This window comes from Diorhabda carinulata, unplaced genomic scaffold, assembly GCF_026250575.1.
Source record: "Diorhabda carinulata isolate Delta unplaced genomic scaffold, icDioCari1.1 Dcau_22, whole genome shotgun sequence".
Lineage (NCBI taxonomy): Eukaryota > Metazoa > Arthropoda > Insecta > Coleoptera > Chrysomelidae > Diorhabda > Diorhabda carinulata.
Window position 1 is genome coordinate 56 of NW_026613967.1, and position 70,726 is coordinate 70,781.

At 36.6% G+C, this 70,726-nt stretch overlaps 8 protein-coding genes across 9 annotated transcripts; all 8 read left to right on the forward strand.

The window, feature by feature from the left end:
* Positions 1-1,362: 1,362 nt before the first annotated feature.
* On the forward strand, positions 1,363-2,231 carry LOC130903297 (histone H1-like). The gene is made up of 2 exons (XM_057815405.1): positions 1,363-1,725; positions 1,822-2,231. The coding sequence occupies exons 1-2, from the start codon at positions 1,365-1,367 to the stop codon at positions 2,226-2,228; spliced, it is 768 nt and encodes a 255-aa protein (XP_057671388.1). The 5' UTR covers positions 1,363-1,364; the 3' UTR covers positions 2,229-2,231.
* Positions 2,232-7,151: 4,920 nt separating this feature from the next.
* Positions 7,152-8,017, forward strand: LOC130903305 (histone H1-like). Its single transcript, XM_057815413.1, has 2 exons — positions 7,152-7,514; positions 7,611-8,017. The coding sequence occupies exons 1-2, from the start codon at positions 7,154-7,156 to the stop codon at positions 8,015-8,017; spliced, it is 768 nt and encodes a 255-aa protein (XP_057671396.1). The 5' UTR covers positions 7,152-7,153.
* Positions 8,018-18,224: 10,207 nt separating this feature from the next.
* On the forward strand, positions 18,225-19,093 carry LOC130903303 (histone H1-like). The gene is made up of 2 exons (XM_057815410.1): positions 18,225-18,587; positions 18,684-19,093. Exons 1-2 carry the CDS (start codon positions 18,227-18,229, stop codon positions 19,088-19,090), a joined length of 768 nt encoding a protein of 255 aa, XP_057671393.1. The 5' UTR covers positions 18,225-18,226; the 3' UTR covers positions 19,091-19,093.
* A 10,219-nt stretch (positions 19,094-29,312) lies between these two features.
* On the forward strand, positions 29,313-30,181 carry LOC130903299 (histone H1-like). The gene is made up of 2 exons (XM_057815407.1): positions 29,313-29,675; positions 29,772-30,181. The coding sequence occupies exons 1-2, from the start codon at positions 29,315-29,317 to the stop codon at positions 30,176-30,178; spliced, it is 768 nt and encodes a 255-aa protein (XP_057671390.1). The 5' UTR covers positions 29,313-29,314; the 3' UTR covers positions 30,179-30,181.
* A 9,821-nt stretch (positions 30,182-40,002) lies between these two features.
* LOC130903294 (histone H1-like) lies at positions 40,003-48,298 on the forward strand. 2 transcript variants are annotated; one of them, XM_057815401.1, is made up of 2 exons: positions 40,003-40,899; positions 47,613-48,298. In XM_057815401.1, exons 1-2 carry the CDS (start codon positions 40,155-40,157, stop codon positions 47,672-47,674), a joined length of 807 nt encoding a protein of 268 aa, XP_057671384.1. In that variant the 5' UTR covers positions 40,003-40,154; the 3' UTR covers positions 47,675-48,298. The 2 variants fall into 2 exon arrangements, with proteins under 2 accessions (XP_057671384.1, XP_057671385.1); XM_057815402.1 differs by lacking the exon at positions 47,613-48,298 and having other exon boundaries at positions 40,153-40,515; positions 40,612-41,018.
* A 1,717-nt stretch (positions 48,299-50,015) lies between these two features.
* LOC130903304 (histone H1-like) lies at positions 50,016-50,881 on the forward strand. Its single transcript, XM_057815412.1, has 2 exons — positions 50,016-50,378; positions 50,475-50,881. Exons 1-2 carry the CDS (start codon positions 50,018-50,020, stop codon positions 50,879-50,881), a joined length of 768 nt encoding a protein of 255 aa, XP_057671395.1. The 5' UTR covers positions 50,016-50,017.
* Positions 50,882-63,791: 12,910 nt separating this feature from the next.
* Positions 63,792-64,660, forward strand: LOC130903298 (histone H1-like). The gene is made up of 2 exons (XM_057815406.1): positions 63,792-64,154; positions 64,251-64,660. The coding sequence occupies exons 1-2, from the start codon at positions 63,794-63,796 to the stop codon at positions 64,655-64,657; spliced, it is 768 nt and encodes a 255-aa protein (XP_057671389.1). The 5' UTR covers positions 63,792-63,793; the 3' UTR covers positions 64,658-64,660.
* Positions 64,661-69,576: 4,916 nt separating this feature from the next.
* Positions 69,577-70,442, forward strand: LOC130903301 (histone H1-like). The gene is made up of 2 exons (XM_057815408.1): positions 69,577-69,939; positions 70,036-70,442. Exons 1-2 carry the CDS (start codon positions 69,579-69,581, stop codon positions 70,440-70,442), a joined length of 768 nt encoding a protein of 255 aa, XP_057671391.1. The 5' UTR covers positions 69,577-69,578.
* The last annotated feature ends 284 nt before the right edge of the window (positions 70,443-70,726 follow it).

Consider the following 70,726-nt stretch of genomic DNA (forward strand, 5'->3'; position numbering starts at 1 on the left):
GGTTCTTTTCAGAACCACAATACTATTTTTGTTATTTATATATGATAACAACGAACGAACGAACGACTTTAATTCAATTGAATTCTATTAAATATGAATAAAGATGATATTCCACTTAACTGAATATATATATATATATATATATATATATATATATATATATATATATATATATATATATATATATATATATATATATTATATAAAAAAACTTTCTAACGTCGCTTTTGTTTTAAAAAGTCTCATATACTAATTCATTGTCGGCTAAAGGAAAAAAAAACTCGACCGTCGGTAAAATAAAGCATACAAAGCGGTTGGTGTCGGTTATCGTTGGTTAAAGTAGTTTTTGTGGCTTCTTTGAAGTTTTGTTAAAAGTAAAAACACTCTTTTTTGTTCTTTCTAAATTGGTTTGAAATTTTAAATAAAATATGTTCATTTCCTAAAATAATATATTATACAATGTAAAAAAAATTGTCGGATAAAATATTAAATAATATTGTAATAGACAGACATATTTTGCGAATAGAGCAAAGTTCGTTTAAAGAAAATTTAATCAGTCAATCAATCTATTGTAATAATTATAATTTGCTACTACCATCATTCAATATCTAAAATGAAATATACGCGGATTCCAATATTGAAATTTGATATTTTTTTCTTATATTTAGTATGTCGGAAGATTTTTATTGAAAAATACTCATAATAATATATATTAGTTACGAACATATAGTAGAAACGTGTAGCGCAAGTCAGGGTAGACATGTCACCATTCAAATGATAATTGCGGTATTATTTCAATTGGTTTTCATATTTTTAAATATTGGTCATTATTGTGAATAGACACGTTTCTATTTACGTTCATTGTATTTTAAGAAGGACTTTTATTTAATTTCGAAATTATATCTAAAGTGCTAAGCATCGTCGGAAATAAATTTTTAACCATTTTTAAGTGGTACTTTTTTTTAATAACAAACGTTATTAGCCGTTATTAAATTATAGTAAAACCTCGGCGAAAGTTCGAAGTATACCTTAGTTAGTTCTTCGTCAATTTTTTTCATTACATTCGATTCGAAAATCTCGAGGAAACCAAGGTTTTTGAGGTTGGTTTGGTTTATGAGGTTCGTTTTTTAACTTAGTTCTATTCGTTCGTTCAGTCTTCCGTCCGCTTCATTTGAATGACTACTCTTGTAACTCATTACACGCGGAAAATTAAAAGTCTTTTATACTACTAAGTGTATATATAGAGGTGAAATTTTATATAACGAAATATAAAACTACATCCAATATTTTTTTTTCTTTTTTTCTTTATATCAGTTTAGTGTAGTTTATCGACGATATAATAACACACAAGGTTGTTAGTAGTTATGGCGGATATAGAAAATCAAACTTCGGTTGTAACCGCAACGTCTGCGTCTAATTCACCGCAGGTTTCGTCGTCTCCAATAAATAAAAAGGAAAAAAAAGCTAAAAATCCTAGGACCAAACCATCTCATCCACCGACTTCGGAAATGGTAAACAATGCGATCAAAGGTTTAAAGGAACGCGGAGGCTCATCTTTACAAGCAATTAAAAAATACATTGCTGCCAATTACAAAGTTGATGCAGAAAAAGTAGCGCCATTCATCAAAAAATATTTGAAAGCATCTGTAGTATCGGGATCTTTGGTACAAACTAAAGGTAAAGGAGCTTCGGGATCATTCAAGTTAGCTTCGGCAACTTCAACTGGTGGTACTTCGGCTAAAACGAATGCTATTGACAAAAAGAAAAAGAAAACAGCCGCTTCTACTACAGGCGTAACTAAATCCAAGAAAATTGTAACAGCAGCAAAACGAAATGCTATTATTGGAGGAGGAGTAGATAAATCGAAAAGTATTAAGAAATCTAATAAAGGCAAAAAAACGACAGGTACAGCAGCGGCGGCATCCTTAAAAACTTCGACGACAACAACAACACCGATTACTGATAAGAAAGGCGTTAAAGTTGCCAAAAAAACGGACAAAAAATCTTCGGCCAAAGGAGGAGTCGCCGCCGCCGCCGCCGCCTCCAATACAGCCAGTGCCGCATCATCCGAAATTAAAACGAAGAATCCTACTAAAGCAAAAAAATCCAATAAAGGCAGTCCCACGAAAAAGCCGAAAGCACCAAAACCGAAAACTGCGAAAGCAGCTGCTAGCAGTTCCTCTCCTAAAGCAAGAAAAGCCGCCGCCGCTCCTAAAAAGAAGAAATAAAAAGAATATTTTTTTTCTGACAGAAAGATAGTACAACAATCGAGAAGTATTATCGGACTGATGATGGGTACGACGACAATCGACAATAATAACAAATGGCCCTTATCAGGGCCACAATTTTTTCATTTATTTATGAAGAAAATGAAAAACAAATGTGTTTGTTTTGATGAAACAAGAATTTTTTGAATTTCGTTTCAATAATTGATATGTTATATTATATAAAATATTTTCATCGATCGATGTAATTGTAGGTTGTTACCTTCTAGATTTGTCTCGACCTACCTAGGATATAGTAGATATAATGTGTTTTATAAACATTCAATTATTATATGTCGATATTGTCTAAAATTTGTTAGTTAAAAATAATAATTTTTCTCTATTTCGTGTGTGTGTGTGTGTGTGTGTGTGTGTGTGTGTGTGTGTGTGTGTGTGTGTGTGTGTGTGTGTGTGTGCGTGCGTGCGTGCGTGCGTGCGTGCGTGCGTGTGTCTTCTTTATCCAATCAACAATCACATCTTCCTTTTATATTTCAATGTTTTCAAACGAACACCTATGTTTATATTAAGATATTATACTACTATCATAAATGTTAAATTATTTGTGGTTCTGAAAAGAACCGTTTTTACTTACTATATATATATATATAAAACAAAAAATCTATTATCAAATAGATAAAATGTAATTCTATAAAAAAAAAAAAAAAATTTTTTTTGTATTTATGCTCGTTCTCCGCGAATTCTTCTAGCCAATTGGATATCCTTGGGCATAATGGTGACTCTTTTAGCATGAATGGCACACAGATTAGTATCTTCGAATAGACCTACCAAATAAGCCTCACTAGCTTCCTGGAGAGCCATAACCGCTGAACTTTGAAAACGTAAATCTGTTTTAAAATCTTGTGCTATTTCACGAACTAATCGTTGAAATGGCAATTTTCTAATAAGTAATTCGGTACTCTTTTGATAACGTCTTATCTCACGAAGAGCTACTGTACCTGGCCTATAACGATGAGGTTTTTTTACTCCTCCAGTAGCTGGTGCGCTTTTACGAGCGGCTTTCGTCGCTAATTGTTTACGAGGAGCTTTCCCTCCAGTCGATTTTCTAGCCGTTTGTTTAGTACGAGCCATCTTATTTTTTTTTTTTTTTTGTAAGTATACAAGAAATTTCAATATACTAAACCGCTATAGCAGCTTGATACACACACAATGAATGAGATAAATTTATTTATGACCTTCTTTTATAGCTTTGCCCAACATTACGGAGTACTAATCTGGGATTGGTGCGTACTTTTTCTAATGGGCGGAGCCGATAGGTATTATAAAGAGATTAGGGAAAATTCTTAGGTCAGTATTTTGAAGTCTTTTCGAAGTTATCATCGGATTGTTTTAGTAGGTATATAGAAAAAACAAAACAAAAGAAAAATAATGACCGGTCGTGGAAAAGGTGGTAAAGGACTTGGAAAAGGGGGTGCAAAACGACACCGAAAAGTTTTACGTGATAATATCCAAGGAATTACCAAACCTGCTATTAGAAGATTAGCTAGACGTGGAGGAGTAAAACGTATATCGGGATTAATTTACGAAGAAACTCGTGGAGTTTTGAAAGTGTTTTTGGAAAATGTTATTAGAGATGCCGTAACATACACTGAACATGCTAAAAGAAAAACGGTAACGGCTATGGATGTTGTTTATGCTTTAAAACGTCAAGGTCGTACTTTATATGGTTTTGGTGGTTAATTTTCATTTTTCATATGTGAAGTAGAAGAATATGTCCTCTATTGCATTTCCATAGCATATGTATATATAAAAAAAAAACGGTTCTTTTCAGAACCACAACATAATTTGCTTGAATATGAAAATTTAAAAAAAAAAATAAATAAATAAGTAAGTAAAAAAAGAACTTACACATTAGTTTGTTCTCTTATATATAAGAACAACCTCGCATTTATTGATACGCACATACATACTACATACATGTATACATAATAGATAAGAAAATAAGCGAGTAGAGGAACTTTTATTTATTTTTATCTCATTATTTACAATTTTTGTTTCTAGTACGAACGTTTCTATTAACGATGTTAAAAATAGTCACATAACCACAATTTCAGTTATTATTACAGATGATAAGTTTTCTTATATATCAGGGCATTTTTTTCTTCTTTTTTTTTTATCTAACAGTACACGTTACACGAGAATCTCTTCTATCTCAACCAAAAAAAAAAATAGAGAAATCAACGAATCAATAAATCTATATATATATATATATATATATATATATATATATATATATATAAAATGATATATCTATATTATAATCTCTTTCTATATATATATATAAAAAAAAATAATTGTGGCCCTTAAAAGGGCCGGTTTATGCATATGTATGTATTTCGATAAAATAAAGAAAAATAATATAATGAATAAAGAATTAAGCTTTCTTTTCTGTCTTTTTCGGTAAAAGTACAGCTTGAATATTGGGAAGAACACCACCTTGTGCGATGGTTACTCCAGACAACAATTTATTCAATTCTTCATCGTTTCTGATAGCTAATTGTAAATGCCTTGGAATTATACGGGTCTTTTTGTTATCTCTAGCAGCATTTCCTGCTAATTCGAGTACTTCGGCTGCCAAATATTCCATAACAGCTGCCAAATATACTGGAGCTCCGGCACCGACTCGTTCTGCATAATTGCCTTTTCTCAACAAACGATGTATACGTCCTACAGGAAATTGTAATCCAGCTCGGTTTGAGCGAGACTTTGCCTTTCCCTTTACTTTACCACCTTTACCACGTCCAGACATATTTTTTTTATATTTTCTTTTTCCAAAAAAAAAAAAAATAGAACTCAGTCAATTGATAACTATGAAGCAACCGATGCGACGAAACTAACTGTTAAACAAAAAATTTAAAACTCGACCTATCTATTTATATTAACATGCCCTACCAATGAAATTATAGCAAACGCGCAAACGTAGAAGGGCGGAGCCTATTACAATTACGTACGTTGATATAAAAGAGAGGAAAATTGTGCGTGCTGTAAATTCTAATTTTATCCACTTTTCGATAAATACGGTACGTTATCCAAGTGTTTCTATTATTTTTTTTTTTTAAAGAGAAATAATGCCACCAAAAGCTAGCGGAAAGGCAGCGAAAAAAGCCGGAAAGGCTCAAAAGAATATTTCGAAAGCCGACAAAAAGAAAAAAAGAAGGAGGAAGGAAAGTTATGCTATTTACATTTACAAAGTACTTAAGCAAGTTCATCCTGACACCGGTATATCGAGTAAAGCTATGAGTATAATGAATAGTTTTGTTAATGATATATTCGAACGTATCGCCGCCGAAGCATCCAGATTGGCTCATTATAATAAACGTTCAACAATTACAAGTAGAGAAATTCAAACTGCAGTGAGATTATTGCTTCCCGGAGAATTAGCAAAACACGCAGTCAGTGAAGGAACTAAAGCCGTTACCAAATATACCAGTTCTAAATAATAAATATAACACATCTACTATATTGACCGAAAATTTTTTATTTTATTTACTTAAATAATATCATCGACCAAAAAAAAAAAACGGTTCTTTTCAGAACCACAATACTATTTTTGTTATTTATATATGATAACAACGAACGAACGAACGACTTTAATTCAATTGAATTCTATTAAATATGAATAAAGATGATATTCCACTTAACTGAAAATTATATATATATATATATATATATATATATATATATATATATATATATATATATATATTATATAAAAAAACTTTCTAACGTCGCTTTTGTTTTAAAAAGTCTCATATACTAATTCATTGTCGGCTAAAGGAAAAAAAAACTCGACCGTCGGTAAAATAAAGCATACAAAGCGGTTGGTGTCGGTTATCGTTGGTTAAAGTAGTTTTTGTGGCTTCTTTGAAGTTTTGTTAAAAGTAAAAACACTCTTTTTTGTTCTTTCTAAATTGGTTTGAAATTTTAAATAAAATATGTTCATTTCCTAAAATAATATATTATACAATGTAAAAAAAATTGTCGGATAAAATATTAAATAATATTGTAATAGACAGACATATTTTGCGAATAGAGCAAAGTTCGTTTAAAGAAAATTTAATCAGTCAATCAATCTATTGTAATAATTATAATTTGCTACTACCATCATTCAATATCTAAAATGAAATATACGCGGATTCCAATATTGAAATTTGATATTTTTTTCTTATATTTAGTATGTCGGAAGATTTTTATTGAAAAATACTCATAATAATATATATTAGTTACGAACATATAGTAGAAACGTGTAGCGCAAGTCAGGGTAGACATGTCACCATTCAAATGATAATTGCGGTATTATTTCAATTGGTTTTCATATTTTTAAATATTGGTCATTATTGTGAATAGACACGTTTCTATTTACGTTCATTGTATTTTAAGAAGGACTTTTATTTAATTTCGAAATTATATCTAAAGTGCTAAGCATCGTCGGAAATAAATTTTTAACCATTTTTAAGTGGTACTTTTTTTTAATAACAAACGTTATTAGCCGTTATTAAATTATAGTAAAACCTCGGCGAAAGTTCGAAGTATACCTTAGTTAGTTCTTCGTCAATTTTTTTCATTACATTCGATTCGAAAATCTCGAGGAAACCAAGGTTTTTGAGGTTGGTTTGGTTTATGAGGTTCGTTTTTTAACTTAGTTCTATTCGTTCGTTCAGTCTTCCGTCCGCTTCATTTGAATGACTACTCTTGTAACTCATTACACGCGGAAAATTAAAAGTCTTTTATACTACTAAGTGTATATATAGAGGTGAAATTTTATATAACGAAATATAAAACTACATCCAATATTTTTTTTTCTTTTTTTCTTTATATCAGTTTAGTGTAGTTTATCGACGATATAATAACACACAAGGTTGTTAGTAGTTATGGCGGATATAGAAAATCAAACTTCGGTTGTAACCGCAACGTCTGCGTCTAATTCACCGCAGGTTTCGTCGTCTCCAATAAATAAAAAGGAAAAAAAAGCTAAAAATCCTAGGACCAAACCATCTCATCCACCGACTTCGGAAATGGTAAACAATGCGATCAAAGGTTTAAAGGAACGCGGAGGCTCATCTTTACAAGCAATTAAAAAATACATTGCTGCCAATTACAAAGTTGATGCAGAAAAAGTAGCGCCATTCATCAAAAAATATTTGAAAGCATCTGTAGTATCGGGATCTTTGGTACAAACTAAAGGTAAAGGAGCTTCGGGATCATTCAAGTTAGCTTCGGCAACTTCAACTGGTGGTACTTCGGCTAAAACGAATGCTATTGACAAAAAGAAAAAGAAAACAGCCGCTTCTACTACAGGCGTAACTAAATCCAAGAAAATTGTAACAGCAGCAAAACGAAATGCTATTATTGGAGGAGGAGTAGATAAATCGAAAAGTATTAAGAAATCTAATAAAGGCAAAAAAACGACAGGTACAGCAGCGGCGGCATCCTTAAAAACTTCGACGACAACAACAACACCGATTACTGATAAGAAAGGCGTTAAAGTTGCCAAAAAAACGGACAAAAAATCTTCGGCCAAAGGAGGAGTCGCCGCCGCCGCCGCCGCCTCCAATACAGCCAGTGCCGCATCATCCGAAATTAAAACGAAGAATCCTACTAAAGCAAAAAAATCCAATAAAGGCAGTCCCACGAAAAAGCCGAAAGCACCAAAACCGAAAACTGCGAAAGCAGCTGCTAGCAGTTCCTCTCCTAAAGCAAGAAAAGCCGCCGCCGCTCCTAAAAAGAAGAAATAAAAAGAATATTTTTTTTCTGACAGAAAGATAGTACAACAATCGAGAAGTATTATCGGACTGATGATGGGTACGACGACAATCGACAATAATAACAAATGGCCCTTATCAGGGCCACAATTTTTTCATTTATTTATGAAGAAAATGAAAAACAAATGTGTTTGTTTTGATGAAACAAGAATTTTTTGAATTTCGTTTCAATAATTGATATGTTATATTATATAAAATATTTTCATCGATCGATGTAATTGTAGGTTGTTACCTTCTAGATTTGTCTCGACCTACCTAGGATATAGTAGATATAATGTGTTTTATAAACATTCAATTATTATATGTCGATATTGTCTAAAATTTGTTAGTTAAAAATAATAATTTTTCTCTATTTCGTGTGTGTGTGTGTGTGTGTGTGTGTGTGTGTGTGTGTGTGTGTGTGTGTGTGTGTGTGTGTGTGTGTGTGTGTGTGTGTGTGTGCGTGCGTGCGTGCGTGCGTGTGTCTTCTTTATCCAATCAACAATCACATCTTCCTTTTATATTTCAATGTTTTCAAACGAACACCTATGTTTATATTAAGATATTATACTACTATCATAAATGTTAAATTATTTGTGGTTCTGAAAAGAACCGTTTTTACTTACTATATATATATATATAAAACAAAAAATCTATTATCAAATAGATAAAATGTAATTCTATAAAAAAAAAAAAAAAATTTTTTTTGTATTTATGCTCGTTCTCCGCGAATTCTTCTAGCCAATTGGATATCCTTGGGCATAATGGTGACTCTTTTAGCATGAATGGCACACAGATTAGTATCTTCGAATAGACCTACCAAATAAGCCTCACTAGCTTCCTGGAGAGCCATAACCGCTGAACTTTGAAAACGTAAATCTGTTTTAAAATCTTGTGCTATTTCACGAACTAATCGTTGAAATGGCAATTTTCTAATAAGTAATTCGGTACTCTTTTGATAACGTCTTATCTCACGAAGAGCTACTGTACCTGGCCTATAACGATGAGGTTTTTTTACTCCTCCAGTAGCTGGTGCGCTTTTACGAGCGGCTTTCGTCGCTAATTGTTTACGAGGAGCTTTCCCTCCAGTCGATTTTCTAGCCGTTTGTTTAGTACGAGCCATCTTATTTTTTTTTTTTTTTTGTAAGTATACAAGAAATTTCAATATACTAAACCGCTATAGCAGCTTGATACACACACAATGAATGAGATAAATTTAAGAGAGAGAGATTCGTTGTGAAAATTTAGGAAGGAAGGTTTTTTTTTTTTTTTTTTGGTAATTTGGTTAAGATTTGTTTAGGCCCTGATATAGGAATTTTTTCCTCTGCAGGGCTGGGTGTGGGGATATTTAGTTGGGAAGTGTTTGCAGGCTGCTTCTAGCGGTGTAGTTACATTTTTTTAGTTCAAGATTTTTTTTTTTCTTTTCATATTTTTTTTTTTGGTTTTTTTTTTATATATTTTTTTTGTTTATTTTTTGTTTTTTCTTAAACTAATTGGGGGTGGGCGGGTACAGCTGCGGCTGTATTATTCCCTATCGTCGGACATTTGTCTGGAGAATCGGTTCTCCAGGTTGCAGGGAAACCGCAGAAAACCTGCAACTCCGACGATGGATGACTATGTGGGTGTGTGTTGGGGGTAGGAATTTATCTGATTGATGTGGGAGCTACTATTGAGGAAATTGAGGAAGGATGAGGAGGGACTCTTTCGCTACGGAATTCTTGATTCGATGGATCGAATCAATTAGAAGGGGCTTGAAACGGGGGTTATGTCAGTATTGACATAAATGGTGTTGGTAGGGCTAAACCTACACTCTTTCAGTGGGACGTGTTTGGTTTTTGGGTGAAAGCGAAATGAATGCGGTTACCCACGCCGCTGGTTACGGTACAATTATAACCGTAAAAAGGGGGAATGAGGCGTTGTAGCGTTTCGGCTACTAGCGCCCGAGAAGTAGGGATGGCATTCATTATTGTTGTTGCCAGGATTTCAATTAGGATTTTAGTGTCAGTAGACAGGTCATAAGGGGTTTGAGGTTTTTCTAGGGTGACTGGGGCTGTATCCTGGGGGGCTTTCGGAGTTTCAATCCTTTTCGGACAGCGGGGGTGGAAGGCGGGGTGAGGTCCACCGCAATTTTTACAGGTAGGGGAGTTAGCTTTTGGGCATTTTTCTGGCTTGTGACCAGAACCACCACAGGTTGGGCAAATAGGTTTGGCATTGCAGGTGTCTGCGGAGTGGCCGGTAGATGAGCAACGGTTGCAATATTTGGGGACTGCGGGTATGGTGTTTGAATTTGAGGCTTCGCAGTAGTGCGAAAGCCCGTGGAAGTTGATACCCTTGGTTAGGGCGTGATGGTAGGCAATTTCGGAATCTGTAATAATTCGGAACATGGATGTGGGTTTATTTGTGGATCTAGCTATGATCCTCCAAGTTTTAAGGACAGGGAATTTCAGGATAGAAAGGATCTCAAGGAACTCTTCTTCGGTGTAAGATTGGTCTACATTCTTGCAGACCAGAGAAAAGGTAGTTTTTTTAGTTTTACTGGTTAGGGGTTTTTGGACCCGTTGGGGAGAGTTTATTGGGATTACGACGATTTTCTCGTCGCCTATGGCGTAACGGATTTTCCTTGCCAACGTTTCGTGATTAAACGTGGAAGGAATTTTGAGGAGGGCGGTTCCATTGGGGTTAGCTTTGAGAAAGCTCATTTGTCCCCTCAACAGCTCTTGCGTGTTGAGGAGATTGTAGAGCTCTCTCTGTGAGGAATATTTGGTTGGGAGGTTTCTCAGATTGAGTGTTTGAATTGGAGGACCTTGAGAGGAGGAGCGAGATTGAGGTTGTTGTTGGGTGATGGTTTGGGATTGTTGGTGGGTTCTGGGGGTCTGGGGTTGTTGGTGGGTTCTGGGGATCTGAGTTTGAGTTGGTGTTTGGGGTTTGATAGAATTTTGGGTATTTTGTTTTGACTTTTGGCTTTTTGTTAAGGGAATTGATTTTGAAATTAGAGGGGGAATATTTTTTTTGGGAATAGCGCCTAGTCGGGAGTAATCAACCTGTTTGGGTTTATAGCTGGCTGATTTCTGTGAGACCCTAGATGCATAGGAATCCACAGATGGTGCTGGTGATGAGCTCCTGCTATTCTCCAGTGATTTACGTTGTATATGATCTAGGGCAATGCGAATTTGGCTAAATTCATTTGGATAGCGACGCGAGACTTCTGCGATCGTTTCTGCGAAGGTTTTCTCCTCCGAAGGAGAATTGGGGTTGGTTGGGAGTGGTGGGAATTCATCGGCGGGTTTGCTTCGGGTTTGTATAGGGGAGCGGCGTACTCGGGGCATTTTCGAGAAGAAAATGGGTAAAATTAGAGAGAGAGAGTGAGAATAAGGGTGAAGGATTTCGAAAATTGAAATCCTTTGTTAGTACCTTACAAGGGATGGCTATCAAAGCCGACAGCGGACTCACTGCCGGAGGGAGTTTCCTCCCCGGTTAAAGAATTCCTGACCCTTTTGATTGCCTGTTAGTGTTTTAAGAAAATGAAAATAATATTCACCTGATCCTAGGACTCACGTTGGTTCTTGAAATACTTGCCCCCGAAAGGGTTTATTTCATTATAAAAAAAAGCCCCGAAAAGGGCAGGTAGGTGGAGCAACAAAGCCCCGAAAGGGGCATTTTTTGCAACGGTACACTAATATAACGACTTTCTTTGTCAGCGAGAGTTTGAATCGCAGTAGGCGACCCTGCGTTTACCGGTGTGTTTTCTAAATAAAACAGTGACCGATTATACAGAAGTCCTTGTATCCGTACGTGCGACCTTCTCGTAGCGCTCTAAGAAAGCAACTGGAGATAAATTTAGAGAGAGAGAGAGAGATTCGTTGTGAAAATTTAGGAAGGAAGGTTTTTTTTTTTTTTTTGGTAATTTGGTTAAGATTTGTTTAGGCCCTGATATAGGAATTTTTTCCTCTGCAGGGCTGGGTGTGGGGATATTTAGTTGGGAAGTGTTTGCAGGCTGCTTCTAGCGGTGTAGTTACATTTTTTTAGTTCAAGATTTTTTTTTTCTTTTTATATTTTTTTTTGGTTTTTTTTTTTTATATTTTTTTTGTTTATTTTTTGTTTTTTCTTAATCTAATTGGGGGTGGGCGGGTACAGCTGCGGCTGTATTATTCCCTATCGTCGGACATTTGTCTGGAGAATCGGTTCTCCAGGTTGCAGGGAAACCGCAGAAAACCTGCAACTCCGACGATGGATGACTATGTGGGTGTGTGTTGGGGGTAGGAATTTATCTGATTGATGTGGGAGCTACTATTGAGGAAATTGAGGAAGGATGAGGAGGGACTCTTTCGCTACGGAATTCTTGATTCGATGGATCGAATCAATTAGAAGGGGCTTGAAACGGGGGTTATGTCAGTATTGACATAAATGGTGTTGCTAGGGGTAAACCTACACTTTTTCAGTGGGACGTGTTTGGTTTTTGGGTGAAAGCGAAATGAATGCGGTTACCCACGCCGCTGGTTACGGTACAATTATAACCGTAAAAAGGGGGAATGAGGCGTTGTAGCGTTTCGGCTACTAGCGCCCGAGAAGTAGGGATGGCATTCATTATGGTTGTTGCCAGGATTTCAATTAGGATTTTAGTGTCAGTAGACAGGTCATAAGGGGTTTGAGGTTTTTCTAGGGTGACTGGGGCTGTATCCTGGGGGGCTTTCGGAGTTTCAATCCTTTTCGGACAGCGGGGGTGGAAGGCGGGGTGAGGTCCACCGCAATTTTTACAGGTAGGGGAGTTAGCTTTTGGGCATTTTTCTGGCTTGTGACCAGAACCACCACAGGTTGGGCAAATAGGTTTGGCTTTGCAGGTGTCTGCGGAGTGGCCGGTAGTCGAGCAACGGCTGCAATATTTGGGGACTGCGGGTATGGTGTTTGAATTTGAGGCTTCGCAGTAGTGCGAAAGCCCGTGGAAGTTTACACCCTTGGTTAGGGCGTGATGGTAGGCGGTTTCGGAATCTGTAATAATTCGGAACATGGATGTGGGTTTATTTGTGGATCTAGCTATGATCCTCCAAGTTTTAAGGACAGGGAATTTCAGGATAGAAAGGATATCAAGGAACTCTTCTTCGGTGTAAGATTGGTCTACATTCTTGCAGACCAAAGAAAAGGTAGTTTTTTTGGTTTTACTGGATAGGGGTTTTTGGACGCGTTGGGGAGAGTTTATTGGGATTACGACGATTTTCTCGTCGCCTATGGCGTAACGGATTTTCCTTGCCAACGTTTCGTGATTAAACGTGGAAGGAATTTTGAGGAGGGCGGTTCCATTGGGGTTAGCTTTGAGAAAGCTCATTTGTCCCCTCAACAGCTCTTGCGTGTTGAGGAGATTGTAGAGCTCTCTCTGTGAGGAATATTTGGTTGGGAGGTTTCTCAGATTGAGTGTTTGAATTGGAGGACCTTGAGAGGAGGAGCGAGATTGAGGTTGTTGTTGGGTGATGGTTTGGGATTGTTGGTGGGTTCTGGGGGTCTGGGGTTGTTGGTGGGTTCTGGGGATCTGAGTTTGAGTTGGTGTTTGGTGTTTGATAGAATTTTGGGTATTTTGTTTTGACTTTTGGCTTTTTGTTAAGGGAATTGATTTTGAAATTAGAGGAGGAATATTTTTTTTGGGAATAGCGCCTAGTCGGGAGTAATCAACCTGTTTGGGTTTATAGCTGGCTGATTTCTGTGAGACCCTAGATGCATAGGAATCCACAGATGGTGCTGGTGATGAGCTTCTGCTATTCTCCAGTGATTTACGTTGTATATGATCTAGGACATCGCTAAGTTGGCTAAATTCATTTGGATAGGACCGCGAGATTTCTGCGATCATTTCTGCGAAGGTATTCTTCTCCGAAGGAGAATTGGGGTTGGTTGGGAGTGGTGGGAATTCATCGGCGGGTTTGCTTCGGGTTTGTATAGGGGAGCGGCGTACTCGGGGCATTTTCGAGAAGAAAATGGGTAAAATTAGAGAGAGAGAGTGAGGATAAGGGATAAGGATTTCGAAAATTTAAATCCTTTGTTAGTACCTTACAAGGGGTGGCTATCAAAGCCGACAGCGGACTCACTGCCGGAGGGAGTTTCCTCCCCGGTTAAAGAATTCCTGACCCTTTTGATTGCCTGTTAGTGTTTTAAGAAAATGAAAATAATATTCACCTGATCCTAGGACTCACGTTGGTTCTTGAAATACTTGCCCCCGAAAGGGTTTATTTCATTATAAAAAAAGCCCTAAAAAGGGCAGATAGGTGGAGCAACTGAGCCCCGAAAGGGGCATTTTTGCAACGGTACACTCAAATTTGACGACTTTCTTTGTCAGCGAGAGTTTGAATCGCAGTAGGCGACCCTGCGTTTACCGGTGTGTTTTCTAAATAAAACAGTGACCGATTATACAGAAGTCCTTGTATCCGTACGTGCGACCTTCTCGTAGCGCTCTAAGAAAGCAACTGGAGATAAATTTATTTATGACCTTCTTTTATAGCTTTGCCCAACATTACGGAGTACTAATCTGGGATTGGTGCGTACTTTTTCTAATGGGCGGAGCCGATAGGTATTATAAAGAGATTAGGGAAAATTCTTAGGTCAGTATTTTGAAGTCTTTTCGAAGTTATCATCGGATTGTTTTAGTAGGTATATAGAAAAAACAAAACAAAAGAAAAATAATGACCGGTCGTGGAAAAGGTGGTAAAGGACTTGGAAAAGGGGGTGCAAAACGACACCGAAAAGTTTTACGTGATAATATCCAAGGAATTACCAAACCTGCTATTAGAAGATTAGCTAGACGTGGAGGAGTAAAACGTATATCGGGATTAATTTACGAAGAAACTCGTGGAGTTTTGAAAGTGTTTTTGGAAAATGTTATTAGAGATGCCGTAACATACACTGAACATGCTAAAAGAAAAACGGTAACGGCTATGGATGTTGTTTATGCTTTAAAACGTCAAGGTCGTACTTTATATGGTTTTGGTGGTTAATTTTCATTTTTCATATGTGAAGTAGAAGAATATGTCCTCTATTGCATTTCCATAGCATATGTATATATAAAAAAAAAACGGTTCTTTTCAGAACCACAACATAATTTGCTTGAATATGAAAATTTAAAAAAAAAAATAAATAAATAAGTAAGTAAAAAAAGAACTTACACATTAGTTTGTTCTCTTATATATAAGAACAACCTCGCATTTATTGATACGCACATACATACTACATACATGTATACATAATAGATAAGAAAATAAGCGAGTAGAGGAACTTTTATTTATTTTTATCTCATTATTTACAATTTTTGTTTCTAGTACGAACGTTTCTATTAACGATGTTAAAAATAGTCACATAACCACAATTTCAGTTATTATTACAGATGATAAGTTTTCTTATATATCAGGGCATTTTTTTCTTCTTTTTTTTTTATCTAACAGTACACGTTACACGAGAATCTCTTCTATCTCAACCAAAAAAAAAAATAGAGAAATCAACGAATCAATAAATCTATATATATATATATATATATATATATATATATATATATATATATATATATATATAAAATGATATATCTATATTATAATCTCTTTCTATATATATATATAAAAAAAAATAATTGTGGCCCTTAAAAGGGCCGGTTTATGCATATGTATGTATTTCGATAAAATAAAGAAAAATAATATAATGAATAAAGAATTAAGCTTTCTTTTCTGTCTTTTTCGGTAAAAGTACAGCTTGAATATTGGGAAGAACACCACCTTGTGCGATGGTTACTCCAGACAACAATTTATTCAATTCTTCATCGTTTCTGATAGCTAATTGTAAATGCCTTGGAATTATACGGGTCTTTTTGTTATCTCTAGCAGCATTTCCTGCTAATTCGAGTACTTCGGCTGCCAAATATTCCATAACAGCTGCCAAATATACTGGAGCTCCGGCACCGACTCGTTCTGCATAATTGCCTTTTCTCAACAAACGATGTATACGTCCTACAGGAAATTGTAATCCAGCTCGGTTTGAGCGAGACTTTGCCTTTCCCTTTACTTTACCACCTTTACCACGTCCAGACATATTTTTTTTATATTTTCTTTTTCCAAAAAAAAAAAAAATAGAACTCAGTCAATTGATAACTATGAAGCAACCGATGCGACGAAACTAACTGTTAAACAAAAAATTTAAAACTCGACCTATCTATTTATATTAACATGCCCTACCAATGAAATTATAGCAAACGCGCAAACGTAGAAGGGCGGAGCCTATTACAATTACGTACGTTGATATAAAAGAGAGGAAAATTGTGCGTGCTGTAAATTCTAATTTTATCCACTTTTCGATAAATACGGTACGTTATCCAAGTGTTTCTATTATTTTTTTTTTTTAAAGAGAAATAATGCCACCAAAAGCTAGCGGAAAGGCAGCGAAAAAAGCCGGAAAGGCTCAAAAGAATATTTCGAAAGCCGACAAAAAGAAAAAAAGAAGGAGGAAGGAAAGTTATGCTATTTACATTTACAAAGTACTTAAGCAAGTTCATCCTGACACCGGTATATCGAGTAAAGCTATGAGTATAATGAATAGTTTTGTTAATGATATATTCGAACGTATCGCCGCCGAAGCATCCAGATTGGCTCATTATAATAAACGTTCAACAATTACAAGTAGAGAAATTCAAACTGCAGTGAGATTATTGCTTCCCGGAGAATTAGCAAAACACGCAGTCAGTGAAGGAACTAAAGCCGTTACCAAATATACCAGTTCTAAATAATAAATATAACACATCTACTATATTGACCGAAAATTTTTTATTTTATTTACTTAAATAATATCATCGACCAAAAAAAAAAAACGGTTCTTTTCAGAACCACAATACTATTTTTGTTATTTATATATGATAACAACGAACGAACGAACGACTTTAATTCAATTGAATTCTATTAAATATGAATAAAGATGATATTCCACTTAACTGAAAATTATATATATATATATATATATATATATATATATATATATATATATATATATATATATATATATATATATATATATATATATATTATATAAAAAAACTTTCTAACGTCGCTTTTGTTTTAAAAAGTCTCATATACTAATTCATTGTCGGCTAAAGGAAAAAAAAACTCGACCGTCGGTAAAATAAAGCATACAAAGCGGTTGGTGTCGGTTATCGTTGGTTAAAGTAGTTTTTGTGGCTTCTTTGAAGTTTTGTTAAAAGTAAAAACACTCTTTTTTGTTCTTTCTAAATTGGTTTGAAATTTTAAATAAAATATGTTCATTTCCTAAAATAATATATTATACAATGTAAAAAAAATTGTCGGATAAAATATTAAATAATATTGTAATAGACAGACATATTTTGCGAATAGAGCAAAGTTCGTTTAAAGAAAATTTAATCAGTCAATCAATCTATTGTAATAATTATAATTTGCTACTACCATCATTCAATATCTAAAATGAAATATACGCGGATTCCAATATTGAAATTTGATATTTTTTTCTTATATTTAGTATGTCGGAAGATTTTTATTGAAAAATACTCATAATAATATATATTAGTTACGAACATATAGTAGAAACGTGTAGCGCAAGTCAGGGTAGACATGTCACCATTCAAATGATAATTGCGGTATTATTTCAATTGGTTTTCATATTTTTAAATATTGGTCATTATTGTGAATAGACACGTTTCTATTTACGTTCATTGTATTTTAAGAAGGACTTTTATTTAATTTCGAAATTATATCTAAAGTGCTAAGCATCGTCGGAAATAAATTTTTAACCATTTTTAAGTGGTACTTTTTTTTAATAACAAACGTTATTAGCCGTTATTAAATTATAGTAAAACCTCGGCGAAAGTTCGAAGTATACCTTAGTTAGTTCTTCGTCAATTTTTTTCATTACATTCGATTCGAAAATCTCGAGGAAACCAAGGTTTTTGAGGTTGGTTTGGTTTATGAGGTTCGTTTTTTAACTTAGTTCTATTCGTTCGTTCAGTCTTCCGTCCGCTTCATTTGAATGACTACTCTTGTAACTCATTACACGCGGAAAATTAAAAGTCTTTTATACTACTAAGTGTATATATAGAGGTGAAATTTTATATAACGAAATATAAAACTACATCCAATATTTTTTTTTCTTTTTTTCTTTATATCAGTTTAGTGTAGTTTATCGACGATATAATAACACACAAGGTTGTTAGTAGTTATGGCGGATATAGAAAATCAAACTTCGGTTGTAACCGCAACGTCTGCGTCTAATTCACCGCAGGTTTCGTCGTCTCCAATAAATAAAAAGGAAAAAAAAGCTAAAAATCCTAGGACCAAACCATCTCATCCACCGACTTCGGAAATGGTAAACAATGCGATCAAAGGTTTAAAGGAACGCGGAGGCTCATCTTTACAAGCAATTAAAAAATACATTGCTGCCAATTACAAAGTTGATGCAGAAAAAGTAGCGCCATTCATCAAAAAATATTTGAAAGCATCTGTAGTATCGGGATCTTTGGTACAAACTAAAGGTAAAGGAGCTTCGGGATCATTCAAGTTAGCTTCGGCAACTTCAACTGGTGGTACTTCGGCTAAAACGAATGCTATTGACAAAAAGAAAAAGAAAACAGCCGCTTCTACTACAGGCGTAACTAAATCCAAGAAAATTGTAACAGCAGCAAAACGAAATGCTATTATTGGAGGAGGAGTAGATAAATCGAAAAGTATTAAGAAATCTAATAAAGGCAAAAAAACGACAGGTACAGCAGCGGCGGCATCCTTAAAAACTTCGACGACAACAACAACACCGATTACTGATAAGAAAGGCGTTAAAGTTGCCAAAAAAACGGACAAAAAATCTTCGGCCAAAGGAGGAGTCGCCGCCGCCGCCGCCGCCTCCAATACAGCCAGTGCCGCATCATCCGAAATTAAAACGAAGAATCCTACTAAAGCAAAAAAATCCAATAAAGGCAGTCCCACGAAAAAGCCGAAAGCACCAAAACCGAAAACTGCGAAAGCAGCTGCTAGCAGTTCCTCTCCTAAAGCAAGAAAAGCCGCCGCCGCTCCTAAAAAGAAGAAATAAAAAGAATATTTTTTTTCTGACAGAAAGATAGTACAACAATCGAGAAGTATTATCGGACTGATGATGGGTACGACGACAATCGACAATAATAACAAATGGCCCTTATCAGGGCCACAATTTTTTCATTTATTTATGAAGAAAATGAAAAACAAATGTGTTTGTTTTGATGAAACAAGAATTTTTTGAATTTCGTTTCAATAATTGATATGTTATATTATATAAAATATTTTCATCGATCGATGTAATTGTAGGTTGTTACCTTCTAGATTTGTCTCGACCTACCTAGGATATAGTAGATATAATGTGTTTTATAAACATTCAATTATTATATGTCGATATTGTCTAAAATTTGTTAGTTAAAAATAATAATTTTTCTCTATTTCGTGTGTGTGTGTGTGTGTGTGTGTGTGTGTGTGTGTGTGTGTGTGTGTGTGTGTGTGTGTGTGTGTGTGTGTGTGTGTGTGTGTGTGCGTGCGTGCGTGCGTGCGTGCGTGCGTGCGTGTGTCTTCTTTATCCAATCAACAATCACATCTTCCTTTTATATTTCAATGTTTTCAAACGAACACCTATGTTTATATTAAGATATTATACTACTATCATAAATGTTAAATTATTTGTGGTTCTGAAAAGAACCGTTTTTACTTACTATATATATATATATAAAACAAAAAATCTATTATCAAATAGATAAAATGTAATTCTATAAAAAAAAAAAAAAAATTTTTTTTGTATTTATGCTCGTTCTCCGCGAATTCTTCTAGCCAATTGGATATCCTTGGGCATAATGGTGACTCTTTTAGCATGAATGGCACACAGATTAGTATCTTCGAATAGACCTACCAAATAAGCCTCACTAGCTTCCTGGAGAGCCATAACCGCTGAACTTTGAAAACGTAAATCTGTTTTAAAATCTTGTGCTATTTCACGAACTAATCGTTGAAATGGCAATTTTCTAATAAGTAATTCGGTACTCTTTTGATAACGTCTTATCTCACGAAGAGCTACTGTACCTGGCCTATAACGATGAGGTTTTTTTACTCCTCCAGTAGCTGGTGCGCTTTTACGAGCGGCTTTCGTCGCTAATTGTTTACGAGGAGCTTTCCCTCCAGTCGATTTTCTAGCCGTTTGTTTAGTACGAGCCATCTTATTTTTTTTTTTTTTTTGTAAGTATACAAGAAATTTCAATATACTAAACCGCTATAGCAGCTTGATACACACACAATGAATGAGATAAATTTAGAGAGAGAGAGAGAGAGATTCGTTGTGAAAATTTAGGAAGGAAGGTTTTTTTTTTTTGGTAATTTGGTTAAGATTTGTTTAGGCCCTGATATAGGAATTTTTTCCTCTGCAGGGCTGGGTGTGGGGATATTTAGTTGGGAAGTGTTTGCAGGCTGCTTCTAGCGGTGTAGTTACATTTTTTTAGTTCAAGATTTTTTTTTTCTTTTTATATTTTTTTTTTTGGTTTTTTTTTTTATATTTTTTTTGTTTATTTTTTGTTTTTTCTTAATCTAATTGGGGGTGGGCGGGTACAGCTGCGGCTGTATTATTCCCTATCGTCGGACATTTGTCTGGAGAATTGGTTCTCCAGGTTGCAGGGAAACCGCAGAAAACCTGCAACTCCGACGATGGATGACTATGTGGGTGTGTGTTGGGGGTAGGAATTTATCTGATTGATGTGGGAGCTACTATTGAGGAAATTGAGGAAGGATGAGGAGGGACTCTTTCGCTACGGAATTCTTGATTCGATGGATCGAATCAATTAGAAGGGGCTTGAAACGGGGGTTATGTCAGTATTGACATAAATGGTGTTGCTAGGGGTAAACCTACACTTTTTCAGTGGGACGTGTTTGGTTTTTGGGTGAAAGCGAAATGAATGCGGTTACCCACGCCGCTGGTTACGGTACAATTATAACCGTAAAAAGGGGGAATGAGGCGTTGTAGCGTTTCGGCTACTAGCGCCCGAGAAGTAGGGATGGCATTCATTATGGTTGTTGCCAGGATTTCAATTAGGATTTTAGTGTCAGTAGACAGGTCATAAGGGGTTTGAGGTTTTTCTAGGGTGACTGGGGCTGTATCCTGGGGGGCTTTCGGAGTTTCAATCCTTTTCGGACAGCGGGGGTGGAAGGCGGGGTGAGGTCCACCGCAATTTTTACAGGTAGGGGAGTTAGCTTTTGGGCATTTTTCTGGCTTGTGACCAGAACCACCACAGGTTGGGCAAATAGGTTTGGCATTGCAGGTGTCTGCGGAGTGGCCGGTAGATGAGCAACGGTTGCAATATTTGGGGACTGCGGGTATGGTGTTTGAATTTGAGGCTTCGCAGTAGTGCGAAAGCCCGTGGAAGTTGATACCCTTGGTTAGGGCGTGATGGTAGGCGGTTTCGGAATCTGTAATAATTCGGAACATGGATGTGGGTTTATTTGTGGATCTAGCTATGATCCTCCAAGTTTTAAGGACAGGGAATTTCAGGATAGAAAGGATCTCAAGGAACTCTTCTTCGGTGTAAGATTGGTCTACATTCTTGCAGACCAGAGAAAAGGTAGTTTTTTTAGTTTTACTGGTTAGGGGTTTTTGGACCCGTTGGGGAGAGTTTATTGGGATTACGACGATTTTCTCGTCGCCTATGGCGTAACGGATTTTCCTTGCCAACGTTTCGTGATTAAACGTGGAAGGAATTTTGAGGAGGGCGGTTCCATTGGGGTTAGCTTTGAGAAAGCTCATTTGTCCCCTCAACAGCTCTTGCGTGTTGAGGAGATTGTAGAGCTCTCTCTGTGAGGAATATTTGGTTGGGAGGTTTCTCAGATTGAGTGTTTGAATTGGAGGACCTTGAGAGGAGGAGCGAGATTGAGGTTGTTGTTGGGTGATGGTTTGGGATTGTTGGTGGGTTCTGGGGGTCTGGGGTTGTTGGTGGGTTCTGGGGATCTGAGTTTGAGTTGGTGTTTGGGGTTTGATAGAATTTTGGGTATTTTGTTTTGACTTTTGGCTTTTTGTTAAGGGAATTGATTTTGAAATTAGAGGGGGAATATTTTTTTTGGGAATAGCGCCTAGTCGGGAGTAATCAACCTGTTTGGGTTTATAGCTGGCTGATTTCTGTGAGACCCTAGATGCATAGGAATCCACAGATGGTGCTGGTGATGAGCTCCTGCTATTCTCCAGTGATTTACGTTGTATATGATCTAGGGCAATGCGAATTTGGCTAAATTCATTTGGATAGCGACGCGAGACTTCTGCGATCGTTTCTGCGAAGGTTTTCTCCTCCGAAGGAGAATTGGGGTTGGTTGGGAGTGGTGGGAATTCATCGGCGGGTTTGCTTCGGGTTTGTATAGGGGAGCGGCGTACTCGGGGCATTTTCGAGAAGAAAATGGGTAAAATTAGAGAGAGAGAGTGAGAATAAGGGTGAAGGATTTCGAAAATTGAAATCCTTTGTTAGTACCTTACAAGGGATGGCTATCAAAGCCGACAGCGGACTCACTGCCGGAGGGAGTTTCCTCCCCGGTTAAAGAATTCCTGACCCTTTTGATTGCCTGTTAGTGTTTTAAGAAAATGAAAATAATATTCACCTGATCCTAGGACTCACGTTGGTTCTTGAAATACTTGCCCCCGAAAGGGTTTATTTCATTATAAAAAAAAGCCCCGAAAAGGGCAGGTAGGTGGAGCAACAAAGCCCCGAAAGGGGCATTTTTTGCAACGGTACACTAATATAACGACTTTCTTTGTAAGCGAGAGTTTGAATCGCAGTAGGCGACCCTGCGTTTACCGGTGTGTTTTCTAAATAAAACAGTGACCGATTATACAGAAGTCCTTGTATCCGTACGTGCGACCTTCTCGTAGCGCTCTAAGAAAGCAACTGGAGATAAATTTATTTATGACCTTCTTTTATAGCTTTGCCCAACATTACGGAGTACTAATCTGGGATTGGTGCGTACTTTTTCTAATGGGCGGAGCCGATAGGTATTATAAAGAGATTAGGGAAAATTCTTAGGTCAGTATTTTGAAGTCTTTTCGAAGTTATCATCGGATTGTTTTAGTAGGTATATAGAAAAAACAAAACAAAAGAAAAATAATGACCGGTCGTGGAAAAGGTGGTAAAGGACTTGGAAAAGGGGGTGCAAAACGACACCGAAAAGTTTTACGTGATAATATCCAAGGAATTACCAAACCTGCTATTAGAAGATTAGCTAGACGTGGAGGAGTAAAACGTATATCGGGATTAATTTACGAAGAAACTCGTGGAGTTTTGAAAGTGTTTTTGGAAAATGTTATTAGAGATGCCGTAACATACACTGAACATGCTAAAAGAAAAACGGTAACGGCTATGGATGTTGTTTATGCTTTAAAACGTCAAGGTCGTACTTTATATGGTTTTGGTGGTTAATTTTCATTTTTCATATGTGAAGTAGAAGAATATGTCCTCTATTGCATTTCCATAGCATATGTATATATAAAAAAAAAAACGGTTCTTTTCAGAACCACAACATAATTTGCTTGAATATGAAAATTTAAAAAAAAAAATAAATAAATAAGTAAGTAAAAAAAGAACTTACACATTAGTTTGTTCTCTTATATATAAGAACAACCTCGCATTTATTGATACGCACATACATACTACATACATGTATACATAATAGATAAGAAAATAAGCGAGTAGAGGAACTTTTATTTATTTTTATCTCATTATTTACAATTTTTGTTTCTAGTACGAACGTTTCTATTAACGATGTTAAAAATAGTCACATAACCACAATTTCAGTTATTATTACAGATGATAAGTTTTCTTATATATCAGGGCATTTTTTTCTTCTTTTTTTTTTATCTAACAGTACACGTTACACGAGAATCTCTTCTATCTCAACCAAAAAAAAAAATAGAGAAATCAACGAATCAATAAATCTATATATATATATATATATATATATATATATATATATATATATATATATATATAAAATGATATATCTATATTATAATCTCTTTCTATATATATATATAAAAAAAAATAATTGTGGCCCTTAAAAGGGCCGGTTTATGCATATGTATGTATTTCGATAAAATAAAGAAAAATAATATAATGAATAAAGAATTAAGCTTTCTTTTCTGTCTTTTTCGGTAAAAGTACAGCTTGAATATTGGGAAGAACACCACCTTGTGCGATGGTTACTCCAGACAACAATTTATTCAATTCTTCATCGTTTCTGATAGCTAATTGTAAATGCCTTGGAATTATACGGGTCTTTTTGTTATCTCTAGCAGCATTTCCTGCTAATTCGAGTACTTCGGCTGCCAAATATTCCATAACAGCTGCCAAATATACTGGAGCTCCGGCACCGACTCGTTCTGCATAATTGCCTTTTCTCAACAAACGATGTATACGTCCTACAGGAAATTGTAATCCAGCTCGGTTTGAGCGAGACTTTGCCTTTCCCTTTACTTTACCACCTTTACCACGTCCAGACATATTTTTTTTATATTTTCTTTTTCCAAAAAAAAAAAAAATAGAACTCAGTCAATTGATAACTATGAAGCAACCGATGCGACGAAACTAACTGTTAAACAAAAAATTTAAAGAGAGAGAGAGAGAGATTCGTTGTGAAAATTTAGGAAGGAAGGTTTTTTTTTTTTTTTTGGTAATTTGGTTAAGATTTGTTTAGGCCCTGATATAGGAATTTTTTCCTCTGCAGGGCTGGGTGTGGGGATATTTAGTTGGGAAGTGTTTGCAGGCTGCTTCTAGCGGTGTAGTTACATTTTTTTAGTTCAAGATTTTTTTTTTCTTTTTATATTTTTTTTTTTTTTTTTTTTTTTGGTTTTTTTTTTATATTTTTTTTGTTTATTTTTTGTTTTTTCTTAATCTAATTGGGGGTGGGCGGGTACAGCTGCGGCTGTATTATTCCCTATCGTCGGACATTTGTCTGGAGAATCGGTTCTCCAGGTTGCAGGGAAACCGCAGAAAACCTGCAACTCCGACGATGGATGACTATGTGGGTGTGTGTTGGGGGTAGGAATTTATCTGATTGATGTGGGAGCTACTATTGAGGAAATTGAGGAAGGATGAGGAGGGACTCTTTCGCTACGGAATTCTTGATTCGATGGATCGAATCAATTAGAAGGGGCTTGAAACGGGGGTTATGTCAGTATTGACATAAATGGTGTTGCTAGGGGTAAACCTACACTTTTTCAGTGGGACGTGTTTGGTTTTTGGGTGAAAGCGAAATGAATGCGGTTACCCACGCCGCTGGTTACGGTACAATTATAACCGTAAAAAGGGGGAATGAGGCGTTGTAGCGTTTCGGCTACTAGCGCCCGAGAAGTAGGGATGGCATTCATTATGGTTGTTGCCAGGATTTCAATTAGGATTTTAGTGTCAGTAGACAGGTCATAAGGGGTTTGAGGTTTTTCTAGGGTGACTGGGGCTGTATCCTGGGGGGCTTTCGGAGTTTCAATCCTTTTCGGACAGCGGGGGTGGAAGGCGGGGTGAGGTCCACCGCAATTTTTACAGGTAGGGGAGTTAGCTTTTGGGCATTTTTCTGGCTTGTGACCAGAACCACCACAGGTTGGGCAAATAGGTTTGGCATTGCAGGTGTCTGCGGAGTGGCCGGTAGATGAGCAACGGTTGCAATATTTGGGGACTGCGGGTATGGTGTTTGAATTTGAGGCTTCGCAGTAGTGCGAAAGCCCGTGGAAGTTGATACCCTTGGTTAGGGCGTGATGGTAGGCGGTTTCGGAATCTGTAATAATTCGGAACATGGATGTGGGTTTATTTGTGGATCTAGCTATGATCCTCCAAGTTTTAAGGACAGGGAATTTCAGGATAGAAAGGATCTCAAGGAACTCTTCTTCGGTGTAAGATTGGTCTACATTCTTGCAGACCAGAGAAAAGGTAGTTTTTTTAGTTTTACTGGTTAGGGGTTTTTGGACCCGTTGGGGAGAGTTTATTGGGATTACGACGATTTTCTCGTCGCCTATGGCGTAACGGATTTTCCTTGCCAACGTTTCGTGATTAAACGTGGAAGGAATTTTGAGGAGGGCGGTTCCATTGGGGTTAGCTTTGAGAAAGCTCATTTGTCCCCTCAACAGCTCTTGCGTGTTGAGGAGATTGTAGAGCTCTCTCTGTGAGGAATATTTGGTTGGGAGGTTTCTCAGATTGAGTGTTTGAATTGGAGGACCTTGAGAGGAGGAGCGAGATTGAGGTTGTTGTTGGGTGATGGTTTGGGATTGTTGGTGGGTTCTGGGGGTCTGGGGTTGTTGGTGGGTTCTGGGGATCTGAGTTTGAGTTGGTGTTTGGGGTTTGATAGAATTTTGGGTATTTTGTTTTGACTTTTGGCTTTTTGTTAAGGGAATTGATTTTGAAATTAGAGGGGGAATATTTTTTTTGGGAATAGCGCCTAGTCGGGAGTAATCAACCTGTTTGGGTTTATAGCTGGCTGATTTCTGTGAGACCCTAGATGCATAGGAATCCACAGATGGTGCTGGTGATGAGCTTCTGCTATTCTCCAGTGATTTACGTTGTATATGATCTAGGGCATCGCTAAGTTGGCTAAATTCATTTGGATAGGACCGCGAGATTTCTGCGATTATTTCTTCGAAGGTATTCTTCTCCGAAGGAGAATTGGGGTTGGTTGGGAGTGGTGGGAATTCATCGGCGGGTTTGCTTCGGGTTTGTATAGGGGAGCGGCGTACTCGGGGCATTTTCGAGAAGAAAATGGGTAAATTAGAGAGAGAGAGTGAGAATAAGGGATAAGGATTTCGAAAATTTAAATCCTTTGTTAGTACCTTACAAGGGGTGGCTATCAAAGCCGACAGCGGACTCACTGCCGGAGGGAGTTTCCTCCCCGGTTAAAGAATTCCTGACCCTTTTGATTGCCTGTTAGTGTTTTAAGAAAATGAAAATAATATTCACCTGATCCTAGGACTCACGTTGGTTCTTGAAATACTTGCCCCCGAAAGGGTTTATTTCATTATAAAAAAAAGCCCCGAAAAGGGCAGGTAGGTGGAGCAACAAAGCCCCGAAAGGGGCATTTTTTGCAACGGTACACTAATATAACGACTTTCTTTGTCAGCGAGAGTTTGAATCGCAGTAGGCGACCCTGCGTTTACCGGTGTGTTTTCTAAATAAAACAGTGACCGATTATACAGAAGTCCTTGTATCCGTACGTGCGACCTTCTCGTAGCGCTCTAAGAAAGCAACTGAAAAAAAAAAAAAAAAAAAAATTTAAAACTCGACCTATCTATTTATATTAACATGCCCTACCAATGAAATTATAGCAAACGCGCAAACGTAGAAGGGCGGAGCCTATTACAATTACGTACGTTGATATAAAAGAGAGGAAAATTGTGCGTGCTGTAAATTCTAATTTTATCCACTTTTCGATAAATACGGTACGTTATCCAAGTGTTTCTATTATTTTTTTTTTTAAAGAGAAATAATGCCACCAAAAGCTAGCGGAAAGGCAGCGAAAAAAGCCGGAAAGGCTCAAAAGAATATTTCGAAAGCCGACAAAAAGAAAAAAAGAAGGAGGAAGGAAAGTTATGCTATTTACATTTACAAAGTACTTAAGCAAGTTCATCCTGACACCGGTATATCGAGTAAAGCTATGAGTATAATGAATAGTTTTGTTAATGATATATTCGAACGTATCGCCGCCGAAGCATCCAGATTGGCTCATTATAATAAACGTTCAACAATTACAAGTAGAGAAATTCAAACTGCAGTGAGATTATTGCTTCCCGGAGAATTAGCAAAACACGCAGTCAGTGAAGGAACTAAAGCCGTTACCAAATATACCAGTTCTAAATAATAAATATAACACATCTACTATATTGACCGAAAATTTTTTATTTTATTTACTTAAATAATATCATCGACCAAAAAAAAAAAACGGTTCTTTTCAGAACCACAATACTATTTTTGTTATTTATATATGATAACAACGAACGAACGAACGACTTTAATTCAATTGAATTCTATTAAATATGAATAAAGATGATATTCCACTTAACTGAAAATTATATATATATATATATATATATATATATATATATATATATATATATATATATATATATATTATATAAAAAAACTTTCTAACGTCGCTTTTGTTTTAAAAAGTCTCATATACTAATTCATTGTCGGCTAAAGGAAAAAAAAACTCGACCGTCGGTAAAATAAAGCATACAAAGCGGTTGGTGTCGGTTATCGTTGGTTAAAGTAGTTTTTGTGGCTTCTTTGAAGTTTTGTTAAAAGTAAAAACACTCTTTTTTGTTCTTTCTAAATTGGTTTGAAATTTTAAATAAAATATGTTCATTTCCTAAAATAATATATTATACAATGTAAAAAAAATTGTCGGATAAAATATTAAATAATATTGTAATAGACAGACATATTTTGCGAATAGAGCAAAGTTCGTTTAAAGAAAATTTAATCAGTCAATCAATCTATTGTAATAATTATAATTTGCTACTACCATCATTCAATATCTAAAATGAAATATACGCGGATTCCAATATTGAAATTTGATATTTTTTTCTTATATTTAGTATGTCGGAAGATTTTTATTGAAAAATACTCATAATAATATATATTAGTTACGAACATATAGTAGAAACGTGTAGCGCAAGTCAGGGTAGACATGTCACCATTCAAATGATAATTGCGGTATTATTTCAATTGGTTTTCATATTTTTAAATATTGGTCATTATTGTGAATAGACACGTTTCTATTTACGTTCATTGTATTTTAAGAAGGACTTTTATTTAATTTCGAAATTATATCTAAAGTGCTAAGCATCGTCGGAAATAAATTTTTAACCATTTTTAAGTGGTACTTTTTTTTAATAACAAACGTTATTAGCCGTTATTAAATTATAGTAAAACCTCGGCGAAAGTTCGAAGTATACCTTAGTTAGTTCTTCGTCAATTTTTTTCATTACATTCGATTCGAAAATCTCGAGGAAACCAAGGTTTTTGAGGTTGGTTTGGTTTATGAGGTTCGTTTTTTAACTTAGTTCTATTCGTTCGTTCAGTCTTCCGTCCGCTTCATTTGAATGACTACTCTTGTAACTCATTACACGCGGAAAATTAAAAGTCTTTTATACTACTAAGTGTATATATAGAGGTGAAATTTTATATAACGAAATATAAAACTACATCCAATATTTTTTTTTCTTTTTTTCTTTATATCAGTTTAGTGTAGTTTATCGACGATATAATAACACACAAGGTTGTTAGTAGTTATGGCGGATATAGAAAATCAAACTTCGGTTGTAACCGCAACGTCTGCGTCTAATTCACCGCAGGTTTCGTCGTCTCCAATAAATAAAAAGGAAAAAAAAGCTAAAAATCCTAGGACCAAACCATCTCATCCACCGACTTCGGAAATGGTAAACAATGCGATCAAAGGTTTAAAGGAACGCGGAGGCTCATCTTTACAAGCAATTAAAAAATACATTGCTGCCAATTACAAAGTTGATGCAGAAAAAGTAGCGCCATTCATCAAAAAATATTTGAAAGCATCTGTAGTATCGGGATCTTTGGTACAAACTAAAGGTAAAGGAGCTTCGGGATCATTCAAGTTAGCTTCGGCAACTTCAACTGGTGGTACTTCGGCTAAAACGAATGCTATTGACAAAAAGAAAAAGAAAACAGCCGCTTCTACTACAGGCGTAACTAAATCCAAGAAAATTGTAACAGCAGCAAAACGAAATGCTATTATTGGAGGAGGAGTAGATAAATCGAAAAGTATTAAGAAATCTAATAAAGGCAAAAAAACGACAGGTACAGCAGCGGCGGCATCCTTAAAAACTTCGACGACAACAACAACACCGATTACTGATAAGAAAGGCGTTAAAGTTGCCAAAAAAACGGACAAAAAATCTTCGGCCAAAGGAGGAGTCGCCGCCGCCGCCGCCGCCTCCAATACAGCCAGTGCCGCATCATCCGAAATTAAAACGAAGAATCCTACTAAAGCAAAAAAATCCAATAAAGGCAGTCCCACGAAAAAGCCGAAAGCACCAAAACCGAAAACTGCGAAAGCAGCTGCTAGCAGTTCCTCTCCTAAAGCAAGAAAAGCCGCCGCCGCTCCTAAAAAGAAGAAATAAAAAGAATATTTTTTTTCTGACAGAAAGATAGTACAACAATCGAGAAGTATTATCGGACTGATGATGGGTACGACGACAATCGACAATAATAACAAATGGCCCTTATCAGGGCCACAATTTTTTCATTTATTTATGAAGAAAATGAAAAACAAATGTGTTTGTTTTGATGAAACAAGAATTTTTTGAATTTCGTTTCAATAATTGATATGTTATATTATATAAAATATTTTCATCGATCGATGTAATTGTAGGTTGTTACCTTCTAGATTTGTCTCGACCTACCTAGGATATAGTAGATATAATGTGTTTTATAAACATTCAATTATTATATGTCGATATTGTCTAAAATTTGTTAGTTAAAAATAATAATTTTTCTCTATTTCGTGTGTGTGTGTGTGTGTGTGTGTGTGTGTGTGTGTGTGTGTGTGTGTGTGTGTGTGTGTGTGTGTGCGTGCGTGCGTGCGTGCGTGCGTGCGTGCGTGTGTCTTCTTTATCCAATCAACAATCACATCTTCCTTTTATATTTCAATGTTTTCAAACGAACACCTATGTTTATATTAAGATATTATACTACTATCATAAATGTTAAATTATTTGTGGTTCTGAAAAGAACCGTTTTTACTTACTATATATATATATATAAAACAAAAAATCTATTATCAAATAGATAAAATGTAATTCTATAAAAAAAAAAAAAAAATTTTTTTTGTATTTATGCTCGTTCTCCGCGAATTCTTCTAGCCAATTGGATATCCTTGGGCATAATGGTGACTCTTTTAGCATGAATGGCACACAGATTAGTATCTTCGAATAGACCTACCAAATAAGCCTCACTAGCTTCCTGGAGAGCCATAACCGCTGAACTTTGAAAACGTAAATCTGTTTTAAAATCTTGTGCTATTTCACGAACTAATCGTTGAAATGGCAATTTTCTAATAAGTAATTCGGTACTCTTTTGATAACGTCTTATCTCACGAAGAGCTACTGTACCTGGCCTATAACGATGAGGTTTTTTTACTCCTCCAGTAGCTGGTGCGCTTTTACGAGCGGCTTTCGTCGCTAATTGTTTACGAGGAGCTTTCCCTCCAGTCGATTTTCTAGCCGTTTGTTTAGTACGAGCCATCTTATTTTTTTTTTTTTTTGTAAGTATACAAGAAATTTCAATATACTAAACCGCTATAGCAGCTTGATACACACACAATGAATGAGATAAATTTATTTATGACCTTCTTTTATAGCTTTGCCCAACATTACGGAGTACTAATCTGGGATTGGTGCGTACTTTTTCTAATGGGCGGAGCCGATAGGTATTATAAAGAGATTAGGGAAAATTCTTAGGTCAGTATTTTGAAGTCTTTTCGAAGTTATCATCGGATTGTTTTAGTAGGTATATAGAAAAAACAAAACAAAAGAAAAATAATGACCGGTCGTGGAAAAGGTGGTAAAGGACTTGGAAAAGGGGGTGCAAAACGACACCGAAAAGTTTTACGTGATAATATCCAAGGAATTACCAAACCTGCTATTAGAAGATTAGCTAGACGTGGAGGAGTAAAACGTATATCGGGATTAATTTACGAAGAAACTCGTGGAGTTTTGAAAGTGTTTTTGGAAAATGTTATTAGAGATGCCGTAACATACACTGAACATGCTAAAAGAAAAACGGTAACGGCTATGGATGTTGTTTATGCTTTAAAACGTCAAGGTCGTACTTTATATGGTTTTGGTGGTTAATTTTCATTTTTCATATGTGAAGTAGAAGAATATGTCCTCTATTGCATTTCCATAGCATATGTATATATAAAAAAAAAACGGTTCTTTTCAGAACCACAACATAATTTGCTTGAATATGAAAATTTAAAAAAAAAAATAAATAAATAAGTAAGTAAAAAAAGAACTTACACATTAGTTTGTTCTCTTATATATAAGAACAACCTCGCATTTATTGATACGCACATACATACTACATACATGTATACATAATAGATAAGAAAATAAGCGAGTAGAGGAACTTTTATTTATTTTTATCTCATTATTTACAATTTTTGTTTCTAGTACGAACGTTTCTATTAACGATGTTAAAAATAGTCACATAACCACAATTTCAGTTATTATTACAGATGATAAGTTTTCTTATATATCAGGGCATTTTTTTCTTCTTTTTTTTTTATCTAACAGTACACGTTACACGAGAATCTCTTCTATCTCAACCAAAAAAAAAAATAGAGAAATCAACGAATCAATAAATCTATATATATATATATATATATATATATATATATATATATATATATATATATATATATAAAATGATATATCTATATTATAATCTCTTTCTATATATATATATAAAAAAAAATAATTGTGGCCCTTAAAAGGGCCGGTTTATGCATATGTATGTATTTCGATAAAATAAAGAAAAATAATATAATGAATAAAGAATTAAGCTTTCTTTTCTGTCTTTTTCGGTAAAAGTACAGCTTGAATATTGGGAAGAACACCACCTTGTGCGATGGTTACTCCAGACAACAATTTATTCAATTCTTCATCGTTTCTGATAGCTAATTGTAAATGCCTTGGAATTATACGGGTCTTTTTGTTATCTCTAGCAGCATTTCCTGCTAATTCGAGTACTTCGGCTGCCAAATATTCCATAACAGCTGCCAAATATACTGGAGCTCCGGCACCGACTCGTTCTGCATAATTGCCTTTTCTCAACAAACGATGTATACGTCCTACAGGAAATTGTAATCCAGCTCGGTTTGAGCGAGACTTTGCCTTTCCCTTTACTTTACCACCTTTACCACGTCCAGACATATTTTTTTTATATTTTCTTTTTCCAAAAAAAAAAAAAATAGAACTCAGTCAATTGATAACTATGAAGCAACCGATGCGACGAAACTAACTGTTAAACAAAAAATTTCACACACACACACTTGCGCGTGAGAAATCCCGTCCCTCTAAGCATCCACTCCCGGATAAATCCGCGAGTGGGTGCGAAGAAGAACATTCCAACCACCCCCTGTCAATTCCGACAGGTCCTCATCCTCTTTCGCGTCGCAGTTTCGCGCGTAGAATCCTTCCTCTCCCCTTAGTTCTATGGGAGATTCTGGGATGTCTATCTTTTTTTGTTAAGAGATTAGCCTGTTGGCTATACTCTCTTGGCTTCATAGTCTGGACGTCATAATGTGTGTGTGTGTTTCGCGGCCTCGGGTAAACCTTTTCCGACCTACAACCGGTCGGAAAGATCTAATCCGAGTGGTCCTTCGCCTTCTCTATAGCTGTCCCCGATGTATAACTCTACACTTGCTTATGAAATGCGGAGTTACCGTGTCGGGGGGTGTCCTCTTGTGGGTTGTCTCTGAAAACCTAGGAATTTGGATAGATTTTTTTTTTTTTTGTTTTTTGTGTTTTTTTTTTTTTTTTTTGTTTTTTGTGTTTTTTTTTTTTTTTTTTGGTTTTTTGTATTTTTTTTTTATACTAACCTAACCTATTGCTACTACTAACCTACCTTAACCTACGTTACCTATCCATCCAATTGTTTTCTGGGCCTCTTGTATTTCTTGTAGTCTTCTTTATTGTATTTTATGATTTCCCTTAATTCTTCGTTGGGGTGTGTTGCCAACTCCTCGAATAGCTTTATTGCCCTTTGGTCCATGATGTCTAATACTTTTTCGGGTCCCGTTTCTCCGTATATTTCCTCGCTACTTGTTGTCCAGTGAACATTTAGTGCTTGTCTCAGCGTTATGTTTTGTTGAGCCTGTAGTTTCTTTCTGTTTGTTTTGCAAGTATGTCCCCAGGCAACAGAGGCGTACGTAATAATCGGTATTATTATACTCCTGATAAATCTGAGTTTTGTTTCCGTCTTTAACTTGCTTTTTCTACCGATTAATCCGCATAGTCTTGCTCTCGCTTGTCTCACTTTGTCGACAGTGTTTTTCACGTGTTCGTTGAAAGTGAGACTTTGGTCTAGCGTTACGCCTAGGTATTTGGCCTTTTTTGTCCACTGGATTTCTTCGTTGTTAATTTTTATTTTCCGGTCGGGTTGGTGGCTTCTTTTTTTCTTGAAGAGAACTGCTTGGCTTTTCTCGCAGTTGACTTGTATTTTCCATGTTTTGCACCATTCGTCAATCTCTTTTGCAGCGTTTTGGAGTCTTTTCGTGATGTTTTTCACCTTGACGCATCTCGTTGCTATTGCAGTGTCGTCCGCATATAGCGCTGTCAAGGTGTTCTCAATTTTCGGGATGTCTGCTGTGTATATGTTGTACAGCATTGGTGATAGTACCGCTCCTTGCGGTACTCCCGCCTGCTGCTCTCCGACCTCCGATTTTTCGTTTGCGACCTTCACCTGAAACTTCCTGTCTTTGAGGTACGTGCTCAGGAGTTTTATGAGCGGTTTTGTGTATCCTGCCTCTTTCATCTTGTAAAGCAAGCCCTCGTGCCATACTCGGTCGAAGGCTTTGCTTACGTCTAGGAAGATTACCCCTGTGGATTCTTTCTGGTTGAAACCTTGAGTAGTATATTCTACTAGTCTCAAGATTTGTTGTTCGGTGCTGTGGTTTTTCCTGAAGCCGAATTGTTCCTCTGGTATTGTATTTAATGTCTTTGTTTGTTCGTTCAGAATCCTCAGTATCACTCTCTCTGCGATTTTACTCATGGCAGGTAGCAAACTTATCGGTCTGTAGTTTTGGGGGAAAGTGGGGTCTTTCCCGGGTTTTCTCAGCATGATAATGTCTGCTTGTTTCCATCTCGATGGAAAGTGTTTTGTCTTCAACATGCCACTTATTATGTTCGAAAGGTATGCCATACCTTTTTTTGGCATGTTTTTCAGCGCTCTGTTCGTGATTCCGTCTATTCCCGGAGCCTTCCTTGCTGATGCGAACCTGAGTAGTTCTTTCACTTCCATCGGTGTTGCGAATCCTAGGGTTTCTTGATCGTCCTCGTCTTCTAGGTATTCGTTGATGTTTTCTTCTATCGTGTCTGAGAGGTCCATATCTTCGTCGGGATGTTCGTTCAGTGTAAACTGAAGTTCCATCGTGTTTTTCAGCTCTTCTGCTTTCTCTTTGTCTGTATACGCCATCCCGTTGCTTCCGTGTATTGGGGGCATTGGTTTTCTTTCTTCTCTTAAGACTTTAGATATGTTCCATAATCCGGGTTTTTGCGGATCTAGTTCGTTTATCCTTCTGTTCCATTCCTCGCTTCTGTGCTCCTGTAACTGTTCTTGAATTTCCTGTTTCATTTCCCTCACTCTCCTCCTTTCTTCTGGATTTTGCGTTCTTTGGGCTCTTCTAGCTATTCGGTTTTTCTCCCTAATCAGATTTCTCAGATCGTCGCTTATATTTTTGAATCTGCCGTATTTGTCTGGTACGGTCATTGTGGTACTTCGTTCTATCGCTTCTGATAGTGCTTCTTCGAAGAAACAGACCTGTTCTTCTAGCATCTCCTTGCTTTTTATTTCCGTGATTGGTCCTAACAGCTGTCCTGTTAGCCTTCTGAATTTCTCCCAGTTGGTTTTTCTCACGGTTCTTCCTGCTTGTCTGTTGCCGCTACCGATGGTGACGACGATTGGTGAATGAGCGTCGCCGCCGTCTATGATCCGGATTTCTACAGGCATCGTCATGTCTCTCAACACGGCGATGTCTATAACCTCGGGCCTTCCTCCATTTGGTGGGTAGTGTGTCGGTCTTACTGGTCCTATCGCTTGATAGGATGGGTGATCTTCTATGATCTTCTCCAAGTTTCTTCCTTGTCTGTTTCTTCTTGTGCTGTACCATGCAGGGGACTTGGCATTTAGATCTCCTATGATTATGCCTTTTTTACCATCTGGGAGTACTGCTAGCACGTCTTCCTCGTGTATTGTAGTCTCAGGCCTTACGTATGCTGATATTATTCTAATATCGCCGTATGATGTTTTAATGACTACTATTGTCGCCTCCATGCTAAGTAGTCCGTCCGGTGAATTTATTCGGTGTTGGCACAACTCTTTTTTTACTAAGATCGCTGTGCCTCCGGAGCGTCCGTTTATATCGTCTCTATAAACGTTGTAGCCTGGCCAGGTGAATCTGTGTGTGTCACCTGGCAATTTTGTTTCTTGTAGAGCGAAGATATCGTAATCTTCTTCCTCCAAGATCACTCCCATGGTGTTTTGGTTTGTTCGTAGTCCTCCTGTGTTCCACGAGCCGATCTTTATTTGACTAGGAAGGTTGTTTGTCATTTTATTTGACTTGTTGGGCTATTAATGTCGCTATGAGTGCCTGCATATTTTGCAGCATACTCAATATCTCGCCCGTTCCTTGTTGTTTTTGAGGAATTGAGGCTGTCGGCGTTTTCTTGGCCGTTTGGGCGTAGCTGACTCCTGGGATCGTGGTTTTTATTGTTGGTTTTTTTGTTTCCTCTTTTTTGGGATTTTTCGGACACCCCCTGTAGTTGGCTGGGTGGTCACCTGCGCAGTTTCTGCATTTCGGCTTCTCGGTCTTGCTCAGGGTGCAGTCCGCGGCCCTGTGTTCTCCTGCGCATCTTACACAGCGCACGTCCATGTTGCACGTGCTCTGTCCGTGATGGAATCCTTGGCACCTGTAGCATTGTACAGGTCCGTCGTGTTTTTTCTGTTCTACCACACTTATTTTCGTGTGGCAGAGATATCTAAGATTTTTGTATGCCTGCTCTTCTGCAGGCTCGATAACTACCATGTATATTGGTAGTAATTTCCTGGTGTTATCTTGATTTTTTTGCGTATAGCTAGTCAATTGCCATACTTTTTTCGGTTTTAATCCTATTTCCCTCAGCTCGGTTTCTACTTCCGGTGCTGGGGTGTTGACTGCTAGTCCTTTAATCACTAGCTTTCTTTCTTTTTCCTCTTTGAGTGCGTACGTGTACCACTCTATTTCTTTGTGCTCGCTCAGGAGCATCTTCATTTTATTGAAATCATCCACTGATTGCGTGGTGATCTTTCCGGTGTGGTTGCCCATTTTGCATTGGGCGTTAATACTTCTCTGTATCAGTTGTTTCCTGATTACAGTCCACATCAGTGGGGATTTCAATATAATTGGAGGTGGCCTCCTCTCCGGTTTTTTTTGTTTTTCCTCTTCGTCTCTCTTTATTTTTTTTAGTTCTTCTTCTATTTCCTTTCCGTTTTCGTTGTTGTCGGTTTTATTTTCTATCGTAAGTTTGCTTTTCGCATTCTTACGTTTTCTTTTATTTTTCACTTGCGTGAAATCCTCTTCTTCCATTGGGCAGTCTTCGCTGCTTGAGTCCTCCATTACTATTGTCTGGCTCTCGCATTTCTTTTCGCATGTTTTGTTTTCCGTTTGGGTTTGTCCTTTATTTTGGTTTTTTTCATTTTGTTCTAGCAGTTTTGTCAGTTTACTGCCTAGATTTTCTACCATTTCGGTCAAGCTATCGATTTTTGTAAGTTGCATTTCAATTGTTTTTCTTAGGAGCTTGTTTTCTTCCACCGTTTTTTTTTGTTCTTCGTTCATTCGTTTCAATTCTTCTTCCAGCTTCTTGTTTGTCGCTTCGAGAAGTTTCGTCTTCCTCTCTCTCGATGATCCCCTATCGTAGGGTTTTTCCCTACACTTAGGGTTTTCAGGCTCCATGCCTGTACTCACGTCTGTATTTCTCCTTTTTTTTTTATATATTCTCTAAAATTGCCTGAAATTTAAAAGTTAAATATTTGTCCGTACTAGTGTACGGAAACTTTAAATAGCGGAATTCTCCGCGCAATCAAATGCTTTATTATAAGACTTTCCTCATGCGAAGAAAATCTTAAAGCTTATAAAATAAATGTGCCTGACTGACACAACCTGCAATAAAAGTTTTATTTGGGTCTTACCCGCGTCCGCTTTCGTTTCACTGCACAGTCACAGATGTTCACTCACCGTAAACTCAACAGGACCGTAACCAGCCCTGAATCATTTAATTTAATTTAACAAAAAATTTAAAACTCGACCTATCTATTTATATTAACATGCCCTACCAATGAAATTATAGCAAACGCGCAAACGTAGAAGGGCGGAGCCTATTACAATTACGTACGTTGATATAAAAGAGAGGAAAATTGTGCGTGCTGTAAATTCTAATTTTATCCACTTTTCGATAAATACGGTACGTTATCCAAGTGTTTCTATTATTTTTTTTTTTTAAAGAGAAATAATGCCACCAAAAGCTAGCGGAAAGGCAGCGAAAAAAGCCGGAAAGGCTCAAAAGAATATTTCGAAAGCCGACAAAAAGAAAAAAAGAAGGAGGAAGGAAAGTTATGCTATTTACATTTACAAAGTACTTAAGCAAGTTCATCCTGACACCGGTATATCGAGTAAAGCTATGAGTATAATGAATAGTTTTGTTAATGATATATTCGAACGTATCGCCGCCGAAGCATCCAGATTGGCTCATTATAATAAACGTTCAACAATTACAAGTAGAGAAATTCAAACTGCAGTGAGATTATTGCTTCCCGGAGAATTAGCAAAACACGCAGTCAGTGAAGGAACTAAAGCCGTTACCAAATATACCAGTTCTAAATAATAAATATAACACATCTACTATATTGACCGAAAATTTTTTATTTTATTTACTTAAATAATATCATCGACCAAAAAAAAAAACGGTTCTTTTCAGAACCACAATACTATTTTTGTTATTTATATATGATAACAACGAACGAACGAACGACTTTAATTCAATTGAATTCTATTAAATATGAATAAAGATGATATTCCACTTAACTGAAAATTATATATATATATATATATATATATATATATATATATATATATATATATATATATATATATATATATATATATATATATATATTATATAAAAAAACTTTCTAACGTCGCTTTTGTTTTAAAAAGTCTCATATACTAATTCATTGTCGGCTAAAGGAAAAAAAAACTCGACCGTCGGTAAAATAAAGCATACAAAGCGGTTGGTGTCGGTTATCGTTGGTTAAAGTAGTTTTTGTGGCTTCTTTGAAGTTTTGTTAAAAGTAAAAACACTCTTTTTTGTTCTTTCTAAATTGGTTTGAAATTTTAAATAAAATATGTTCATTTCCTAAAATAATATATTATACAATGTAAAAAAAATTGTCGGATAAAATATTAAATAATATTGTAATAGACAGACATATTTTGCGAATAGAGCAAAGTTCGTTTAAAGAAAATTTAATCAGTCAATCAATCTATTGTAATAATTATAATTTGCTACTACCATCATTCAATATCTAAAATGAAATATACGCGGATTCCAATATTGAAATTTGATATTTTTTTCTTATATTTAGTATGTCGGAAGATTTTTATTGAAAAATACTCATAATAATATATATTAGTTACGAACATATAGTAGAAACGTGTAGCGCAAGTCAGGGTAGACATGTCACCATTCAAATGATAATTGCGGTATTATTTCAATTGGTTTTCATATTTTTAAATATTGGTCATTATTGTGAATAGACACGTTTCTATTTACGTTCATTGTATTTTAAGAAGGACTTTTATTTAATTTCGAAATTATATCTAAAGTGCTAAGCATCGTCGGAAATAAATTTTTAACCATTTTTAAGTGGTACTTTTTTTTAATAACAAACGTTATTAGCCGTTATTAAATTATAGTAAAACCTCGGCGAAAGTTCGAAGTATACCTTAGTTAGTTCTTCGTCAATTTTTTTCATTACATTCGATTCGAAAATCTCGAGGAAACCAAGGTTTTTGAGGTTGGTTTGGTTTATGAGGTTCGTTTTTTAACTTAGTTCTATTCGTTCGTTCAGTCTTCCGTCCGCTTCATTTGAATGACTACTCTTGTAACTCATTACACGCGGAAAATTAAAAGTCTTTTATACTACTAAGTGTATATATAGAGGTGAAATTTTATATAACGAAATATAAAACTACATCCAATATTTTTTTTTCTTTTTTTCTTTATATCAGTTTAGTGTAGTTTATCGACGATATAATAACACACAAGGTTGTTAGTAGTTATGGCGGATATAGAAAATCAAACTTCGGTTGTAACCGCAACGTCTGCGTCTAATTCACCGCAGGTTTCGTCGTCTCCAATAAATAAAAAGGAAAAAAAAGCTAAAAATCCTAGGACCAAACCATCTCATCCACCGACTTCGGAAATGGTAAACAATGCGATCAAAGGTTTAAAGGAACGCGGAGGCTCATCTTTACAAGCAATTAAAAAATACATTGCTGCCAATTACAAAGTTGATGCAGAAAAAGTAGCGCCATTCATCAAAAAATATTTGAAAGCATCTGTAGTATCGGGATCTTTGGTACAAACTAAAGGTAAAGGAGCTTCGGGATCATTCAAGTTAGCTTCGGCAACTTCAACTGGTGGTACTTCGGCTAAAACGAATGCTATTGACAAAAAGAAAAAGAAAACAGCCGCTTCTACTACAGGCGTAACTAAATCCAAGAAAATTGTAACAGCAGCAAAACGAAATGCTATTATTGGAGGAGGAGTAGATAAATCGAAAAGTATTAAGAAATCTAATAAAGGCAAAAAAACGACAGGTACAGCAGCGGCGGCATCCTTAAAAACTTCGACGACAACAACAACACCGATTACTGATAAGAAAGGCGTTAAAGTTGCCAAAAAAACGGACAAAAAATCTTCGGCCAAAGGAGGAGTCGCCGCCGCCGCCGCCGCCTCCAATACAGCCAGTGCCGCATCATCCGAAATTAAAACGAAGAATCCTACTAAAGCAAAAAAATCCAATAAAGGCAGTCCCACGAAAAAGCCGAAAGCACCAAAACCGAAAACTGCGAAAGCAGCTGCTAGCAGTTCCTCTCCTAAAGCAAGAAAAGCCGCCGCCGCTCCTAAAAAGAAGAAATAAAAAGAATATTTTTTTTCTGACAGAAAGATAGTACAACAATCGAGAAGTATTATCGGACTGATGATGGGTACGACGACAATCGACAATAATAACAAATGGCCCTTATCAGGGCCACAATTTTTTCATTTATTTATGAAGAAAATGAAAAACAAATGTGTTTGTTTTGATGAAACAAGAATTTTTTGAATTTCGTTTCAATAATTGATATGTTATATTATATAAAATATTTTCATCGATCGATGTAATTGTAGGTTGTTACCTTCTAGATTTGTCTCGACCTACCTAGGATATAGTAGATATAATGTGTTTTATAAACATTCAATTATTATATGTCGATATTGTCTAAAATTTGTTAGTTAAAAATAATAATTTTTCTCTATTTCGTGTGTGTGTGTGTGTGTGTGTGTGTGTGTGTGTGTGTGTGTGTGTGTGTGTGCGTGCGTGCGTGCGTGCGTGCGTGCGTGCGTGTGTCTTCTTTATCCAATCAACAATCACATCTTCCTTTTATATTTCAATGTTTTCAAACGAACACCTATGTTTATATTAAGATATTATACTACTATCATAAATGTTAAATTATTTGTGGTTCTGAAAAGAACCGTTTTTACTTACTATATATATATATATAAAACAAAAAATCTATTATCAAATAGATAAAATGTAATTCTATAAAAAAAAAAAAAAAATTTTTTTTGTATTTATGCTCGTTCTCCGCGAATTCTTCTAGCCAATTGGATATCCTTGGGCATAATGGTGACTCTTTTAGCATGAATGGCACACAGATTAGTATCTTCGAATAGACCTACCAAATAAGCCTCACTAGCTTCCTGGAGAGCCATAACCGCTGAACTTTGAAAACGTAAATCTGTTTTAAAATCTTGTGCTATTTCACGAACTAATCGTTGAAATGGCAATTTTCTAATAAGTAATTCGGTACTCTTTTGATAACGTCTTATCTCACGAAGAGCTACTGTACCTGGCCTATAACGATGAGGTTTTTTTACTCCTCCAGTAGCTGGTGCGCTTTTACGAGCGGCTTTCGTCGCTAATTGTTTACGAGGAGCTTTCCCTCCAGTCGATTTTCTAGCCGTTTGTTTAGTACGAGCCATCTTATTTTTTTTTTTTTTTTGTAAGTATACAAGAAATTTCAATATACTAAACCGCTATAGCAGCTTGATACACACACAATGAATGAGATAAATTTATTTATGACCTTCTTTTATAGCTTTGCCCAACATTACGGAGTACTAATCTGGGATTGGTGCGTACTTTTTCTAATGGGCGGAGCCGATAGGTATTATAAAGAGATTAGGGAAAATTCTTAGGTCAGTATTTTGAAGTCTTTTCGAAGTTATCATCGGATTGTTTTAGTAGGTATATAGAAAAAACAAAACAAAAGAAAAATAATGACCGGTCGTGGAAAAGGTGGTAAAGGACTTGGAAAAGGGGGTGCAAAACGACACCGAAAAGTTTTACGTGATAATATCCAAGGAATTACCAAACCTGCTATTAGAAGATTAGCTAGACGTGGAGGAGTAAAACGTATATCGGGATTAATTTACGAAGAAACTCGTGGAGTTTTGAAAGTGTTTTTGGAAAATGTTATTAGAGATGCCGTAACATACACTGAACATGCTAAAAGAAAAACGGTAACGGCTATGGATGTTGTTTATGCTTTAAAACGTCAAGGTCGTACTTTATATGGTTTTGGTGGTTAATTTTCATTTTTCATATGTGAAGTAGAAGAATATGTCCTCTATTGCATTTCCATAGCATATGTATATATAAAAAAAAAACGGTTCTTTTCAGAACCACAACATAATTTGCTTGAATATGAAAATTTAAAAAAAAAAATAAATAAATAAGTAAGTAAAAAAAGAACTTACACATTAGTTTGTTCTCTTATATATAAGAACAACCTCGCATTTATTGATACGCACATACATACTACATACATGTATACATAATAGATAAGAAAATAAGCGAGTAGAGGAACTTTTATTTATTTTTATCTCATTATTTACAATTTTTGTTTCTAGTACGAACGTTTCTATTAACGATGTTAAAAATAGTCACATAACCACAATTTCAGTTATTATTACAGATGATAAGTTTTCTTATATATCAGGGCATTTTTTTCTTCTTTTTTTTTTATCTAACAGTACACGTTACACGAGAATCTCTTCTATCTCAACCAAAAAAAAAAATAGAGAAATCAACGAATCAATAAATCTATATATATATATATATATATATATATATATATATAAAATGATATATCTATATTATAATCTCTTTCTATATATATATATAAAAAAAAATAATTGTGGCCCTTAAAAGGGCCGGTTTATGCATATGTATGTATTTCGATAAAATAAAGAAAAATAATATAATGAATAAAGAATTAAGCTTTCTTTTCTGTCTTTTTCGGTAAAAGTACAGCTTGAATATTGGGAAGAACACCACCTTGTGCGATGGTTACTCCAGACAACAATTTATTCAATTCTTCATCGTTTCTGATAGCTAATTGTAAATGCCTTGGAATTATACGGGTCTTTTTGTTATCTCTAGCAGCATTTCCTGCTAATTCGAGTACTTCGGCTGCCAAATATTCCATAACAGCTGCCAAATATACTGGAGCTCCGGCACCGACTCGTTCTGCATAATTGCCTTTTCTCAACAAACGATGTATACGTCCTACAGGAAATTGTAATCCAGCTCGGTTTGAGCGAGACTTTGCCTTTCCCTTTACTTTACCACCTTTACCACGTCCAGACATATTTTTTTTATATTTTCTTTTTCCAAAAAAAAAAAAAATAGAACTCAGTCAATTGATAACTATGAAGCAACCGATGCGACGAAACTAACTGTTAAACAAAAAATTTAAAACTCGACCTATCTATTTATATTAACATGCCCTACCAATGAAATTATAGCAAACGCGCAAACGTAGAAGGGCGGAGCCTATTACAATTACGTACGTTGATATAAAAGAGAGGAAAATTGTGCGTGCTGTAAATACTGATACAGAGAAGTATTAACGCCCAATGCAAAATGGGCAACCACACCGGAAAGATCACCACGCAATCAGTGGATGATTTCAATAAAATGAAGATGCTCCTGAGCGAGCACAAAGAAATAGAGTGGTACACGTACGCACTCAAAGAGGAAAAAGAAAGAAAGCTAGTGATTAAAGGACTAGCAGTCAACACCCCAGCACCGGAAGTAGAAACCGAGCTGAGGGAAATAGGATTAAAACCGAAAAAAGTATGGCAATTGACTAGCTATACGCAAAAAAATCAAGATAACACCAGGAAATTACTACCAATATACATGGTAGTTATCGAGCCTGCAGAAGAGCAGGCATACAAAAATCTTAGATATCTCTGCCACACGAAAATAAGTGTGGTAGAACAGAAAAAACACGACGGACCTGTACAATGCTACAGGTGCCAAGGATTCCATCACGGACAGAGCACGTGCAACATGGACGTGCGCTGTGTAAGATGCGCAGGAGAACACAGGGCCGCGGACTGCACCCTGAGCAAGACCGAGAAGCCGAAATGCAGAAACTGCGCAGGTGACCACCCAGCCAACTACAGGGGGTGTCCGAAAAATCCCAAAAAAGAGGAAACAAAAAAACCAACAATAAAAACCACGATCCCAGGAGTCAGCTACGCCCAAACGGCCAAGAAAACGCCGACAGCCTCAATTCCTCAAAAACAACAAGGAACGGGCGAGATATTGAGTATGCTGCAAAATATGCAGGCACTCATAGCGACATTAATAGCCCAACAAGTCAAATAAAATGACAAACAACCTTCCTAGTCAAATAAAGATCGGCTCGTGGAACACAGGAGGACTACGAACAAACCAAAACACCATGGGAGTGATCTTGGAGGAAGAAGATTACGATATCTTCGCTCTACAAGAAACAAAATTGCCAGGTGACACACACAGATTCACCTGGCCAGGCTACAACGTTTATAGAGACGATATAAACGGACGCTCCGGAGGCACAGCGATCTTAGTAAAAAAAGAGTTGTGCCAACACCGAATAAATTCACCGGACGGACTACTTAGCATGGAGGCGACAATAGTAGTCATTAAAACATCATACGGCGATATTAGAATAATATCAGCATACGTAAGGCCTGAGACTACAATACACGAGGAAGACGTGCTAGCAGTACTCCCAGATGGTAAAAAAGGCATAATCATAGGAGATCTAAATGCCAAGTCCCCTGCATGGTACAGCACAAGAAGAAACAGACAAGGAAGAAACTTGGAGAAGATCATAGAAGATCACCCATCCTATCAAGCGATAGGACCAGTAAGACCGACACACTACCCACCAAATGGAGGAAGGCCCGAGGTTATAGACATCGCCGTGTTGAGAGACATGACGATGCCTGTAGAAATCCGGATCATAGACGGCGGCGACGCTCATTCACCAATCGTCGTCACCATCGGTAGCGGCAACAGACAAGCAGGAAGAACCGTGAGAAAAACCAACTGGGAGAAATTCAGAAGGCTAACAGGACAGCTGTTAGGACCAATCACGGAAATAAAAAGCAAGGAGATGCTAGAAGAACAGGTCTGTTTCTTCGAAGAAGCACTATCAGAAGCGATAGAACGAAGTACCACAATGACCGTACCAGACAAATACGGCAGATTCAAAAATATAAGCGACGATCTGAGAAATCTGATTAGGGAGAAAAACCGAATAGCTAGAAGAGCCCAAAGAACGCAAAATCCAGAAGAAAGGAGGAGAGTGAGGGAAATGAAACAGGAAATTCAAGAACAGTTACAGGAGCACAGAAGCGAGGAATGGAACAGAAGGATAAACGAACTAGATCCGCAAAAACCCGGATTATGGAACATATCTAAAGTCTTAAGAGAAGAAAGAAAACCAATGCCCCCAATACACGGAAGCAACGGGATGGCGTATACAGACAAAGAGAAAGCAGAAGAGCTGAAAAACACGATGGAACTTCAGTTTACACTGAACGAACATCCCGACGAAGATATGGACCTCTCAGACACGATAGAAGAAAACATCAACGAATACCTAGAAGACGAGGACGATCAAGAAACCCTAGGATTCGCAACACCGATGGAAGTGAAAGAACTACTCAGGTTCGCATCAGCAAGGAAGGCTCCGGGAATAGACGGAATCACGAACAGAGCGCTGAAAAACATGCCAAAAAAAGGTATGGCATACCTTTCGAACATAATAAGTGGCATGTTGAAGACAAAACACTTTCCATCGAGATGGAAACAAGCAGACATTATCATGCTGAGAAAACCCGGGAAAGACCCCACTTTCCCCCAAAACTACAGACCGATAAGTTTGCTACCTGCCATGAGTAAAATCGCAGAGAGAGTGATACTGAGGATTCTGAACGAACAAACAAAGACATTAAATACAATACCAGAGGAACAATTCGGCTTCAGGAAAAACCACAGCACCGAACAACAAATCTTGAGACTAGTAGAATATACTACTCAAGGTTTCAACCAGAAAGAATCCACAGGGGTAATCTTCCTAGACGTAAGCAAAGCCTTCGACCGAGTATGGCACGAGGGCTTGCTTTACAAGATGAAAGAGGCAGGATACACAAAACCGCTCATAAAACTCCTGAGCACGTACCTCAAAGACAGGAAGTTTCAGGTGAAGGTCGCAAACGAAAAATCGGAGGTCGGAGAGCAGCAGGCGGGAGTACCGCAAGGAGCGGTACTATCACCAATGCTGTACAACATATACACAGCAGACATCCCGAAAATTGAGAACACCTTGACAGCGCTATATGCGGACGACACTGCAATAGCAACGAGATGCGTCAAGGTGAAAAACATCACGAAAAGACTCCAAAACGCTGCAAAAGAGATTGACGAATGGTGCAAAACATGGAAAATACAAGTCAACTGCGAGAAAAGCCAAGCAGTTCTCTTCAAGAAAAAAAGAAGCCACCAACCCGACCGGAAAATAAAAATTAACAACGAAGAAATCCAGTGGACAAAAAAGGCCAAATACCTAGGCGTAACGCTAGACCAAAGTCTCACTTTCAACGAACACGTGAAAAACACTGTCGACAAAGTGAGACAAGCGAGAGCAAGACTATGCGGATTAATCGGTAGAAAAAGCAAGTTAAAGACGGAAACAAAACTCAGATTTATCAGGAGTATAATAATACCGATTATTACGTACGCCTCTGTTGCCTGGGGACATACTTGCAAAACAAACAGAAAGAAACTACAGGCTCAACAAAACATAACGCTGAGACAAGCACTAAATGTTCACTGGACAACAAGTAGCGAGGAAATATACGGAGAAACGGGACCCGAAAAAGTATTAGACATCATGGACCAAAGGGCAATAAAGCTATTCGAGGAGTTGGCAACACACCCCAACGAAGAATTAAGGGAAATCATAAAATACAATAAAGAAGACTACAAGAAATACAAGAGGCCCAGAAAACAATTGGATGGATAGGTAACGTAGGTTAAGGTAGGTTAGTAGTAGCAATAGGTTAGGTTAGTATAAAAAAAAAATACAAAAAACCAAAAAAAAAAAAAAAAAACACAAAAAACAAAAAAAAAAAAAAAAAAAAACACAAAAAACAAAAAAAAAAAAAATCTATCCAAATTCCTAGGTTTTCAGAGACAACCCACAAGAGGACACCCCCCGACACGGTAACTCCGCATTTCATAAGCAAGTGTAGAGTTATACATCGGGGACAGCTATAGAGAAGGCGAAGGACCACTCGGATTAGATCTTTCCGACCGGTTGTAGGTCGGAAAAGGTTTACCCGAGGCCGCGAAACACACACACACATTATGACGTCCAGACTATGAAGCCAAGAGAGTATAGCCAACAGGCTAATCTCTTAACAAAAAAAGATAGACATCCCAGAATCTCCCATAGAACTAAGGGGAGAGGAAGGATTCTACGCGCGAAACTGCGACGCGAAAGAGGATGAGGACCTGTCGGAATTGACAGGGGGTGGTTGGAATGTTCTTCTTCGCACCCACTCGCGGATTTATCCGGGAGTGGATGCTTAGAGGGACGGGATTTCTCACGCGCAAGTGTGTGTGTGTGTGTGCTGTAAATTCTAATTTTATCCACTTTTCGATAAATACGGTACGTTATCCAAGTGTTTCTATTATTTTTTTTTTTTAAAGAGAAATAATGCCACCAAAAGCTAGCGGAAAGGCAGCGAAAAAAGCCGGAAAGGCTCAAAAGAATATTTCGAAAGCCGACAAAAAGAAAAAAAGAAGGAGGAAGGAAAGTTATGCTATTTACATTTACAAAGTACTTAAGCAAGTTCATCCTGACACCGGTATATCGAGTAAAGCTATGAGTATAATGAATAGTTTTGTTAATGATATATTCGAACGTATCGCCGCCGAAGCATCCAGATTGGCTCATTATAATAAACGTTCAACAATTACAAGTAGAGAAATTCAAACTGCAGTGAGATTATTGCTTCCCGGAGAATTAGCAAAACACGCAGTCAGTGAAGGAACTAAAGCCGTTACCAAATATACCAGTTCTAAATAATAAATATAACACATCTACTATATTGACCGAAAATTTTTTATTTTATTTACTTAAATAATATCATCGACCAAAAAAAAAAAACGGTTCTTTTCAGAACCACAATACTATTTTTGTTATTTATATATGATAACAACGAACGAACGAACGACTTTAATTCAATTGAATTCTATTAAATATGAATAAAGATGATATTCCACTTAACTGAAAATTATATATATATATATATATATATATATATATATATATATATATATATATATATATATATATTATATAAAAAAACTTTCTAACGTCGCTTTTGTTTTAAAAAGTCTCATATACTAATTCATTGTCGGCTAAAGGAAAAAAAAACTCGACCGTCGGTAAAATAAAGCATACAAAGCGGTTGGTGTCGGTTATCGTTGGTTAAAGTAGTTTTTGTGGCTTCTTTGAAGTTTTGTTAAAAGTAAAAACACTCTTTTTTGTTCTTTCTAAATTGGTTTGAAATTTTAAATAAAATATGTTCATTTCCTAAAATAATATATTATACAATGTAAAAAAAATTGTCGGATAAAATATTAAATAATATTGTAATAGACAGACATATTTTGCGAATAGAGCAAAGTTCGTTTAAAGAAAATTTAATCAGTCAATCAATCTATTGTAATAATTATAATTTGCTACTACCATCATTCAATATCTAAAATGAAATATACGCGGATTCCAATATTGAAATTTGATATTTTTTTCTTATATTTAGTATGTCGGAAGATTTTTATTGAAAAATACTCATAATAATATATATTAGTTACGAACATATAGTAGAAACGTGTAGCGCAAGTCAGGGTAGACATGTCACCATTCAAATGATAATTGCGGTATTATTTCAATTGGTTTTCATATTTTTAAATATTGGTCATTATTGTGAATAGACACGTTTCTATTTACGTTCATTGTATTTTAAGAAGGACTTTTATTTAATTTCGAAATTATATCTAAAGTGCTAAGCATCGTCGGAAATAAATTTTTAACCATTTTTAAGTGGTACTTTTTTTTAATAACAAACGTTATTAGCCGTTATTAAATTATAGTAAAACCTCGGCGAAAGTTCGAAGTATACCTTAGTTAGTTCTTCGTCAATTTTTTTCATTACATTCGATTCGAAAATCTCGAGGAAACCAAGGTTTTTGAGGTTGGTTTGGTTTATGAGGTTCGTTTTTTAACTTAGTTCTATTCGTTCGTTCAGTCTTCCGTCCGCTTCATTTGAATGACTACTCTTGTAACTCATTACACGCGGAAAATTAAAAGTCTTTTATACTACTAAGTGTATATATAGAGGTGAAATTTTATATAACGAAATATAAAACTACATCCAATATTTTTTTTTCTTTTTTTCTTTATATCAGTTTAGTGTAGTTTATCGACGATATAATAACACACAAGGTTGTTAGTAGTTATGGCGGATATAGAAAATCAAACTTCGGTTGTAACCGCAACGTCTGCGTCTAATTCACCGCAGGTTTCGTCGTCTCCAATAAATAAAAAGGAAAAAAAAGCTAAAAATCCTAGGACCAAACCATCTCATCCACCGACTTCGGAAATGGTAAACAATGCGATCAAAGGTTTAAAGGAACGCGGAGGCTCATCTTTACAAGCAATTAAAAAATACATTGCTGCCAATTACAAAGTTGATGCAGAAAAAGTAGCGCCATTCATCAAAAAATATTTGAAAGCATCTGTAGTATCGGGATCTTTGGTACAAACTAAAGGTAAAGGAGCTTCGGGATCATTCAAGTTAGCTTCGGCAACTTCAACTGGTGGTACTTCGGCTAAAACGAATGCTATTGACAAAAAGAAAAAGAAAACAGCCGCTTCTACTACAGGCGTAACTAAATCCAAGAAAATTGTAACAGCAGCAAAACGAAATGCTATTATTGGAGGAGGAGTAGATAAATCGAAAAGTATTAAGAAATCTAATAAAGGCAAAAAAACGACAGGTACAGCAGCGGCGGCATCCTTAAAAACTTCGACGACAACAACAACACCGATTACTGATAAGAAAGGCGTTAAAGTTGCCAAAAAAACGGACAAAAAATCTTCGGCCAAAGGAGGAGTCGCCGCCGCCGCCGCCGCCTCCAATACAGCCAGTGCCGCATCATCCGAAATTAAAACGAAGAATCCTACTAAAGCAAAAAAATCCAATAAAGGCAGTCCCACGAAAAAGCCGAAAGCACCAAAACCGAAAACTGCGAAAGCAGCTGCTAGCAGTTCCTCTCCTAAAGCAAGAAAAGCCGCCGCCGCTCCTAAAAAGAAGAAATAAAAAGAATATTTTTTTTCTGACAGAAAGATAGTACAACAATCGAGAAGTATTATCGGACTGATGATGGGTACGACGACAATCGACAATAATAACAAATGGCCCTTATCAGGGCCACAATTTTTTCATTTATTTATGAAGAAAATGAAAAACAAATGTGTTTGTTTTGATGAAACAAGAATTTTTTGAATTTCGTTTCAATAATTGATATGTTATATTATATAAAATATTTTCATCGATCGATGTAATTGTAGGTTGTTACCTTCTAGATTTGTCTCGACCTACCTAGGATATAGTAGATATAATGTGTTTTATAAACATTCAATTATTATATGTCGATATTGTCTAAAATTTGTTAGTTAAAAATAATAATTTTTCTCTATTTCGTGTGTGTGTGTGTGTGTGTGTGTGTGTGTGTGTGTGTGTGTGTGTGTGTGTGTGTGTGTGTGTGTGTGTGTGTGTGTGTGCGTGCGTGCGTGCGTGCGTGCGTGCGTGCGTGTGTCTTCTTTATCCAATCAACAATCACATCTTCCTTTTATATTTCAATGTTTTCAAACGAACACCTATGTTTATATTAAGATATTATACTACTATCATAAATGTTAAATTATTTGTGGTTCTGAAAAGAACCGTTTTTACTTACTATATATATATATATAAAACAAAAAATCTATTATCAAATAGATAAAATGTAATTCTATAAAAAAAAAAAAAAAATTTTTTTTGTATTTATGCTCGTTCTCCGCGAATTCTTCTAGCCAATTGGATATCCTTGGGCATAATGGTGACTCTTTTAGCATGAATGGCACACAGATTAGTATCTTCGAATAGACCTACCAAATAAGCCTCACTAGCTTCCTGGAGAGCCATAACCGCTGAACTTTGAAAACGTAAATCTGTTTTAAAATCTTGTGCTATTTCACGAACTAATCGTTGAAATGGCAATTTTCTAATAAGTAATTCGGTACTCTTTTGATAACGTCTTATCTCACGAAGAGCTACTGTACCTGGCCTATAACGATGAGGTTTTTTTACTCCTCCAGTAGCTGGTGCGCTTTTACGAGCGGCTTTCGTCGCTAATTGTTTACGAGGAGCTTTCCCTCCAGTCGATTTTCTAGCCGTTTGTTTAGTACGAGCCATCTTATTTTTTTTTTTTTTTTGTAAGTATACAAGAAATTTCAATATACTAAACCGCTATAGCAGCTTGATACACACACAATGAATGAGATAAATTTAGAGAGAGAGAGAGAGATTCGTTGTGAAAATTTAGGAAGGAAGGTTTTTTTTTTTTTTGGTAATTTGGTTAAGATTTGTTTAGGCCCTGATATAGGAATTTTTTCCTCTGCAGGGCTGGGTGTGGGGATATTTAGTTGGGAAGTGTTTGCAGGCTGCTTCTAGCGGTGTAGTTACATTTTTTTAGTTCAAGATTTTTTTTTCTTTTTATATTTTTTTTTTTGGTTTTTTTTTTTATATATTTTTTTTGTTTATTTTTTGTTTTTTCTTAATCTAATTGGGGGTGGGCGGGTACAGCTGCGGCTGTATTATTCCCTATCGTCGGACATTTGTCTGGAGAATCGGTTCTCCAGGTTGCAGGGAAACCGCAGAAAACCTGCAACTCCGACGATCGATGACGGTGGGAAGGGTGTTGGGGTTCGGAATTTATCTCACTGATATAGGGGAACTATCGAGGAAATTAAGGTAGATTTCCGGGAGATCCTCGTATGCTGTTGCAAGCAGTCGAAGAGGCGGATAAGGGAGCTTTTTTTTGGGTTTTGAGCCTAGTGGCCGCATATTGTTGGTCCAGGGGATGAGGAGGGTCTCTTTGGCAGCGGAATTATCTGATTCGATGGTTCGAATCACATATCGGGCTTGGAGGTCATTTAGGCGGCTTGGAATGGGGGTTATGTCAGTATTGACATAAACGGTGTTGCTAGGGCTAAACCTACACTTGTATTGGCAGTACCTAAGAATGGACTGCTCGCAGGTCAAGAGTCTTTTGATCAGATATTCGGGTAAGGTGCTGAAGACGTTTGCTCTATATTCGATAATGGGGCGGATGTATGTTTTATACGTATGAAGTAGGGTCAGGGGGTGGGTTCGTCCGAAATTTCCACCAAGAGCTTTGATGAGCCTGACTCGTTTCCGTACTCTGTTCAGAGTGTCATTCAGATCGGCCGTCCAATTGAGAGTGTGAGTGAATTTCACACCCAGATAGACGGCTTCTCTGCGGATTTCGAGCCCCTCTCCCCAAAGTCTCAAGTGGAGGTTTTGAGGTTGATGTTTGCGCACGGATTGGGGATGTATGAAGGCGATGGCTTGAGTTTTTTGAGAATTGAGAGTAACCCTCCATTTTCTGCACCAATCCGAAAATTGATTCAGAATATTTTGGGATTTGATATTGAGGGAGCGCATGTTTTGAGCGTAGGCGATGAGTGCGGTGTCATCCGCGTACATTTGGATTTTCACTGTTGGGTCCAGTGGGACTGGGGTGTCATACGTATAGATAATATAGAGTAGTGGGGACAGAATTGAGCCTTGTGGAACGCCAGTAAGTGGGGTGAAAGATTCGGAAAGGCAATGACCAACTTTGACTTTGATGGAGCGGTTGGTGAGATATGAATATATCAATTTTATAGTAGGAGGTGGCATGCGGATAGTCAGAAGCTTCCTAATCAGTCCGGCATGCCAGACCTGATCGAAAGCTTTTTGAACATCCATGAAAATGGCGGAGGCACACTGGTGTTGGTTCATCGCTTTGGTCAAGATGGTTTGAAGATTGGTGATGGCGTTTTGGGTGGAGTGTTTGGGCCTGAATCCGAATTGAAGTTTTGGAATAATATTAAGCTCTGTACAGAAGTCCCAGATTCTGTCTTTAATCAAACGTTCAAAGACTTTACCCAAGACGCTGATGAGCGAAATAGGGCGGTAAGATTCAGGGTTGGAAGGGTCTTTGCCGGGTTTGGGAATGAGAACCGTGTTGGCGGATTTCCAACATTGAGGAAAGTAAGAAAATGCCAGGCATGCGTCAAATAGACCGCAGAGCTTAGGGAGAGCTGTCTCAGGCAGGTTTTTTAATGCCTGTCTTGAGATTCCGTCCCGCCCGGGAGCGGAGTTCTTCCCAGCTCGGCAAGCCGATCTAACAACATCCACGGTAAATGGTGCGAGAAGTGGGATGTTCTCATTTAGTTGGGTAATCCAGTGGGGGCTCAAGGTAATGTTTTGGGTGAAGAAGTGGGTTTCATCGGCAAAGTCCCTTGAGAAATGGGGGTTGTCAGTTGGAGTAAAGACAGTTTGTAAGCTGTTTTTGAAGACGGTAGCTTTGTCTTCGGGTGAGAAATACTTTTGTCCTTGTACTTCAAGGTGTGATTCTACATGCTTTCGTTGGCCAGTTAGTCTGTAGAATTGTTGCCAAAACGCACGACCCCGTCTATAGTCCAAGTCGGCAGTGGCGGCCTCCCACTTTCTCCGCTTTTCAGCATTGATTTCCAGCCTGACTTGGGCGTTGAGACGGTTCCATTGCGTTTTGACTGCTGGGTCTCTAGTTCTAACGTACAGCCTATATAACTGTCTTTTCTGACGAATTTTGGATCGGATATTTTGAGAGATTGATATATAGTTGGTATGAACGGTGGTAAGAGGGACGGCGATGTCTTGCGCATCGATAATGAGGGATTGGAAATCCTCCGCGTATTTGTCTAGTTCTTCGGTAGTTCGAAGAATAGTGGGTTGGGGTAAATTGGTATTGATATGGTTTGCGAAGGAGATCCAGTCGGCTTTTTTGAAGTCCCGATAGGTGAAGCTAGTTGGAGGGGGTTTTATTGGGTTGAAAAAAGATGTGTTGACCAATAAAGGAACGTGGTCTGAGGTGATTGGGTCGCCTATAGAGCATTCGTCCTCGATAAGAGTGATTAATCTGTCCGTGCAGATTATGTGGTCGACGATGGAAGAGCCCAGGTGACTTACGAGTGTTGGATTTCGGTTTTTAATCCGAGAAAGGGGAAGAGAAATTAGAGAGTCGGCGAGAATTCTGCCAGCTAGGTTGGTTGTGGTATCACCAAAAAGGGTATTCCTGGAGTTGAGGTCACCCATAATGATGGCTTTAGGAAGAGTGGATGCATATTCGAAGAGGTCGAGAGAAAGTGATTGTTGTGGGTGTTTGTAATAAGAGATGAAAGTGATAGTCTCGTTATTACACGAGATATCGATGGCTATGCAATCCAGGTTCTGTTGAGACAGAAATGGGGGTAGAGGATGGGGTGTCGAAGGGAGTCCGTTACGGACGAGAAGTCCGTTGCCGTGACAGTAGGGATTTCTGTCCAAGTGGAAAGTGGTATAGCCAGTGAAACTTGGAGGTAATTTGGAAAGAGTGTCGGTTATAGATAAGATTTGGATATTGTGAGAGCTTAATAAGTGCTTCAGTAGATGTCGTTTTCTGGCTAAACCTTGGCAATTAACGGTCCCTATTGTAAAGTCCATGGGACTTCATTTTTTAGTGGGAAGTGTTTGGTTTTTGGGTGAATGCGAAATGAATGCGGTTACCCACGCCGCTGGTTACGGTACAATTATAACCGTAAAAAGAGGGAATGAGGCGTTGTAGCGTTTCGGCTACTAGCGCCCGAGAAGTGGGGATGGCATTCATTATTGTTGTTGCCAGGATTTCAATCAGGATTTTGGTGTCGGTAGACATGTCGTAAGGAGTTTGAGGTTTTTCCAGGGTGACTGGGGCTGTATCCTGGGGGGCTTTCGGAGTTTCAATCCTTTTCGGGCAGCGGGGATGGAAGGCGGGGTGAGGTCCACCGCAATTTTTACAGGTAGGGGAGTTAGCTTTTGGGCATTTATCTGGCTTGTGACCAGAAGCACCACAGGTTGGGCAAATAGGTTTGGCGTTGCAGGTGTCTGCGGAGTGGCCGGTAGATGAACATCGGTTGCAATATTTGGGGACTGCGGGTATAGTGTTTGAATTTGAGGCTTCGCAGTAGTGCGAAAGCCCGTGGAAGTTTATACCCTTGGTTAGGGCGTGGTGGTAGGCAGTTTCGGAATCTGTAATGATTCGAAACATGGATGTGGGTTTATTTGTGGATCTAGCTATGATCCTCCAAGTTTTAAGGACAGGAAATTTCAGGATAGAAAGGATCTCAAGGAACTCTTCTTCGGTGTAAGATTGGTCTACATTCTTGCAGACCAGAGAAAAGGTGGTTTTTTTCGTTTTAGTGGTTAGAGGTTTTTGGACTCGTTGGGGAGAGTTTATAGGGATAACGACGATTTTCTCGTCGCCTATGGCGTAACGGATTTTCCTTGCCAACGTTTCGTGATTAAACGTGGAAGGAATTTTGAGGAGAGCGGTTCCATTGGGGTTGGCTTTGAGAAAGCGCATTTGTCCCCTCAATAGCTCTTGCGTATTGAGGAGATTGTAGAGCTCTCTCTGTGAGGTATATTTGGTTGGGAGGTTTCTAAGATTGAGGGTTTGAAGTGGAGGAGATTGAGCTGTGGTGTGAGGTTGTTGTTGGGTGTTGGTTTGGGATTGTTGGTGGGTTCTGGGGATCTGAGTTTGAGTTGGTGTTTGGGGTTTGATAGAATTTTGGGTATGTTGTTTTGACTTCTGGCTTTTTGTTGAGGGAATTGATTTTGAAATTAGGGGGGGAATATTTTTTTTGGGAATAGCGCCTAGTCGGGAGTAATCATCCTGTTTGGGTTTATAGCTGGCTGATTTCTGTGAGACCCTGGATGCATAGGAATCCACAGATGGTGCTGGTGATGAGCTCCTGCTATTCTCCAGTGATTTACGTTGTATATAATCTAGGGCAATGCGAATTTGGCTAAATTCATTTGGATAGCGACGCGAGACTTCTGCGATCGTTTCTGCGAAGGTTTTCTCCTCCGAAGGAGAATTGGGGTTGGTTGGGAGTGGTGGGAATTCATCGACGGTGGATACTGGTTTACTTCTGGTTTGTATAGGGGAACGGGCTACTCGGGGCATTTTCAAAGGTGAAATTGGTAAAATTTAAAAGATCGAAAGAGTCAAATCAAGTGAGATAAAGGAATAAGGATTTCGAAAATTGAAATCCTTTGTTAGTACCTAACAAGAGTTGGCTATCAAAGCCGACAGCGGACTCACTGCCGGAGGGAGTTTCCTCCCCGGTTAAAGAATTCCTGACCCTTTTGATTGCCTGTTAGTGTTTTTTAAAAAAATGAAAATAATATTCACCTGATCCTAGGACTCACGTTGGTTCTTGAAACACTTGCCCTGAGAAGGGTTTATTTCATTATAAAAAATAGCCCCGAAAAGGGCAGATAGGTGAAGCAACAAAGCCCCGAAAGGGGCAGTTTTGCAACTGTTTCTGTTCACGCTATATGTGACGAAGCTGTAACGTTAAATACTTTCTTTGTCAGCGAGAGTTTGAATCGCAGTAGGCGACCCTGCGTTTACCGGTGTGTTTTCTAAATAAAACAGTGACCGATTATACAGAAGTCCTTGTATCCGTACGTGCGACCTTCTCGTAGCGCTCTAAGAAAGCAACTGGAGATAAATTTAGAGAGAGAGAGAGAGAGAGATTCGTTGTGAAAATTTAGGAAGGAAGGTTTTTTTTTTTTTTTTTTTGGTAATTTGGTTAAGATTTGTTTAGGCCCTGATATAGGAATTTTTTCCTCTGCAGGGCTGGGTGTGGGGATATTTAGTTGGGAAGTGTTTGCAGGCTGCTTCTAGCGGTGTAGTTACATTTTTTTTAGTTCAAGATTTTTTTTTTTCTTTTTGTATTTTTTTCCCTTTTTTGGTTTTTTTTTTTATATTTTTTTTTGTTTATTTTTTGTTTTTTCTTAATCTAATTGGGGGTGGGCGGGTACAGCTGCGGCTGTATTATTCCCTATCGTCGGACATTTGTCTGGAGAATCGGTTCTCCAGGTTGCAGGGAAACCGCAGAAAACCTGCAACTCCGACGATGGATGACTATGTGGGTGTGTGTTGGGGGTAGGAATTTATCTGATTGATGTGGGAGCTACTATTGAGGAAGGATGAGGAGGGACTCTTTCGCTACGGAATTCTTGATTCGATGGATCGAATCAATTAGAAAGGGCTTGAAAAGGGGGTTATGTCAGTATTGACATAAATAGTGTTGCTAGGGGTAAACCTACACTTTTTCAGTGGGATGTGTTTGGTTTTTGGGTGAAAGCGAAATGAATGCGGTTACCCACGCCGCTGGTTACGGTACAATTATAACCGTAAAAAGGGGGAATGAGGCGTTGTAGCGTTTCGGCTACTAGCGCCCGAGAAGTAGGGATGGCATTCATTATGGTTGTTGCCAGGATTTCAATTAGGATTTTAGTGTCAGTAGACAGGTCATAAGGGGTTTGAGGTTTTTCTAGGGTGACTGGGGCTGTATCCTGGGGGGCTTTCGGAGTTTCAATCCTTTTCGGACAGCGGGGGTGGAAGGCGGGGTGAGGTCCACCGCAATTTTTACAGGTAGGGGAGTTAGCTTTTGGGCATTTTTCTGGCTTGTGACCAGAACCACCACAGGTTGGGCAAATAGGTTTGGCATTGCAGGTGTCTGCGGAGTGGCCGGTAGATGAGCAACGGTTGCAGTATTTGGGGACTGCGGGTATGGTGTTTGAATTTGAGGCTTCGCAGTAGTGCGAAAGCCCGTGGAAGTTGATACCCTTGGTTAGGGCGTGATGGTAGGCGGTTTCGGAATCTGTGATAATTCGGAACATGGATGTGGGTTTATTTGTGGATCTAGCTATGATCCTCCAAGTTTTAAGGACAGGGAATTTCAGGATAGAAAGGATCTCAAGGAACTCTTCTTCGGTGTAAGATTGGTCTACATTCTTGCAGACCAGAGAAAAGGTAGTTTTTTTAGTTTTACTGGTTAGGGGTTTTTGGACCCGTTGGGGAGAGTTTATTGGGATTACGACGATTTTCTCGTCGCCTATGGCGTAACGGATTTTCCTTGCCAACGTTTCGTGATTAAACGTGGAAGGAATTTTGAGGAGGGCGGTTCCATTGGGGTTAGCTTTGAGAAAGCTCATTTGTCCCCTCAACAGCTCTTGCGTGTTGAGGAGATTGTAGAGCTCTCTCTGTGAGGTATATTTGGATGGGAGGTTTCTCAGATTGAGTGTTTGAAGTGGAGGACCTTGAGCGGAGGAGCGAGATTGAGGTTGTTGGTGGGTTCTGGGGGTCTGGGGTTGTTGGTGGGTTCTGGGGCTCTGGGTTTGAGTTGGTGCTTGGAGCTTAGTGGTGTTTTGGGTATTTCTACTTGGCTTCTGAGTTTGAGTTGGTGCTTGGGGTTTTGTGGTATTTTGGGTATTTTTCTTTGGCTTTTGAGATATTGGCTTAGAATTTAGAGGGGGAATATTGGTTTTGGGGATCGCGCCTTGTCGGGTATAATCAACCCGCTGGGATTTGGAGCTGGACGATTTCTGCGAGACCCTAGATGCATAGGAATGCGCAGAAGGTGCTGGTGAGGGGGTTCTACTATACTCGAGAGATTTTCGTTCGATTAAATCCATGGCGTTGCGAATTTGGGTGAATTGTTGTGGACAGAACCACGAGAGTTCTGCCATCATTTCTGCGAAGGTTCTCTCCTCCGAAGGAGAATTGGGGTTGGTTGGGAGTGGTGGGAATTCATCGACGGTGGATACTGGTCTACTTCTGGTTTGTATAGGGGAACGGGCTACTCGGGGCATTTTCAAAAGTGAAATTGGTGAAATTTAAAAGATCGAAAGAGTCAGATCAAGTGAGATCAAGGAATAAGGATTTCGAAAATTGAAATCCTTTGTTAGTACCTAACAAGAGTTGGCTATCAAAGCCGACAGCGGACTCACTGCCGGAGGGAGTTTCCTCCCCGGTTAAAGAATTCCTGACCCTTTTGATTGCCTGTTAGTTTTTAATTAAATGAAAATAATATTCACCTGAAACTGGCTGATCCTAGGACTCACGTTGGTTCTTGAAATACTTGCCCCCGAAAGGGTTTATTTCATTATAAAAAAAGCCCTAAAAAGGGCAGATAGGTGGAGCAACTGAGCCCCGAAAGGGGCATTTTTGCAACGGTACACTCAAATTTGACGACTTTCTTTGTCAGCGAGAGTTTGAATCGCAGTAGGCGACCCTGCGTTTACCGGTGTGTTTTCTAAATAAAACAGTGACCGATTATACAGAAGTCCTTGTATCCGTACGTGCGACCTTCTCGTAGCGCTCTAAGAAAGCAACTGGAGATAAATTTATTTATGACCTTCTTTTATAGCTTTGCCCAACATTACGGAGTACTAATCTGGGATTGGTGCGTACTTTTTCTAATGGGCGGAGCCGATAGGTATTATAAAGAGATTAGGGAAAATTCTTAGGTCAGTATTTTGAAGTCTTTTCGAAGTTATCATCGGATTGTTTTAGTAGGTATATAGAAAAAACAAAACAAAAGAAAAATAATGACCGGTCGTGGAAAAGGTGGTAAAGGACTTGGAAAAGGGGGTGCAAAACGACACCGAAAAGTTTTACGTGATAATATCCAAGGAATTACCAAACCTGCTATTAGAAGATTAGCTAGACGTGGAGGAGTAAAACGTATATCGGGATTAATTTACGAAGAAACTCGTGGAGTTTTGAAAGTGTTTTTGGAAAATGTTATTAGAGATGCCGTAACATACACTGAACATGCTAAAAGAAAAACGGTAACGGCTATGGATGTTGTTTATGCTTTAAAACGTCAAGGTCGTACTTTATATGGTTTTGGTGGTTAATTTTCATTTTTCATATGTGAAGTAGAAGAATATGTCCTCTATTGCATTTCCATAGCATATGTATATATAAAAAAAAAACGGTTCTTTTCAGAACCACAACATAATTTGCTTGAATATGAAAATTTAAAAAAAAAAATAAATAAATAAGTAAGTAAAAAAAGAACTTACACATTAGTTTGTTCTCTTATATATAAGAACAACCTCGCATTTATTGATACGCACATACATACTACATACATGTATACATAATAGATAAGAAAATAAGCGAGTAGAGGAACTTTTATTTATTTTTATCTCATTATTTACAATTTTTGTTTCTAGTACGAACGTTTCTATTAACGATGTTAAAAATAGTCACATAACCACAATTTCAGTTATTATTACAGATGATAAGTTTTCTTATATATCAGGGCATTTTTTTCTTCTTTTTTTTTTATCTAACAGTACACGTTACACGAGAATCTCTTCTATCTCAACCAAAAAAAAAAATAGAGAAATCAACGAATCAATAAATCTATATATATATATATATATATATATATAAAATGATATATCTATATTATAATCTCTTTCTATATATATATATAAAAAAAAATAATTGTGGCCCTTAAAAGGGCCGGTTTATGCATATGTATGTATTTCGATAAAATAAAGAAAAATAATATAATGAATAAAGAATTAAGCTTTCTTTTCTGTCTTTTTCGGTAAAAGTACAGCTTGAATATTGGGAAGAACACCACCTTGTGCGATGGTTACTCCAGACAACAATTTATTCAATTCTTCATCGTTTCTGATAGCTAATTGTAAATGCCTTGGAATTATACGGGTCTTTTTGTTATCTCTAGCAGCATTTCCTGCTAATTCGAGTACTTCGGCTGCCAAATATTCCATAACAGCTGCCAAATATACTGGAGCTCCGGCACCGACTCGTTCTGCATAATTGCCTTTTCTCAACAAACGATGTATACGTCCTACAGGAAATTGTAATCCAGCTCGGTTTGAGCGAGACTTTGCCTTTCCCTTTACTTTACCACCTTTACCACGTCCAGACATATTTTTTTTATATTTTCTTTTTCCAAAAAAAAAAAAAATAGAACTCAGTCAATTGATAACTATGAAGCAACCGATGCGACGAAACTAACTGTTAAACAAAAAATTTAAAACTCGACCTATCTATTTATATTAACATGCCCTACCAATGAAATTATAGCAAACGCGCAAACGTAGAAGGGCGGAGCCTATTACAATTACGTACGTTGATATAAAAGAGAGGAAAATTGTGCGTGCTGTAAATTCTAATTTTATCCACTTTTCGATAAATACGGTACGTTATCCAAGTGTTTCTATTATTTTTTTTTTTTAAAGAGAAATAATGCCACCAAAAGCTAGCGGAAAGGCAGCGAAAAAAGCCGGAAAGGCTCAAAAGAATATTTCGAAAGCCGACAAAAAGAAAAAAAGAAGGAGGAAGGAAAGTTATGCTATTTACATTTACAAAGTACTTAAGCAAGTTCATCCTGACACCGGTATATCGAGTAAAGCTATGAGTATAATGAATAGTTTTGTTAATGATATATTCGAACGTATCGCCGCCGAAGCATCCAGATTGGCTCATTATAATAAACGTTCAACAATTACAAGTAGAGAAATTCAAACTGCAGTGAGATTATTGCTTCCCGGAGAATTAGCAAAACACGCAGTCAGTGAAGGAACTAAAGCCGTTACCAAATATACCAGTTCTAAATAATAAATATAACACATCTACTATATTGACCGAAAATTTTTTATTTTATTTACTTAAATAATATCATCGACCAAAAAAAAAAAACGGTTCTTTTCAGAACCACAATACTATTTTTGTTATTTATATATGATAACAACGAACGAACGAACGACTTTAATTCAATTGAATTCTATTAAATATGAATAAAGATGATATTCCACTTAACTGAAAATTATATATATATATATATATATATATATATATATATATATATATATATATATATATATATATATATATATATTATATAAAAAAACTTTCTAACGTCGCTTTTGTTTTAAAAAGTCTCATATACTAATTCATTGTCGGCTAAAGGAAAAAAAAACTCGACCGTCGGTAAAATAAAGCATACAAAGCGGTTGGTGTCGGTTATCGTTGGTTAAAGTAGTTTTTGTGGCTTCTTTGAAGTTTTGTTAAAAGTAAAAACACTCTTTTTTGTTCTTTCTAAATTGGTTTGAAATTTTAAATAAAATATGTTCATTTCCTAAAATAATATATTATACAATGTAAAAAAAATTGTCGGATAAAATATTAAATAATATTGTAATAGACAGACATATTTTGCGAATAGAGCAAAGTTCGTTTAAAGAAAATTTAATCAGTCAATCAATCTATTGTAATAATTATAATTTGCTACTACCATCATTCAATATCTAAAATGAAATATACGCGGATTCCAATATTGAAATTTGATATTTTTTTCTTATATTTAGTATGTCGGAAGATTTTTATTGAAAAATACTCATAATAATATATATTAGTTACGAACATATAGTAGAAACGTGTAGCGCAAGTCAGGGTAGACATGTCACCATTCAAATGATAATTGCGGTATTATTTCAATTGGTTTTCATATTTTTAAATATTGGTCATTATTGTGAATAGACACGTTTCTATTTACGTTCATTGTATTTTAAGAAGGACTTTTATTTAATTTCGAAATTATATCTAAAGTGCTAAGCATCGTCGGAAATAAATTTTTAACCATTTTTAAGTGGTACTTTTTTTTAATAACAAACGTTATTAGCCGTTATTAAATTATAGTAAAACCTCGGCGAAAGTTCGAAGTATACCTTAGTTAGTTCTTCGTCAATTTTTTTCATTACATTCGATTCGAAAATCTCGAGGAAACCAAGGTTTTTGAGGTTGGTTTGGTTTATGAGGTTCGTTTTTTAACTTAGTTCTATTCGTTCGTTCAGTCTTCCGTCCGCTTCATTTGAATGACTACTCTTGTAACTCATTACACGCGGAAAATTAAAAGTCTTTTATACTACTAAGTGTATATATAGAGGTGAAATTTTATATAACGAAATATAAAACTACATCCAATATTTTTTTTTCTTTTTTTCTTTATATCAGTTTAGTGTAGTTTATCGACGATATAATAACACACAAGGTTGTTAGTAGTTATGGCGGATATAGAAAATCAAACTTCGGTTGTAACCGCAACGTCTGCGTCTAATTCACCGCAGGTTTCGTCGTCTCCAATAAATAAAAAGGAAAAAAAAGCTAAAAATCCTAGGACCAAACCATCTCATCCACCGACTTCGGAAATGGTAAACAATGCGATCAAAGGTTTAAAGGAACGCGGAGGCTCATCTTTACAAGCAATTAAAAAATACATTGCTGCCAATTACAAAGTTGATGCAGAAAAAGTAGCGCCATTCATCAAAAAATATTTGAAAGCATCTGTAGTATCGGGATCTTTGGTACAAACTAAAGGTAAAGGAGCTTCGGGATCATTCAAGTTAGCTTCGGCAACTTCAACTGGTGGTACTTCGGCTAAAACGAATGCTATTGACAAAAAGAAAAAGAAAACAGCCGCTTCTACTACAGGCGTAACTAAATCCAAGAAAATTGTAACAGCAGCAAAACGAAATGCTATTATTGGAGGAGGAGTAGATAAATCGAAAAGTATTAAGAAATCTAATAAAGGCAAAAAAACGACAGGTACAGCAGCGGCGGCATCCTTAAAAACTTCGACGACAACAACAACACCGATTACTGATAAGAAAGGCGTTAAAGTTGCCAAAAAAACGGACAAAAAATCTTCGGCCAAAGGAGGAGTCGCCGCCGCCGCCGCCGCCTCCAATACAGCCAGTGCCGCATCATCCGAAATTAAAACGAAGAATCCTACTAAAGCAAAAAAATCCAATAAAGGCAGTCCCACGAAAAAGCCGAAAGCACCAAAACCGAAAACTGCGAAAGCAGCTGCTAGCAGTTCCTCTCCTAAAGCAAGAAAAGCCGCCGCCGCTCCTAAAAAGAAGAAATAAAAAGAATATTTTTTTTCTGACAGAAAGATAGTACAACAATCGAGAAGTATTATCGGACTGATGATGGGTACGACGACAATCGACAATAATAACAAATGGCCCTTATCAGGGCCACAATTTTTTCATTTATTTATGAAGAAAATGAAAAACAAATGTGTTTGTTTTGATGAAACAAGAATTTTTTGAATTTCGTTTCAATAATTGATATGTTATATTATATAAAATATTTTCATCGATCGATGTAATTGTAGGTTGTTACCTTCTAGATTTGTCTCGACCTACCTAGGATATAGTAGATATAATGTGTTTTATAAACATTCAATTATTATATGTCGATATTGTCTAAAATTTGTTAGTTAAAAATAATAATTTTTCTCTATTTCGTGTGTGTGTGTGTGTGTGTGTGTGTGTGTGTGTGTGTGTGTGTGTGTGTGTGTGTGTGTGTGTGTGTGCGTGCGTGCGTGCGTGCGTGCGTGTGTCTTCTTTATCCAATCAACAATCACATCTTCCTTTTATATTTCAATGTTTTCAAACGAACACCTATGTTTATATTAAGATATTATACTACTATCATAAATGTTAAATTATTTGTGGTTCTGAAAAGAACCGTTTTTACTTACTATATATATATATATAAAACAAAAAATCTATTATCAAATAGATAAAATGTAATTCTATAAAAAAAAAAAAAAAATTTTTTTTGTATTTATGCTCGTTCTCCGCGAATTCTTCTAGCCAATTGGATATCCTTGGGCATAATGGTGACTCTTTTAGCATGAATGGCACACAGATTAGTATCTTCGAATAGACCTACCAAATAAGCCTCACTAGCTTCCTGGAGAGCCATAACCGCTGAACTTTGAAAACGTAAATCTGTTTTAAAATCTTGTGCTATTTCACGAACTAATCGTTGAAATGGCAATTTTCTAATAAGTAATTCGGTACTCTTTTGATAACGTCTTATCTCACGAAGAGCTACTGTACCTGGCCTATAACGATGAGGTTTTTTTACTCCTCCAGTAGCTGGTGCGCTTTTACGAGCGGCTTTCGTCGCTAATTGTTTACGAGGAGCTTTCCCTCCAGTCGATTTTCTAGCCGTTTGTTTAGTACGAGCCATCTTATTTTTTTTTTTTTTTTGTAAGTATACAAGAAATTTCAATATACTAAACCGCTATAGCAGCTTGATACACACACAATGAATGAGATAAATTTATTTATGACCTTCTTTTATAGCTTTGCCCAACATTACGGAGTACTAATCTGGGATTGGTGCGTACTTTTTCTAATGGGCGGAGCCGATAGGTATTATAAAGAGATTAGGGAAAATTCTTAGGTCAGTATTTTGAAGTCTTTTCGAAGTTATCATCGGATTGTTTTAGTAGGTATATAGAAAAAACAAAACAAAAGAAAAATAATGACCGGTCGTGGAAAAGGTGGTAAAGGACTTGGAAAAGGGGGTGCAAAACGACACCGAAAAGTTTTACGTGATAATATCCAAGGAATTACCAAACCTGCTATTAGAAGATTAGCTAGACGTGGAGGAGTAAAACGTATATCGGGATTAATTTACGAAGAAACTCGTGGAGTTTTGAAAGTGTTTTTGGAAAATGTTATTAGAGATGCCGTAACATACACTGAACATGCTAAAAGAAAAACGGTAACGGCTATGGATGTTGTTTATGCTTTAAAACGTCAAGGTCGTACTTTATATGGTTTTGGTGGTTAATTTTCATTTTTCATATGTGAAGTAGAAGAATATGTCCTCTATTGCATTTCCATAGCATATGTATATATAAAAAAAAAACGGTTCTTTTCAGAACCACAACATAATTTGCTTGAATATGAAAATTTAAAAAAAAAAATAAATAAATAAGTAAGTAAAAAAAGAACTTACACATTAGTTTGTTCTCTTATATATAAGAACAACCTCGCATTTATTGATACGCACATACATACTACATACATGTATACATAATAGATAAGAAAATAAGCGAGTAGAGGAACTTTTATTTATTTTTATCTCATTATTTACAATTTTTGTTTCTAGTACGAACGTTTCTATTAACGATGTTAAAAATAGTCACATAACCACAATTTCAGATAAGTTTTCTTATATATCAGGGCATTTTTTTCTTCTTTTTTTTTTATCTAACAGTACACGTTACACGAGAATCTCTTCTATCTCAACCAAAAAAAAAAATAGAGAAATCAACGAATCAATAAATCTATATATATATATATATATATATATATATATATATATATATATATATATATATAAATGATATATCTATATTATAATCTCTTTCTATATATATATATAAAAAAAAATAATTGTGGCCCTTAAAAGGGCCGGTTTATGCATATGTATGTATTTCGATAAAATAAAGAAAAATAATATAATGAATAAAGAATTAAGCTTTCTTTTCTGTCTTTTTCGGTAAAAGTACAGCTTGAATATTGGGAAGAACACCACCTTGTGCGATGGTTACTCCAGACAACAATTTATTCAATTCTTCATCGTTTCTGATAGCTAATTGTAAATGCCTTGGAATTATACGGGTCTTTTTGTTATCTCTAGCAGCATTTCCTGCTAATTCGAGTACTTCGGCTGCCAAATATTCCATAACAGCTGCCAAATATACTGGAGCTCCGGCACCGACTCGTTCTGCATAATTGCCTTTTCTCAACAAACGATGTATACGTCCTACAGGAAATTGTAATCCAGCTCGGTTTGAGCGAGACTTTGCCTTTCCCTTTACTTTACCACCTTTACCACGTCCAGACATATTTTTTTTATATTTTCTTTTTCCAAAAAAAAAAAAAATAGAACTCAGTCAATTGATAACTATGAAGCAACCGATGCGACGAAACTAACTGTTAAACAAAAAATTTAAAACTCGACCTATCTATTTATATTAACATGCCCTACCAATGAAATTATAGCAAACGCGCAAACGTAGAAGGGCGGAGCCTATTACAATTACGTACGTTGATATAAAAGAGAGGAAAATTGTGCGTGCTGTAAATTCTAATTTTATCCACTTTTCGATAAATACGGTACGTTATCCAAGTGTTTCTATTATTTTTTTTTTTTAAAGAGAAATAATGCCACCAAAAGCTAGCGGAAAGGCAGCGAAAAAAGCCGGAAAGGCTCAAAAGAATATTTCGAAAGCCGACAAAAAGAAAAAAAGAAGGAGGAAGGAAAGTTATGCTATTTACATTTACAAAGTACTTAAGCAAGTTCATCCTGACACCGGTATATCGAGTAAAGCTATGAGTATAATGAATAGTTTTGTTAATGATATATTCGAACGTATCGCCGCCGAAGCATCCAGATTGGCTCATTATAATAAACGTTCAACAATTACAAGTAGAGAAATTCAAACTGCAGTGAGATTATTGCTTCCCGGAGAATTAGCAAAACACGCAGTCAGTGAAGGAACTAAAGCCGTTACCAAATATACCAGTTCTAAATAATAAATATAACACATCTACTATATTGACCGAAAATTTTTTATTTTATTTACTTAAATAATATCATCGACCAAAAAAAAAAAACGGTTCTTTTCAGAACCACAATACTATTTTTGTTATTTATATATGATAACAACGAACGAACGAACGACTTTAATTCAATTGAATTCTATTAAATATGAATAAAGATGATATTCCACTTAACTGAAAATTATATATATATATATATATATATATATATATATATATATATATATATATATATATATATATATATATTATATAAAAAAACTTTCTAACGTCGCTTTTGTTTTAAAAAGTCTCATATACTAATTCATTGTCGGCTAAAGGAAAAAAAAACTCGACCGTCGGTAAAATAAAGCATACAAAGCGGTTGGTGTCGGTTATCGTTGGTTAAAGTAGTTTTTGTGGCTTCTTTGAAGTTTTGTTAAAAGTAAAAACACTCTTTTTTGTTCTTTCTAAATTGGTTTGAAATTTTAAATAAAATATGTTCATTTCCTAAAATAATATATTATACAATGTAAAAAAAATTGTCGGATAAAATATTAAATAATATTGTAATAGACAGACATATTTTGCGAATAGAGCAAAGTTCGTTTAAAGAAAATTTAATCAGTCAATCAATCTATTGTAATAATTATAATTTGCTACTACCATCATTCAATATCTAAAATGAAATATACGCGGATTCCAATATTGAAATTTGATATTTTTTTCTTATATTTAGTATGTCGGAAGATTTTTATTGAAAAATACTCATAATAATATATATTAGTTACGAACATATAGTAGAAACGTGTAGCGCAAGTCAGGGTAGACATGTCACCATTCAAATGATAATTGCGGTATTATTTCAATTGGTTTTCATATTTTTAAATATTGGTCATTATTGTGAATAGACACGTTTCTATTTACGTTCATTGTATTTTAAGAAGGACTTTTATTTAATTTCGAAATTATATCTAAAGTGCTAAGCATCGTCGGAAATAAATTTTTAACCATTTTTAAGTGGTACTTTTTTTTAATAACAAACGTTATTAGCCGTTATTAAATTATAGTAAAACCTCGGCGAAAGTTCGAAGTATACCTTAGTTAGTTCTTCGTCAATTTTTTTCATTACATTCGATTCGAAAATCTCGAGGAAACCAAGGTTTTTGAGGTTGGTTTGGTTTATGAGGTTCGTTTTTTAACTTAGTTCTATTCGTTCGTTCAGTCTTCCGTCCGCTTCATTTGAATGACTACTCTTGTAACTCATTACACGCGGAAAATTAAAAGTCTTTTATACTACTAAGTGTATATATAGAGGTGAAATTTTATATAACGAAATATAAAACTACATCCAATATTTTTTTTTCTTTTTTTCTTTATATCAGTTTAGTGTAGTTTATCGACGATATAATAACACACAAGGTTGTTAGTAGTTATGGCGGATATAGAAAATCAAACTTCGGTTGTAACCGCAACGTCTGCGTCTAATTCACCGCAGGTTTCGTCGTCTCCAATAAATAAAAAGGAAAAAAAAGCTAAAAATCCTAGGACCAAACCATCTCATCCACCGACTTCGGAAATGGTAAACAATGCGATCAAAGGTTTAAAGGAACGCGGAGGCTCATCTTTACAAGCAATTAAAAAATACATTGCTGCCAATTACAAAGTTGATGCAGAAAAAGTAGCGCCATTCATCAAAAAATATTTGAAAGCATCTGTAGTATCGGGATCTTTGGTACAAACTAAAGGTAAAGGAGCTTCGGGATCATTCAAGTTAGCTTCGGCAACTTCAACTGGTGGTACTTCGGCTAAAACGAATGCTATTGACAAAAAGAAAAAGAAAACAGCCGCTTCTACTACAGGCGTAACTAAATCCAAGAAAATTGTAACAGCAGCAAAACGAAATGCTATTATTGGAGGAGGAGTAGATAAATCGAAAAGTATTAAGAAATCTAATAAAGGCAAAAAAACGACAGGTACAGCAGCGGCGGCATCCTTAAAAACTTCGACGACAACAACAACACCGATTACTGATAAGAAAGGCGTTAAAGTTGCCAAAAAAACGGACAAAAAATCTTCGGCCAAAGGAGGAGTCGCCGCCGCCGCCGCCGCCTCCAATACAGCCAGTGCCGCATCATCCGAAATTAAAACGAAGAATCCTACTAAAGCAAAAAAATCCAATAAAGGCAGTCCCACGAAAAAGCCGAAAGCACCAAAACCGAAAACTGCGAAAGCAGCTGCTAGCAGTTCCTCTCCTAAAGCAAGAAAAGCCGCCGCCGCTCCTAAAAAGAAGAAATAAAAAGAATATTTTTTTTCTGACAGAAAGATAGTACAACAATCGAGAAGTATTATCGGACTGATGATGGGTACGACGACAATCGACAATAATAACAAATGGCCCTTATCAGGGCCACAATTTTTTCATTTATTTATGAAGAAAATGAAAAACAAATGTGTTTGTTTTGATGAAACAAGAATTTTTTGAATTTCGTTTCAATAATTGATATGTTATATTATATAAAATATTTTCATCGATCGATGTAATTGTAGGTTGTTACCTTCTAGATTTGTCTCGACCTACCT

Bases quoted from the DNA above. Each gene is read 5' to 3' on its own strand.
- LOC130903297 (XM_057815405.1), top strand. From the start codon at position 1,365: ATGGCGGATATAGAAAATCAAACTTCGGTTGTAACCGCAACGTCTGCG. The intron at 1,726-1,821 runs GTGGTACTTCGG...AAATTGTAACAG, and splicing joins AGCTTCGGCAACTTCAACTG to CAGCAAAACGAAATGCTATT.
- LOC130903305 (XM_057815413.1), top strand. From the start codon at position 7,154: ATGGCGGATATAGAAAATCAAACTTCGGTTGTAACCGCAACGTCTGCG. The intron at 7,515-7,610 runs GTGGTACTTCGG...AAATTGTAACAG, and splicing joins AGCTTCGGCAACTTCAACTG to CAGCAAAACGAAATGCTATT.
- LOC130903303 (XM_057815410.1), top strand. From the start codon at position 18,227: ATGGCGGATATAGAAAATCAAACTTCGGTTGTAACCGCAACGTCTGCG. The intron at 18,588-18,683 runs GTGGTACTTCGG...AAATTGTAACAG, and splicing joins AGCTTCGGCAACTTCAACTG to CAGCAAAACGAAATGCTATT.
- LOC130903299 (XM_057815407.1), top strand. From the start codon at position 29,315: ATGGCGGATATAGAAAATCAAACTTCGGTTGTAACCGCAACGTCTGCG. The intron at 29,676-29,771 runs GTGGTACTTCGG...AAATTGTAACAG, and splicing joins AGCTTCGGCAACTTCAACTG to CAGCAAAACGAAATGCTATT.
- LOC130903294 (XM_057815401.1), top strand. From the start codon at position 40,155: ATGGCGGATATAGAAAATCAAACTTCGGTTGTAACCGCAACGTCTGCG. The intron at 40,900-47,612 runs ATAAAGGCAGTC...AACACAAAAAAC, and splicing joins TACTAAAGCAAAAAAATCCA to AAAAAAAAAAAAAAAAAAAA.
- LOC130903304 (XM_057815412.1), top strand. From the start codon at position 50,018: ATGGCGGATATAGAAAATCAAACTTCGGTTGTAACCGCAACGTCTGCG. The intron at 50,379-50,474 runs GTGGTACTTCGG...AAATTGTAACAG, and splicing joins AGCTTCGGCAACTTCAACTG to CAGCAAAACGAAATGCTATT.
- LOC130903298 (XM_057815406.1), top strand. From the start codon at position 63,794: ATGGCGGATATAGAAAATCAAACTTCGGTTGTAACCGCAACGTCTGCG. The intron at 64,155-64,250 runs GTGGTACTTCGG...AAATTGTAACAG, and splicing joins AGCTTCGGCAACTTCAACTG to CAGCAAAACGAAATGCTATT.
- LOC130903301 (XM_057815408.1), top strand. From the start codon at position 69,579: ATGGCGGATATAGAAAATCAAACTTCGGTTGTAACCGCAACGTCTGCG. The intron at 69,940-70,035 runs GTGGTACTTCGG...AAATTGTAACAG, and splicing joins AGCTTCGGCAACTTCAACTG to CAGCAAAACGAAATGCTATT.